At 41.5% G+C, this 72,089-nt stretch overlaps 1 protein-coding gene across 1 annotated transcript; it reads left to right on the forward strand.

Moving 5' to 3' along the window:
* Positions 1-22,847: 22,847 nt before the first annotated feature.
* Positions 22,848-53,191, forward strand: mybpc2a (myosin binding protein Ca). Its single transcript, XM_070847379.1, has 27 exons — positions 22,848-22,872; positions 23,856-23,984; positions 24,112-24,260; positions 25,140-25,257; positions 25,493-25,541; positions 29,514-29,570; positions 29,680-29,849; positions 30,118-30,250; positions 33,467-33,591; positions 36,254-36,359; positions 37,557-37,726; positions 38,751-38,916; positions 39,472-39,578; positions 39,673-39,702; positions 40,836-40,975; positions 41,210-41,369; positions 41,951-42,055; positions 42,236-42,424; positions 42,564-42,698; positions 43,280-43,447; positions 43,802-43,890; positions 44,915-45,110; positions 46,256-46,395; positions 46,966-47,125; positions 48,367-48,503; positions 52,304-52,490; positions 52,810-53,191. The coding sequence occupies exons 1-27, from the start codon at positions 22,848-22,850 to the stop codon at positions 52,842-52,844; spliced, it is 3,375 nt and encodes a 1,124-aa protein (XP_070703480.1). The 3' UTR covers positions 52,845-53,191.
* The last annotated feature ends 18,898 nt before the right edge of the window (positions 53,192-72,089 follow it).

Consider the following 72,089-nt stretch of genomic DNA (forward strand, 5'->3'; position numbering starts at 1 on the left):
AAACTACTCAAAATCTACCTTTTTAGAATTGCTTTTGCATAGTTTTATTCATTTTATTTTTTATCAATAGTTTTCTTGCCTTTAGTCTTTTATTGTGAAGCACTTTGTGACGCCTGAACTATAAAGTTACTAAATAAAAAACTTTACTTATACATGTAGCTGGCCCAAATCAGGCCTTGCTGTTAAAATACTGCCTTAGTTTGTGCATTAAATTCATCCAGCATTTAGATTTTTTTTTGTGTTTCTTTTCATTACCACGATCCATAAAATATATTCAAATGCTTAATTTAGAGGCGAAAAAAAGTATTTTCCAATATTGATTCTTTTTGACACAAAATACTGCCTACTGACAGCTTTAATCTCTAAACTGGTGTGTAACAGTCATGGGAAAGCCGCTCTGAAGGTGGAGAGGACCTGCCTCAGTTGGCTTAACGTGTACTTCAATGAGGCTTAACTAATGGAAGCGTTAAATAACTCTAGAGTCATCCTCTACGGTGGATCAGTGGATCATGTAGGACACCTATAGTTAGTCTCCTATATCCACTTTAAATCCACAATATGTGAATAATTTCAACCTATTCAAAGAGTTCAGTCACAGTACAAATCACCACTGATGAGCTGTGGATGCATCAAAAAGATTTATGAGCGATAATTCAGCTTAAAAGTCCAGTAATGTAAAGTTAGATTATACAGTAGGTCTCACAGACTGAAGGACCTTTTATGTCCTGTTCAAACAGCCCTCCATAATCTTCCTCCAGGGTATTTTGTTCTCCTTGAACATCTGAATCTCAAGTTGCACTTGCCTTAAATAGCCGTTCTTCATTCTCTGCCTCTCTTTCTGACTCAAGTTCCCAAATTAAAGTGTAAAAGAAAGTTTATTGTTATAGCCAAGGTTATGGCAGCCTGGGCAATTTGGGCAGCAAGAAAATGAGCCTAGAATTAAAAAAATGGGATGACTGTAAACAGACAAATAAATGAAGCTGCGTAAATGATGTTTAGAATATAATGATGTTTATGGTTGCCATTTGGAATCAAAGGAAGGAGGATAAAGGCTACAATTGTGCTTCTGTAGCTCACATATCTGTCTTGTCTTTGCTGTGAAATACACTGTATATTTACTCCATGTGAAAAACACGGCAAATTCATAGCATAAGCTTACATGCGTGTGTCTCCAGTCCTGTTTGCAATGGTTTGGGAAGTTTATGCCACTGCAGGAACTCATAAGGTCAGTGACCTCCTTCTGCTGTTTTGACCTTGTTCCTCACATCCCTGCCGAGGGCTTTCAGTCCCATAAAACACTCACTGTTGACAGCTACGGCTACTGAAGAACAAATGGGAATGTCAAAGCCTATAGGAACGCTAGGCTGCTGCTGCTTTGCTTTTGCTTTCATTCTCTTCTTCTCTCATTCTTTCCAGTTAGGAACTGTACAAAAGTTATTGGGGCAGGGAGGGGGGGGCAGAACCTTGTGTTTGACTTTTTGAAAAAGCAAGTCTCTCCTCAGGGTTATTAATATTAAACTCAACTCTCAACTCTTCAAGCTCACCATGTTAATAGCAATAATCATTACACACCCTAAACATAAGGAGTGAAATTAAAGACAGGTTAGGTTGTGATGCACGTGCATTATATTGTGGGTAAACTCCATGTGATATATATATGCGATACATTTAAACTTTACTGTATAAGTGATTCAGCTGGTGAAAAATTGGTTCAAACTCTTCTAACCATTAACATCCATATCTAGAGTTTCTCAAAAGTGACAGGTTGGCCGCACTAGAAACCACAAAACATGGTTTTTGTCTTCTTAATATTCCCATGATACACTAAATGTTTGACAGGACTATTTTGATGTATATATTTATTTTTTGTTTTAGCATAAATCAAGCATGAAAAGAATAAATACAGCATAAAAAAGGGGCGTGGAAAGAAAGACCTCACTTGTGCTCCCTAAGAAATCTTAGACCACCCTCCCTTCAGCAAAAAGAAAAAACACCTAACTCTGTCTTTTCTGACCCTAATATCCTCCCTAACAACTTCCATGAAGTCCACTAGGAAGATATTTAACATGTGAGCAACATGAAAAGCATCTGAGCAGTTTCAGCCGCTGCTGCATCACTCGATCACAGTGTCAGTGCTGATTAGCATCAGTCCGTCTGTTAATGTTCTGGCCCCAGGGCCTAATGAGTTAATCAGCTGGCAGGTTTTCCCAGGGGCTGGACTTTTCTTTATGGCTCTGAACCACTTTTACCCCTCATGGTGTCTTCCTTCTCCTTCTCAAAGCTCTGCAGCTCCTGCCAAGGTTTCAAGTGACAGCTATTCTGTCACTCTCTTCCTTCCTTGTTCCACTTGTTGGGGGGAGGATGAAGTGACTAGCAGTGTAGTGAGTGTGTGTGTGTTTGTGTGTGTACGTGTGTGTGTGTTGGAGGTGATAAAAAGGGATGAAGGAGGAAGCGCAGGCAGATCCACAGACTAGGAGTGAGGAAGACGCGTTGAGAGGAATCACTATAAACAGACACAGACATGCCTGAGCCCCAGAAGCCAGGTAAGCTGGTCCAACCTCTAGGATTATAATAGAAAACTCACTGATCAAAAACCAAAGCAGAGGCTGACGATGCAGTAAAATATTCAGATGAGTGAAAAAGAAAACAACAAATAAATTTTAACCCATAATTTAAAACCATTCTTGATAAAATGCTTGACTTTTGGAGAAGTGAGACAGAAACTGCATCATTGCGTTTTGATGCATTATGTAAATTCAAGTTTTTATACTTTTTTTCTTAACAACAAAGAGCGTTACTTCTATTATAGTCAAGTTATCGCTTAATATGCGATTCATCAGTTGGCATGTGAATGAGAGCATTACTGTGTAATCTGTGGGCTGAGTTTTATCTTTCATTAGACAGTCACAGGCTCATGTCTTCATAAATCCTCCGTCAGTGCCCCTATGTTGCTTTATCTGTCACTGACAGTGTTCCTGAGCTGCAGTACAACTATATCTGTGTCTTTTACAGGGACAAACAGTTTTTTTTACATAAACAAAGGCAGAATTACATGTCAATTTTTTGCCAAATACTTAACTTAATTGTTTCAATATCAACTATTTATAATGTTTTGAGAGTTTTGTGTTCAGCTTTAAAATTCTCTTAGCATTTGCTTTATCTGATTAAATGTTGGTCATAGAAAGTTATATGAGACAATTTTTTTTGAGAGAAGGCCTGAAAAGGGAGCAAGTCATGTTAAAGAAACTGGATCTTTTAGCCTCATATAGAGGCAAATGTGTTGAGAGTGGGAATCCTCTCTAGTCCTGGAGGTTCATTAAGCTGAAGGCGCAAAAGTCAGCGCGCTTGTAGTCAAGTCTGACAAAAGGTTCAAGGTTATAACTGAAAGAACAATTTTTTATGTTTAATTATTTCAGTGATTATGTTTAATACAGACACCAAGTATTGAATCCTTGAAAATGTAAAAACCCAATGATGCAAAATGAACCCAATCAACCCAATTGTTGCAAAATCTGTAGAGCCACAAAGCCATATTGCTGATTTTTAGTTGTATTTTCTGTTTTTTGTTATTAAACAGTTCTGTCTATTTCAAATGGATTGAAACTGGAGCTCAAAGAAGTCCATAAAATTAATAACACCTTGTTTTATCACTTGATTGTACTATAAACTGCAGGTGTGAGATAGCGACACCATAGCACAACCTGACCATATATGTGGAGTAAACTGAAACATTAACCGACCTTTGATATGACACTGTGATATGTGACATTAAACTGTACACGCTGTAGTGTATGTCGTAATGTTTGTATCAGTCATGGGGTCTGAAATAGGCCCCGCAACAATTGTCAACAGTGCCCTCAAAGCACCGTAAATCAGCTGTTGCTTGAAACCTGAGAAATGAATGCATGCGTGAGGAAAGGATGGCAGGAAGGTGGGAAGGAAAGGAGGAGGTAACAGATAAAAGTGAAGAGATGAGCGGGATGATTTGTTAGAGGGACCTCTGCCAAGTCAGGTGTAACTACCTTGCGTCGTATCTCTGCGCCTCAGACACCTAATCTATCTGACCTTGATTGCCTCCATCATTCTGTTACACTCTCTCCTCCGCTAGCATCCGTCTTTCCTCGCCAATCTGCAGGAAGTTCACCATATCGCTGTTATTGTGCAAAAAAGCCACAACTCCTTTTTTTTTCTCCTTGTGGATTTCAGTTGAGGTATCACATTCTCTGTCATAGGTTGATAAAAATTCAGGGATCCCTTTTGCTTATGGAGCTACTTCAAACTCCACCGGATAAAATCGAAAACAGATTTAGCTAAAACAAAAAGAGTCTTTCTTAGTTCCTTAAAAGAGTTGACATGTGATAAAATATATTCATGATAGCAAATCTTTCCCCTCAAGAGCAGTTTATACCCTTTCCCTTTTTATTCTCCATCAGGCGGTAATTCCATCCCCACATTTCGTTATATCTTGCCAATGTGTCGCCAATCCAGTGACCTGACATCACACATATCATATTCCCAACACCACATTACTACTTTCGCTCAGGCTCCTCTTGTTCTTGTGTTTCCACCCATCCCAAATTGCTGCCCCTCTCTTGAACTTCATCACACTTTCTCAGCTTTGGAGCCCCTCTGCCACTGTCGATCAGCGGGTTACAGCTGATGTGGCTTCCCCGGTGGCGTCTTGCTCTCCACAGTTAAGGCTGTCTCGTGGGACTCAAGAAGTCGTGGGGATCTGGAAGAAGCACGCATCCCAATAAACAGTCACAAGAATAGTTCTCAAGTGTAGGAGCAACGGCTGTGGCCTTGTGGGTTGATGAAGGGAAAAATGCCTCTGGGAACGGACGGGTGTGTCCACTTGGTTAGCCCCTAGTTGACCCATTTAAGGAAAAAAAAACAGCCTGGCATGATTATTGTTTCTCAGAACAGCTATGGACTGTTGACTTGTTTTGTCTGATGAACCGGTGGGCTCTTTAGAATGAGCCAGCTACAGAATAATTAGACCTTGTGCACCACTGTACTGATAGTTGGAGGGTGGCAGGGTGGCAGTTTGCTGGCACTGCTCCATTACTGAGCATGTGCAGAAATAACACAATTTTTAATTACCAGTAACACTGCCAGAGGCCAGCATCTCTACCCAAACAACCCCCCCTCCGTCCCCTTAGGACTGGGCTGAGCAGGGCCCAGTTTCACTCTGACTATTGCTTAGACTGAACTAAGAGACTTCAGACAGATGTCTAAATTCACTCATTGCACAAGTTATTTAGTTCTTGACTATGCAGAGTGAGACTAATTTGCTATGAATTCTGTCTAAATTATGACATGGCTGATAAAGTAATCACGTCACACTGCTCAGCTCCCTTCTCTCCAGCAGATAATGTTGGTTCCGGATTGTTTAGGAAGAGTTCAACAACTACAAAGACATTTTGCTGGGAAAATTCATTGAAGAATTGCAATAATACAAAAAAACTTCCAGTACAATACAGATCTGATCTGTAGCAAAGCTGGCTGACCATGTACTCACAGCTGTATATTTCCAACAGGTTACCACATTCTCTTAAAACGGTTTGCAAACCACAAATTAAGAGCCATTTTTTCTCCTTATTGTCATTCGGTGCCACTGGTCAGAAGGTGTCATTTGTCATTTTGTCATTTTGATTGTTTCCACGGAAATGTGGCTCTTAGTTCAAAGGTAGCCTTAGGGAGGGGTAGCTTTAATTTTGATTTAATTACACTGTTGGAAATATGCAGCAGTAAGGACATTGGTTAAAGAAACTCAGCTCTGCTGCATGTCTACACTGTGATGACATTTTATATTACTGAAAGCTTTTTGTATTGTTACAATCACTGATGAACATAAACTGCCAGTTGTAACTGAGTTTTTGTTGAGCCGATTTGGTGATTTGATGTGGTTGTCAGCCATGTTTTTTAGTTTAGAAAATGTCTCAGTATACACAGAATTCACGGCTAATTAGTCCCACATAAGATAGTCAAGAACTAAAGAGCTTTGTGCAGCAGATGAATTCAGACATCTGTCTGAAGTCTGGCCTTTAGTGTGAATCTATCTTTAATTCTAGAAGCCGATCTAAAATATTTCTGTGAAACTGACTCATCTACGAGTCCGTCTTGTTGTTTTTGGAGAGTAGCAGTTGTGGAGTGGAAGGTTGAAACTCCTGGCACCCTATTGGCTACAGAACAGAAAGAAGCTAACATCCTATTACCTCGCACCTCTCGACCCCCCAAACCTCACAACTGGTCCAGTGTAGCATTACCTCATACCAAAGCCATCGTCAAGTAACCGCAGGTATGCACCCGCTGCTTGATGGATTACAGACAGATGCAGAGTCTAGCCACTGCGCCAAGAGGTCCCACAAAGAGAGTGTGAAAAGTTAAGTGAGCCCTGATATATCATTAACAAAGACTCTAAACACAGCCCATGCAGTGTATTGTGCAGTGGATACACACCCAGAATTTATCCCGTATTCTAAAGGCTTCCTCTGTGATTTGAGAAAGGCCTTGGCCTATTTGGAACGCAGGCTGTGTTGATGTGAGCTGGAAGACAAAAAGAAATGAATGGAATGCTGAAGTGGATGACAGCTTAATACGGTATTTAAAGCCGCCTTTGTTTACCGAACACCACAGATTCCTCATCCCTAAATTAGAGTTGCATTTAGCAATTGTTTTCTCATGTTGAGACCGCTTTATTCACATAATAACAATTCATTCAAATCGTCAGGAAAGTTTTACAGCAGTGCCATAAAATCTAATCTTCAATTTCGCACCCCCTTTATTCCTCTTCCAAACCTATTACCAAATCCTTTCCTTTCTCCTCCCTTGTTCATCCATAAATCTTCTTCCTCACGTGTGGCATAGAGAGGAGGAGAGGGGAGGGGAGGGGAAGAGGGGGGACAAAGACGCTCCATCAATGGTGGAATCCAAACAGGCCATAATTCTTATCATCATCTCTATCGCCCAGTGTTAAATACAGCCGTCCCATCCCTCACATTCCCTCCACAGGCTTGGGTGTCTAGTCGCTCAGATCTCAGCCACAACAGGTTTAATGCATGAACGTTACAGCGTGCATACAGACTAAATAACACAGGAATGTCAGCACCTTTAAAGGTTTATCAACTTGTCCCAGTGGGGGGAACATTATTAGTGACCTTTCTCCCTGCAGAAAGGTCTCTGCTGAGCTCAATACATGCTTCTGAGATCAAGATGAAATAGAAAAGAATACTATAGTGTCATTTACATTTTGAATTGCATCACTCCAACAGTAATAAAATTTCCACTAAATACCAGTTTTTAAAACGTTATCAGAACAGTCACCTAGAGACTGAACTTTTCATCAAAGCAACAGTAACATATCTTAAACAGTTTGGTGTCGTCCTTCAGTGTAGGGCTGAGGAAGAATATGAGAAAATGGCTAAAAATTCAGTTACAATGTTTTTCTTTAATGTAAACTCAATAAATACAGTGTGAACTGCAGTGTTTTCAGTTGTCACCTGTAATGAACCTTATTGTTAGTGTTACTTTGCATTTTTGGGAAGCAATAATAGACTGAAAACAAATTGGATAATCTTTCTGTTATATTATCAGTAAAAACCATTTGATCCACTCAGGATCGAAGAGAAAAGCTGGATGAGAATATTATACCTTTGCCTTCTAAAGCAGATGAAAAACACCTTTAGCAAGTTCTCATAGAGGTTCATGAGGAAAGAAATCCTTTAAAATATTTAAAATATAATTTCTCCCCTTACTAGCTGAAGCACAGAAGCCAAAATAAAAAGTAGGTCATCCAAATATGCAAACATCTCTCCTGTTCCATTTATTATTCTTATTTTATTTCTGGTGAATGTATTTTAAATTGGGAGCTGTTACAGTATACATTACGTACCCTCTGACACTTTCATTTGCGAGTGAAAAGGAAATTTTTTTAGGTGACCTGATTTTCAAATGATGTATCAGTTAAATAATCAAACCACACATTATTATTATTATTATTTTTTGATATTGCAATTTCAACCTGATCAGTCATTTGAATTACTGGAATATGTGTCTTCTGACGTTGGTTTTTACAACAACCATGACTAATCTGCATGTCAAGCTACTATTTAATCGTCACTCTGAGTTTATCCCCTTACCTTCTCTCCCTTCAAGGGGTGATGCACTATTCAGTACAAGATGTAGTCATCAAGACTTTCAAATTAACCTGGCAAATGATTGAGTGATAGGGAGGGCAGAGGCTTAAGTGTACCCTGATTCTGCCGACAGCATCGCTCTCCATCCTCATCGTAAAATGTTGAAACATCAGTCACGCTCTGCCCCCGGCATGGACGCCTGCCAAATGCCAATAATACCATTGATACTCATCCAAACACTCAGTTTTATAAATAGATTGTTTGAATATTAATCTCCTCTTTATACTCCACTGCCAATATTCTCCATTTTGATGTCTATTTGAATATTATGCAAATACAGAAACACATAACTCAGTCACACCATGATATGGTTTAAGTACAGTACCAGCAGCTTGGCCATGTGTGATCATGGGGCATAATAATAGAATGTGTGGCTTTTAAACCAGGATTAAGGTGCTTTTAAGGCATTGAGGGATTCCCTGTTGAATAGCACCGGCAACAGCAGATATATTTGTATAAATTGGAGCAGATTTGAGCTTTAGTTTCTAAAAACATCACTAAGAAGCAGAGTTATCCTAAAGCAGGAGATCTAATTGGTGGAGTTCAGTCTAAGTAGGTGGACACAAAAACCCACAGTCATTTAGCTCTGAAGTTCATTATCAAATTTCTAATTAAATTCCACAATTAAAATAAGCAAATCCAACCAGTTTATGGCTTTAAGTCCACGCCCCAGGTTGTAACGCATGCTGTTCTGTTAAAAATATTCTGTATCGAGGCTCAAGCCAACATAACCCAGATGATGCAATAGTAATGTGTAAAATCAGTGCAGTGCCCCTTTGAAAATAATCCTCTCTTATGCTTTTTCTTTCACAGTGGACTTCAGTTTATATTAATGTGACAAACGAAAAAGAGAAAGTGGATATCAATCCCGAGATCCCCAAGTTGATTCTGTGTCTTTGTAGGAAACGATCTCAGTTATCTTGGAGAGAACAAACTTTTATAGACTATAAGCACAAACCGGCGCGTGTATACGAGATGGTTTGTGGCTTGATGCTGTGTGATCAGTCAAGATACACAGATGCTACTTCCTTGTGTAGTTGAAGCGGATCGACTCTTTTTTGAGATATACCTCGGGGCTTCCCTTAGTTCTGTTTTTCTGAGTTGCCATCTGCTGACAAATAAACTTTTAGCATCTAAAGCATTTCGGCTCATTAATTACTCAAGTAATACGTGGAAGCATTATGAGAAGTCTCGTGTGCCTCTTTGGCTCTGGACTTTGAGGTTCAACTCCAGCATTTTGCCTCCAGAGCAGGTTTGAGTCCAAGAAGTAACTCGAAACTCCGACCTACTACCTCTTGGATCTGCCTATATACAGCTACACTCTCACAAACACACACACACACACACACACACACAGTAACATGAGCTTGTAGTTTCACCTCTGACTGGCACACTTCTCCATTGTAGAGGGGTGCAGTGAAAAAGGGCACCAGGCGGCATTAACGAAGTATGAGCAGTGCGAATATGTTACCACCAACTGACGTTGTGCTCAGTCATAGAGGAAACCACATGGGGCCCTAGTTAACACTTCTGCTGTTGCCATAGCTTACGGTCGTAGACATGCTTAAGTGACTTAATTTATTCAGCAGTCCTCCAACATCAAGATCCAGTAGAAACAAAACCACTTAACTGGTGCATTCCTCAGCATCAGCTTTAGATGTATCAGTCTCTTAAAGATGCAGCTGCTCAGTGTCTAGCATCAAAACACACATTCAAACAAATGCACTAGAGGAATTTGTGCCCTTTTTGGTGTTGTACAGTCATGAGAGAGAAAGATTGCAAGATCCAAATGTTTGGCTTGGCCTGACTCCTTTGGCTTAACCGACTGAACAAGCAGGAGACGAACGCAGCAAAGGAAGACGGGGAAATGTCAAGAGAGATTAACGAAGCACATTCCACAGAGGTTACCCTTCAAAAGCAAAACGGGAAGAGAGAGCAAGAGGGAGACAGAGAGAGAGAGGAAGAGAGAGAGAAAGGGGGAGGGAAGGAGACTGTGAAGAGGGTGAGCACAGCAATAAAAATCTACTCAATGTTTTTAAGTATTGATACATTTTGCTAATATTTGTTTTCTGGTGTGTGATAGATGGTCCATAAACAACATCGTGCAGGTAGTTGGTTTTCACTAATAATCTCTGGCATATTACTTTTTACGACAACATATCCATCTTTCTGTACAATTTATAATATGATATGTGTATGATGATAGAGGAAATAGTAATGAGACTGATCTCTGGGTAGTTTGCTGCAATGAATTAGTCTGGTGCCGTAAATCTCACTATGAAAACTCTACTGTGACAGTCAGCACAAGCAGTGTTTGCCAATAGCCACCATGGCATGACCACTAAAAAAAGAATGTACCGCCTACAGAAACTCAAACCTCATCTACAGAAAAACAAATGAAAGTGATTGACAAATGAACTCTGGAAAGCATAGCAATGATCACTTAGCACCAAATAGGTTGGATTTGGATTGATGGGTTGTCATTGGGGTAAAATACAGCTTAATTTTGATGTAACTCCATATTGCTCCAGCTCAATTTAAAATGATTCTAGAGAAGCTGATTTGAGGAGGTTCCCTGGTCCCCCGGCTCCTCTAAGTCAGCATGTCGAACTGTCCTTGGCCAACTTGCTCCTGAAGCAGCCTCAGTGTGTGAATGTGTGTGAAAGAATAGTCTCCTCCAACTTAGACTCCTCCTGAATGAATGGTGTGTGAATGGGTGAATGAGGATGTGATATAAAAGCACTTTGAGTGGTTGGAATGATTAGAAATGCACTAAACAAATACAAACCATTAATGGGAATGTTTTAATCATCATCACTTTTCATGAAAACTACATTCTGTCTGTTATAATGTCAAAAATGTCATAAATAAGTGACCAGCTGTACCAACAGCTCAGCAAATGTCCAAGATTCTTAGTGGCTTTACAGTTGACCACATGACTGCTTGTGTGTGAAAGAAGTCACTTGTCATATTTAGCTCAAAGAAAGTTTGGACTCTGCAGTTCCCCTCAAATCTGAATAGCTTTGTGGGGTCTTCCAGCTCATTGTCTTGATTTTTATGCTCTCAACTTTAATTTTAGGTTCACCATCACTGCAGAAGTCCAACATTCACTCTGTTTTAGCTCTGTTTTTCATCTCTACCAACTCCTGAGGGAAATGTCTGGCTCTTTTGCTGCACTATGTTCACCAGCTAGTTGCTAACAGGGTCTGTTTGCTGTTTGGTGCAAAGTAGGTAGCATGAAGTGGGTTTTTTAAGCTTTTTTGCTGGAAATAGCTGCTTGCTCCAGCTAAAAGCGATGCTATGAGAGCAGTAAGAAAATACATTCGGGCCATTAAGGCCAAATCAATGAGATGAACATACAAACTTTTAATATTCGTTCAGAAACAAATCCCCAATCCATGGCATAGAGTTAGCTCTCTGCTACATCAACTGAGCTTTAAATACCAATACGACCTCCCCTCTCCATGTCTCAACTTTGGTTTTATTGCATAATCTTAATCAGTTTATGGCCAGAGCCATATTGAATGGCATTAAAGCCCTCAAGTTTAAAATGATATTAGCGATAAGCTTTTGGACAGAAAATGGTCTATAATTACAGTGCATTACGGAGCCTTAGCTGATGTGTGTATTTAAAGGAAGTATTGACGGTGACAGGGTCAGCGAAAAGTGAGTAAATAAAATCCTCTTTCAACAAGCATCTCAGATGTTATTTGTTAAATATAAACGGTGTATATCTCATCTCCCCCACTGAAGAACCCAATCCCCAGGCTCTTAATGTGAGGCTTCATGCCATCCTTGACCCCTGTTGGCCTGGCTCATTCTTCTTCTCTCTCCCCGTTTTAGTTTCCACCTCTTTGCTCTTCATCTTGCTTTACTCCTTTTTTTCTTCAGAAGAGAGTGGAATTAGATTAAAGTAGGACAAAGAAATGGTGGGACAAAAAAGTGCTGAGAGTAGGGATTTGCATTAAGTGAAAAAGAGGAAGGAATGGAGACCGCAAGAGACATTATCCATTTAACAGATACCTGGAAGACAGGGAAGCAGACGGCTGCAGAGTGAATTATCTAGGCCAGAGAAGAGTGTCGATGAAGCGTGGATGGTAATGAGAGTAGAGATGGATCCACGCAGGCAGAGTGTTCATCAGATGTGCATGACCCTTAGCATTAGCGCCAAGGGTTCAAAGGTCACAGTTGACCTGGTTGCGACTTAGCGGTTTGCTCACAGCTTTTCCCACGAAGCAGAAGACAGACAGGACTGTGACTCTATCACAGAAGAGAGCTGACAGCCAACAGAGAGAGGATCTCATAGACAGGGCTGAAGGAGAAACAGGTCATTTATGGATAATTAGAGGGAAAAATACATTTTTTAAAAGCTGAACTAGGCAAGATTTTTTTTTCCATGAACATACAGCCATCTTATCAACCTAAATCACAAAATGGAGCTATAGCAGAGAACAACGTCACAGCTTCACTAATTGAGATGCTGTAGATTTGCCCTATCAGTCCAAATTAAATATGAGCGTCAGGTATGGTACTAGTGAAACTTCAAACAAAACGTCATCCCTCTTTTGACCCAGACCGAAGCTTCCCATCATTTCCCTAACACACTTGTCATTTGTGGTAATGCTAGTGGCATGGCTCAGTGGGTGGCAATGTCAGTCTGTTGGTCTGTTGGTCTTTCACTGGAGGGTAAGATTTAAATATCTTGACAATTTTTGGGTGCATGGCCATGAAATTTTATATAAACATGTGTGGTTCCCAGAGGAGCAATCCTACTGTGATTGTCTGACCAGCACAAGGCCAACATTTTAACTTATCCAGTGTGATATCTCAACCTCTGCTTGGTGGTTTGGCTTAAAAATTGGGTAAAGACATTCATGGTTCGCAGCTAATAAACAATACGTTTGTGGCCTTGAGTGAAATGTGGTGAAGAAAGTATTCAGATCTTTGACTTGAGTAAAAGTAGCCATACAACAGTATAAAAATACTCTGTCACAAGTAAAAGTCCCGCATTCAATTCCTAATTAAGTATCAGCATAAAAATATACATAAAGTACCAAAAGTAAAAACAACATTATGCAGAATGGCCTGTTTCAGAACGATATAGACTATATTTCTGGATTAAACTACAAACACATCAATGTGTAAGTATTCTTAAAGTTGCAGCTGCGAAAGCTGAGGCTAATTTGAACTATGTTATATACTGTTGGGTAGTTTAACCTATAATAATATTTCTTAATTTTACTTTGATTTTGTATTAATAATCTGAATCTCAACTGTAACTAGAAACTATAACTCTCAAATAATTTTAGTGGAGTGAAAAGAACAATATTAACCCTAACCCTAACCCAAAATGTAGTAGAGTAAGTATATAGAATGACACAAAATGGAAATACTCTATTAAGTACAAGTACCTCAACATTGTAATTAAATACAGTGCTTGAGGAAATGACTTTTCACTACTGGCCATGATATCTAATACTAACATTCATGTCAGGATGAATTGCTCTGACCTTTCATCTAGTTTCATCATCAGATCAAAATCATAGTTTGCTGACCACTGTAGAGTGTGACTAAATGCCTGTAACACCAATGACGTCCCCATCAGCCAAAACTGTTTTGTTATGTTCTGTGTTGCTTAGCAAATATCGGCGTGCTAACGCATGAATACAGCTTCACGGATTTGCTAGCCTGGCTGCAGACTCATGACATTTTCAACACATCAGCATTAACATAAACTTAGTGTTTAACAGCAGAGAACAAGAGCTCTGTTCAGAGAAAGAGTGACCCCCTGTTGTTTTTTATTCATTTATTTATTTCTAACCTTATTTATGCCTTCTGTAACGTATGTGTTCTGTATGCATCCTTCATCACATCCATCCTTGTTATATCTGGATATTTAAATTCATCCTTTTCAAACACTTAGCTCTCATTGCCACTTGGAACTTCCAACATAAAATGTCCCTTTTACAGTTTTAAATATTTTCTCTGTGGGGTATTTTTGATGTTGTGTAATAATTTGCTTTTTTTTTCTCTGGTCATCTGCATAAAATATTTCACTTGGGACCTACAGAGAATTCTGAAGCATTAGCCAGACATCCAACCTGACACCCACTATTTACACGAGAGAAAAATAAGCAATACTGAGCAGTGCAAAACTTTAGGTGTGAAGGGATGATCCTGACAACATGTATAAAATCCCTGTGTAATCATCCATAGAGGAGATAGCAGTGACATTGACGGTCTAAATGATTTTGTGGAAATTCAGTTTAGTGCACACAGAGCGCTGCTGGAAGTGACAGAGGAAAATACACAGTGATTGCTGAAAATCTCACCATCTTTGCAGTGAGACAGCACCCTGCCACAGGGTAAAAAGATCTTACAACTTATGTTTGTTATAGCTAGCCTATGATGTTATGTCATCATATTTTTCAAAGTTATGATGTAAATAAAAAAGGTTGTTAGTTGGAATATAAATTAGGCTATTTTTTACCATCTCTCAGAAATTAGCAAGTCTAATCTATTCCAGCTCTTCAAGGTGTTTTTCCAGTTTATCGTGTGACTAAAATATTTGTTCTATTCATATATTGTTTAGAGAGGGAGCTTCATCTTTGAGACTGCAATATTTTGCATCAGCCACAGCAACAGCTTTAATTACGCACACTGTCACACCACATACACTGCTCCTAAGTCAAATCAGAGTTTCTGAGCGTCAATAACTCTCTCAAATCATCACACTGGTGAACCAAAACTCTCATTTGAGATCTTATATTGATGTGCAGCCACTCCACTGACAATAAATGAGGCTCCGACTGGGTATTCATACAATGACAATCGGGACTTTTACTTCCAAGCAAGCTTTATATAACTACTTTATGACATTTATTCAGCAACCCAGTTGTCTCTCAGGATGAGGGCTGTTTCTCAAAAACAAATCCCCCTCCTGTCTTCTGCTATGTCAGGACTTCAAATCCTGCTTACGGTTTAAACATCAAGGTAAAAGAGCCAGAAAAACTGAGGACCAGCAGAACACTTGAGTAACCTGTAAGACCAACTTCCGTCTGATTTACAGTAGAGGGGTGGATAGATGCTTCAGCAGGAACCTAAAGAAAGTTTTTACTGCCTGGTGCATCATGCATCCCCTCTTGGATTGAAGTGCTGAGAGAAGCATTAACAGATTGCTGCCTGAAAAACAAACCTTATCCAAAATAGAAGTGTTGCTCCCCCCCCCCCCACCAGTATGCCAGACATAGTGTGCCAGCCTTGAGCTCAAGCAGAGTGCCAAGGCCGAGCCTTGATATCTTAGACCCACTGTTAAGTAGACTCATGGGACACTTGCTCTGCGGTGCCAGTTGTGGCTTGTTGTTGGTGGTTTGGAGAGATGATAGCTGTCAAGATGATGTCCTCATTCATTTCTGTGGCCCTCAATTATGCTCTGCTGTCTTAACATTACCTCCCAGGCAAAGTAAGCAGTGAAACCTTTTTAACATTTGAACATGGGCCCTAATGAGGGCACAGACCCGTGAAATTATTGAATAGGTGGTTAAGATGTGAATGCTGCTAAAGTTGAATTATTGCCGTGCAGCTGTATGCTTTAGTTTGTCTGGCAGACAGAAACTCGTGCCTAATCTGCCATCTCATTAGACACCCTTGAGCTTCTAAAGTAACCTAGATCTGGCATCCTGGAACTTTGATGTACTTATCCTATCAAAAGCATTTTTGTCTTGCGGCCGCCCTGTTCAGAATTTTTTAAGCCCAATTATTCCTCATGATCTCTGAAACACGTACTTATATTTATCTCGGTCTCACTGTTTCTGTAAACTATGCCTCATTTGAAACACGCACAATTCCCCCACTGAAATTCAATATCCTCCCTTTTGCCAGAAGCAAACCCTACAGAAATACAGAAGAGGTACATGAAGCAAGGTTGCCTGATTGTAGTTTCCCTGTGTGGGAACTTGTGAATATGTGTTTATGTTATTAAAATGAATATGTTTATTAAAGTGTATATTTTGTGCAGTTTTGTATATTTGTATATGTGTCTCATATTCTGATATCTTTTTGTAGAAATGCAGTTTGTGGTGATGCTGTGTGCTTATATATTCATACTATTCCAGATAAATAAAGTGATGAACAAGTGCCCCCAGGACGTAAAGAAATTACTATTGGTTATTGTCTCCTGAGGATTCAGATCAGCTTACTGTGCTGCACCTCTGAAAGCTATGACTGTCCAAACGCTGCGCTGCTGGTGTTGTATGATATGAAATAATGAGGATGTACAAATTAATTTACATAATTGTTGTTTAATTGCAGCAGCCGAAGGCAATGAGGCTGCAGCAGCCCCTGCTGGTGAGTGCCTTCATGACATCTAATCTGAGCCCACAAGCTGTGCTCCGGAAATCCAATTTATTTTTGAGTTATGCGTATAGTAATAGGCTATTATACATTTAAACTACCATAATCACAGAAAAACAAATATTTTAATACAATCTTCACGTTGAGATTGTTTAATTTCATTCATAATTTCATTTTCCCCTTTCTCTCCTTTTCAGACAAAAAGGGTAAGAAAACCATCCTGCATTCAGTGTTTGTTTGTCCGTGTCCCATAGATGAAACAGTCAATAGATCATCATCCTCATCCACATCCTCATCTTCATCTTCATCCTCATCTTCACTCTCATCTTCATTCTCATCATCATCCTCATCCACAAAACACTGTGTGTCTTTCCCCTCATTCAGAGAAGCCAGCAGAGGAGGAGGGTAAGACTTGCGGATGAAACAAACACAGAAGCAGTGAACTTCTGTGGTGATGGGGCTGAGCGTGGAGATGCATGACGCCACACACACATACACACACACACACACACACATTATATACGCAAATACATACATGCATAATATTCTTTTATTAGCACTAGGGATATTTTATGAGTTTATTTTCAGCACCAGAGATGCTAATTAAATTAGGTGATAGGTGCAAAATCGAAGGCGTTTAATTTATGGGTGAACACCACGTGATATATATATATATACACGAGTGTGTGTGTGTGTGTGTGCGTGTGTTTGACTTTCCTATTTTAGCTTGGGTATACTTAAATCTGAAAATGCATACAGCACATGTAAATTAATCTTTTACATTTGTCCTTCAGCTACCATTGTAAAAATGTCTTGTTAGCAGTGTTAGCATTCCTCATTTAAACCGTATGGGTGCTGACTACAGCTCAGGGCTTTGACTAATGCAACTCTTAGTTATAATAAAGTGCAATTCAAAAAAAAGTTTCTAATCAAACTGAGACAACATGGTACCACAGGGAAAAACTCAACCAGTTTATTCTGCCCACCTTGACGTTTGCCATACATGACCAAAGTCATAGTTTGCATGACAGTTGAAAAGTGAAAAGTGTGTCTTAACATTCTTGTTTAGAGGGTCAAATACACAGTACAGCATGTTAAAGAAAGAGCAGACTTTCTTTACCATCAGTAATAATCTAGATATTATGTTTTAGTTTCTGCTCTGTACAGCATAGAAACAGACTTAGACAGACAGACAGACAGACATAGAAACTGTGTAAACAGTTACGCAGTGACAAGAGAACACACACCACTTGTACTTTTGGTAGAACACAATGCAATGCAGCCAAAGTACTTATGTGTAGTGCAAAGGGCACAGGGCTTCATTGGTGACGTGTACAGAAAGGCCCCACCATCATTACAGAGACTGGCTGCTTACTTTCACCGAGGACTAAATCATCTCTTCAGGCTTTTCACAGACAGAAATACATTTACATTGATGAGCTCAGGTGTGTCTTATTTCAATGCATAAATAATCAATATTATAACCATCTGAACTGTGAGATTTAAAGATTTTAAATTTATTTGGATTTTAAATAAACACTGTATTTAATGGGTCTGATATTCTAAAATGATTCCTGGAGGATTTCCTGGAGGCAAAGTTGAAATTTGAAGTGATATACTGTTGTGCTCCTTGTTGATTAACTGTAATGAATTGCTAGTGTAACCTCAAGAGTGTGAAGTTAGTTCACATCAGCTGCTCCAGTAGCTGACATACAGTAGAATTGACATAAAAACTGAAATACTGACTCGTTTTTAGTGACATTTGCCAGTGATGTGTTGTTCTTTGGACTGTGTTTTTCTGATTGTCCCTCCATGAACAGTTAGTCACTGAGTGTCAATGCGTTTCCCCTCCTGCTGTAGGTTGCAAGATGATGCTTTTTTGTATGTGTGAGAAAGAAATCTGAAACAGAATCAGAATGGCAGGTTGTGCCTTGCATTTCAGTTCCCTGTGTGCCTGAAAATCCTGACCTTTCAAGTTCAATCCATAGTTGAGGGTAATGCATTCAGCTAAATGTGTGAAATAATTGTGCGTGGGTGTAGTAGCCCATAGCAGACTACAGATGAACATGATACATAGATGTACAATGTATGTATGTGTAGATCAGGCAGAATCAACATTGCGTGTTCTTATTTGTCAAGCACTAGCACACAGAATGTATATGTATGTTTATGGAGATTAGCAGCAGTAGCACGCATGTGGTAATAAGTAACAAGTCCCCTGAGAGGAAAACGGACTCCCTTGTCGGCCTATGTGTAGAGTCTATTTGTGAATGTGCACAGTTTCAGTCCACCTTATTGGATTAGATGTCAATTCATATTATGGAGCAGCTCTAATAGAAGGGGAGTTGCACATGTGTTTCTGTTTACGTGTGTGTGTGTGTGTGCATTCCAGTGCAGTCGCTATCATTCGAGATGAATTATTGCATAAACTTTCTGTGGCTCGCTGACAGTGATTAAATGTGTGTGTGTGTGTGTGTCTTAAGGTACAATGATGAGGTGCAGCACTGAGTTATACTAATGCTGTTACTAATTTTTGCTCAATCACTGTCTTTGAAGGAGAACACTGACCAACATACAGTAATAACACCCCGCCCCCTATAGAGTATATACTTAGGCTACAATATAGTATAGACTCCAGTGTTAGTGTGAGTACTTACAGTATACGGTTTAGAGAATATTATGGATCCGAGATGAAACTGAGAGAAAAAGGTGCAGTTACAAATGTGTCTGCTACTTCAGCACCATGGACAGCGCCGTGGATTATCGCTAACAGTTAAGGCTGTTCAGAAACCTCAGTCTTGCTGCTTTTAACCTTTGATCTGAGGTGTTGCATCTGCCGTTGCTAAGTAACCAAAACCAGACACTGGAAATGTTTAGCCTAGCAAACATTAGAAGAAAAGCAATTAGCTAGCTAGCACAACCATTAACCAATAATGTAGAAACAACATATCATCAGGCCAATTATCTCAAGTTCTGAGATGATGTAACTCCAGGTGATGTTCTCTTGGAAGTCTAGGTGTCAGCGAGAACTTGACAGGTCATACAGCTCTGGGTGTCCCTGAACACTATAATCATCTGCTTTCCCAACTTCAGTTTGGCTGACCTGGGATGGGTTAAACAAGGCCACGGAGCTGACTGGTTAATTCTTGTCACAGTACTTGCTGCAGTCCAAAAAGCAAAAATGTGATGTCAGTGGACATTCAATCACAGTATACCAGAGTGGTTAGTTGTTAGCTTGTGTCTAACACAAAAACTAGAGTAATAAAATAAACTGTGACAAAAAGCAGACTTCCCAGCACATGAATACACACTTGTGTGCAGCAAGATAAAACACTTTTTGCATAATTTCAGGGGGTCATTATGGCAATGAAAATGTTTAAAATGGCTGCTGTTCCCCTTTACATTATCATACTTTCAGTGGCAGAGATGTGGGTTGCTGTAGAGGGTATCTCTGTCCTTGCTTAATAGTTTTGTGTGTGTGTGTGTGTGTGTGTACATGTGTGTGATCATTGTGGCTTCACTCATCTGTGAAATGAAACACATCGATTTATCTCTAAAATGATCAATATAACTCACACCACCATGGCTGGTCGATGAAGATATGCATTATTCTTACATATACTTACTTACATTATGTCTACATCACCACTCACTTGGTCCAGATCATCTGCTTAACCTGTGCTTATTCTTCACTGACAGATGTCCAGCCTGCTGTAGGTAAGCGCTTTGCTTTGTCATTAATGTGTTTGTCTGTGTGTAAGTGTGTGTGTGAAGTTACAGCCCGTCTGAAGATATTGTAGTTGTCTCAGTGAATAGACTTATATTGTACACACACACACACACACGCACGCTCACACACACACAAACACATCTCTGCAGTCTGAGGAGACCACAGCAGTACTATGGCAAGTGATTTAACCCTTAATTGTCCACACGACTAATTTCCATGTACCAACTGTTTCTTTTTATTCAGAAAACAATGAGCCTAGGGATGGTAAGGAAAAGACACAACACACTGTTTCCCAGCCTGCCTGTGCTTCTGTTTTTGAGCCTGTTTTGTGTCAACCACCTTGTGTGTTAGTGGACATGGGAATTTGTTACTGATTGTGACGGGACTTATACTCTTCCTCCCAGAAGCCTGGGATTGGCCCGGATGATGGCCATCATTGGTGCGTAAGATCAAAGGTTTTCACTCAGCAGATGAATTCATTATTGCTTATGATGGTGATCTTATGATGGTGATCATGGTTTTGGCATAAATATAGCTGTATAATTGTATTTATGCAACAAACAAGAGTGACAAAGTGCCTCATAGCAAATAGATAAAGGAAGCTAAAAGAAAAGGATGAAAATAATGCAAAGAGACAACTTAAAAGCAACTCAAGTCACAGCAAATTCATCAGATAAACTGTCAGATGAAACAAGCTGATGGTAAAATAAGTAAATAAAATACGAATATAACAGACAACAGAGAAGTTTATGAAAATGTCTTGCAATGAAAACATGCTTTCAAAGATATTAAAGTAGAGTGGTTCGATTGCTTCCACCAGAGCATCCAAGAGAACGTTCGAGTGTTTCAATGTGAAGTGAACTTGACTCTGAAATGAACTGATGAGGTCTGGTTTATAAGAAGTGATATATTCTGCCTGTAGTTATGCTGGATATATATCTTATGTGTGTGAATGTGTGTGATATGTGGATGCAACAATCTACTACTATGTATGTTCAACACAAGATTGAAGGTCTTTGGCACACTGTGTGCTCTATCTGGTGGTGCTCTGATGATAAATTGATGATGTAATGAATAAGTAAAAACTGTGAAATTATAGAGCTATACATTCTAAGTATAGTAGCATATTTTATGGATAGAATGGATAGATATGTTGCTATATTGATGTAGTAATACCCAGTCTGGAATAGAATATTTGACAACCTCTTATTTTACGTGTCCAATTACTCAATTACTTATCATTTCCTATTAATTCTCTTGGAAGGATCCGAGGAAGAACTATGCTATTTGGCACTATTCATAAGTAAAATGCGGACAGTGTTCAATTGGTAAATGACCAAATAATTCCAGCTGAATGCTAAGATAGTGTAACCTAGATTCTTTTTACAGTGACAGTCTAGCAGGTGAAGCTGAACAATTTGTTTCTAATAATCAGTGAATAATGAATTAATCTTTTTCTGAGTTTAGATGAAGCAGTTCTTTCAGTTCCAGACACAATACAAACCACTTTTGGAAAAATCTGTCAGTGTTATGAGGTAACAACACTATGAGACTAGAAAGGAGAGATTGTGATCTGGGTCAAAATAAGCCCTTTGTTAAGGTCTGAGAACCTCCGCTGCCATGGTTACAATAATAACCAGTTGGTTAAGATTAAGGAAGATCATGGTCATGGTCAAAGAAACCAGGCTAGACTGATGACTGGAAATGGGAAACGAGCGGGGATTTCCCATGTCTGTCATGTCTGTCTTTTTTTATTTATCCATCCATCCAACCTGACCTCCTCCTGATGTGGGCGCTCTAATAATTTCACCCGACTTCTACTTTGTCAAGGGGCTTTTGTCATTTCAACGTAAACATATATTGCTTTTAAGCTTGGGAGGAGAGTCTAAAATCAAACTCTCTGAACTCTGTCTGTAGTCACATAGTTCTTCCAAGGAAATTTTCTAGAAATGATTTTGAGAAAATGAAAAGCCCTTAAAATAAAGTGTTACTGGATATTTCAATGTGGGTTGTTACAAATTGTCCTCATTATCCAAAATATGAGCATCTATAGAGGTGTTTCATCTCTGGAGGCTAATGTACAACATCTGAAACATCCATTCCCAGAGCTGAGGACTTCCTCTAAAGTTAATTGCACCAAGCAACCCTTATCCCAAACAAACACAGTGTCCAATGTAACAGTGTAAGAGTGTAAACATTCAAAAGTGTCCCCTGGGTGCCATTCCAGGATCAGTTTTACCCACTTAACATTCTGATTGAAACCTTTTAAATCATTCTGAACATCTGAACTTGGATCTGTCCTCCGGGGCACTTTTGATTAAAAGATCAAATTAACTGAGACCATAAAAGCAGAGAGGGAGGAAGAGGCGTTGACGGTGTTGCTCTCTGAATTTATGGAGGTGCATGACCTTATTTGACACATGACCCTGGATCCATTCTCTCAGCAACTGCTCTTGTCCAATGGATGTCCACGCGGGGCCCTACTCACTCTACTTGATTGGTGTTCCGATGTGCCTCTGTCTTTACCTGCTGCGTGTCCATAACCCCTCTTTTCTTACACTTACAGTATGTCTGACTCAGGAAGTAAGAGAAGTAAGAGATACAGTTTATGTAGATTATGTAAAGTTAATAACCTCCTGACGTCAGCACAATTAAAGTGGTTTTTGAACTTGATCGTTGAAGACATAACTCATTAACAGTTGTTTTTTTTTCTAAAACAAAAATGATAAAACACAAAACAGGATTTGCTAATTAGAGACAGTGAAAGAAAATGTTTTTTGGAGTGTGAGAGCACGCTGATTTAATGTGTGAGTGTTCCTCACCTGAAGTCAAGATTATCATTGGGCCAATTAACGCTTGTGTTTAGCACAAATACTGTACAGACTGACGCGTTCCCGCTCTCTCTTTCTTTTTTTCCCCCTCCGATGCAGAGTTGCCTCCCGATGGTAAGAGAAATGAATACGTTAACGTCTCTGTAAAGCATAACAACTGACAAGCAAACACCTTACAGAGGTTACATCAATTTATTTGCAAAAGAAACAAGTGAATGGATAAAAGAGCAGCTCGTTCTTTATCGCCAAGATAAGAGTGTACAGGTTTGGCTTATGTTCTGTCAGCGTGGCAGAAGATTGCAGAAAGTCAAGCCTAATGTGATGTCTCCTAAGGTGATCTGAGGAGTTTCTTTATTCCCTGGGGCCTGTCTGTTCTAGGGGGCTCCTTGGTCGCCTATCATTTGTCAAAGGGTCCCAAATGGCTTATGCAGCGTAACAGAAAAGGCATTATGCAAACTTTTACCTCATGGAAAGACTGCTGCTCAGTTTTAATGCTAAATAACCATAAAAAAGGAACAGATCCCTGAGCTCAGAGGGTGGGAATTAGGAGTTTGAGACTTTTTATCATCAGATTATTTTAATGAAGTTTCCCAAATGATCAGCAAACAGGCATTGCGGTGTAAAAGCATCACGATTAAGAGAACTCTTGAATTGGTGGTTTGCTTGGTCGACTTGTCTACTGTTGTTGCCTCAAATCTGTCTTTTGTGTCTTTATCTGAGTGGTGCCTGGATCATGATTCCCAGCTTTAATTTGTCCCCTGTCATTGATCTATTCAACACCCATCACAGAACATGTACCAGGGGAGGATCCCCAGATGTCTGAGGTGACCGGCCTCTTCGTACTGAAGCCGCAGAGTGCCACAGCAACAAAAGGTCTGATCCGCCATAAAAACAACATCCAAAATGAAAGGAGTGGTCCACTTAATGTCAAATTCCTTTTAGAGAGCAGCCAGTTCATCTATTTCAATTAATTACTGTGTTACATTCTTGTCGGCGGCAGGCAAGGACATCACGTTTGTGACTAAAGTTGACTCTTCAAACATGATGAGGAAGCCGACCATGAAATGGCTGAAGGGGAAGTGGCTGGACCTGGGCAGCAAAGCTGGGAAGCACTTGCAGTTCAAAGAGACCTATGACAGGAACACCAAGGTATGCGTGTTCATACTGTTTAATAGCATGAACATTAACTGTGCTAATACAACCTTGTTACAAAGCCATGGCTCGAAAGATGGGAATGCTGGTCAGTCAGTTGGTCGGCCATTTTGGTCCAGACGGAAATATCTCAACACATGGTCTCCCTACTGACTTTAGCAGCAGTATGATGTTGATTGACTTGTTTTGAGAAATATTTTTACAACCACTGGATGAATTACCATGAAAATTGTTACAGATGTTTATGGTCCCTATAAGATAAATTCTAATGACTTTAATGATCCCTTAACTTTTCATCTAGTACCATCATCAAATCAAAATGTCAATTTGCCAAATATTGAGTATGAAATTTTGAGTATAGCATGTGACTAACATTATGCAGCACTTGCCTTGGTACAGCCTCATAGAGCTGCTAGCATTCAGTGTTCACTGAAAGATCAGGTTTTATCGTTTGTTTCCTCTACCATCTCACAGCAGTTATGTTACATGTCATAGCTGCACGGAGAAATTGAATTTTCAAGGTCAATGCACAAAGTGCCACAATAAAAAAAAAATTAAATCAAGCTGAACTGCTCAATAAATGTACATTCCTAAAGATGCTATGATTTATTTTCTTGTTTTTGTGTTGAAATCTACTTAGAATAGTTAAAAGACTGGAGGAAATAATCAACGTATAATTCTAACAGACCGATAAAAGCCAGTATTGGCGAGATGGCTTCATCAGCGAACAGATTATGGGTCAAACTTAGCTGTATACTTGTGTTGTGCATGTGTTTGTGTGAATGAACTGCATATCTGTGCATGTATGTGTGTGTGCACAGGTGTTCATTTGATTGTTTGTGTTCCTAGCATGTCGTCCCTCTCTCTCTCTGTCAGATCTACACTTACGAGATGAGCATCATCAAAGTAGTGGATGGAGACGCAGGTGGCTACCGCTGCGAGGTCACCTCCAAAGACAAGTGCGACAGCTGCACATTTGAAGTCTCCGTGGAGGGTAGGTCTGGAGACAGACAATCACATTATTGTCATCTTCCATTGTGCGTATCCACCATTACTATGTAACTGGTTTTGTCAGCCAATAACTCAGTGAGTGTGATCCACATTAGGTCCTATCATTTTGTGGCCTAGCGAGGTCATCAGTCCATTATTCCTTTGCGACTCAAGCCTGCTGTGTAATGAATGAACCTAGCTGAGTTCTCACAAGTCTTTCCCCTTCTGTCTGATTTCAGCTGTACAAGTGGAGCAGCAGGACAACATCTTGGAGGCGTTTAAGCGATCGTGAGTGTCAGTGTTGGCAAGGGTCTACTCAACATGTCACCCATCACACTGTCTCCCATATGCTCCCCTGTAGATCACTGCCTCTAGGCATCCGTCAGTCTCTGCCTGTGTGTCTGTCTATTCTTCAGTTGTAGCCGACTTTGTACGAGTCAGTCTGTCTGCCATTTCTCTCTTTCTGTCACGTCTCAATGCGTCTGCTGCCTTAGTGCTTGGCTTCACCTGGAGTCCCTCATGGTTTAGCGTCTTCTGTATTTCGTCACATGTCTCAATGACAGTCTCTGAAGGGACTTTTTCTTTTTTTTTTTTACATGTATCTCTTACCCTCACTGTCTATTTCTGTCTCTGCTTCTGCTCGTGTGAAGTTATCTATGTATGTATCCTGTAACTGTGTTGCTTCTTTAATGAGTTTTTTTTTTAATTTCAGCTGTTCTCAGCCTGTATACTCTATGTGTGCTGTGTGATCGTAAATCAACTGACACCTTCTCGCTGACACCTTGAATCTTCAGATTTGTAATCTATGTTTAAAAATATAATTTCCCTCCCTCATTAGAGAACGAGACGAGCAGAGAGGCAGAGGTAAGATGAGAAGTACAACAGGCAAAAAGACAGCATCATATTGTGGTTTAGACAAGGTGTCAGTGTGCTTATTTGCAGAATGCTGATATGAGGGAGAGAGAGGCAGTGGCAGAGAGGTTGGTGTGATAAATGAAACGTGAAAAGTTGGTTAAAACTTAAATATATTGCTGGAGAGATAATGGATGAGTGTGGTAAACACCTTGTTATGTGGAGGTCATGAAGCTCAACCTCCAGGGGGTAAATATAGAGAATCCTGTTTCCTATGGGATACTCATCTGTGTGTTTCTCTTAACCTGTATGATATTAGTACAACTAAATACATGTAGTCTGACTCCATTCTTTAGCACACACACTCCTGTTCACTCATCATTCTCTGGAGTTATTTTTGCTCCAGACTTTAATGTGTGTTTCATGTCTGAAATAGCCCAAGCTCTCCATTGTATGCCCCGGGCATATCAGGCTACTTTATGTTGTCACTTCGCTGGCTGGTTGGCCAACTGAAAAGTTTTCACGGGGAAACGGAAAATATTCTGTGGAAAGCATACTGTATGATGGTGTTACAGTCTGTGAGTGTTTCTCACATTGTGTGAAGAGTAGCATTTCGAAACATGTCTTGCTTAGTATGTTTATCCTTGACAGGTTAAAGTGTACAGCTAAACAATAATGAATGCCAGAATAAAGAAAAAATCAAGTGGTAACCATGTGGGGGGTAGTTGTAACTCCTGTAAAACACTTAGAGTGAGGGTTTGTAATTCAATTTAGAAGCATTCTTTATTATGTTTGTTGACATTCTCATAACAGTGCAACAGCAATCCAAAAATGAAATGGTTTGACAAAAAAAGAAAAAAAACAAACAGTGTCCGTGGCTCTCAGAGGCCCGTAATGAACCTATGCAATTATTGCATTCGGGCTGAATGAGCAGTAACTATGAGCAAAATGTATGTTTGGTGCAGCTACTTTGCTTACGTTTTTATGATTGTGGCATTCGACAGAGGTCTTTCTTTGTTAGACTGAACAGCTGAAAGAGCAGCTACAGATTGGATGAGAGACCTAGCCGTGGAGCCATCGCAACAGCAACTGGTCTTCTGATCACCATTGTGGACTCGTCCTCTAGCAGTAGCAGTGTTGCCAGATCATCATTTGTCTTTTACATTTGCCTTTTTATCTCTAAAGTTAAATATTCTGAGTTTCTTTAATGTTTATCTGTGCTTGCGCTTGTGCTTGTGCTTTTGATTTCAAATGTCCCTCACTGATTCACCTGTGCGTATGGGAGATGGGGGGGGCCGGAGGGAATGGGATTGTGGATGGATCTTGCAACAGGACAGTAGTATCGTGTGTTTTAATACCATTGAAAACTGCTAGGATTATTTGTGAAGCCATACAATTACAGGAAGCAAGCCCAAATAAGCAACTTCACTTTAGAAACAAGCCCAAAAAATACAACCCACTTCTACTAACTGAAAATTAGGGTTTGGGATTTTTTCAGCTGGATGCTTTAACATTCAGCTTACTTTTGCTAGTTTCTCCATTCTGCAGACCCTGCCTGTAAATCACTACATTTAGTTTGCTTCAGAATGAGCCATGACTGGTTAGTCTTATTACTACAACACAACACAAGGGCATTGTTATATATTTCAGCCACAACTATAGTAAAGTTAAAGGTGTTCAGCAGGTTAAATCTTGGCATCAACTATATGTACTTTGAATTTTAGAATACAAGTCAAAGCCTCTGTGGTAAAACAATGGAAGGGGCTGCTTGTTTGGTGTGTTGCTTCAGGCACAGGTGAGGCATGAAATATATCCATCAATCCCTGCGTTGGCTCCCCTGCTGTGCCACTGGAGTGGTCTCATTCAAGTGAATGCTTTTTTTTTTTGCACTGCTGTGACCAGCCGAAATTGTCATGAGTCATTTTCCACGGTCATCCAAGTGTGCTCAGTTATGTACACTTTAACGTTTACATTAACACATATGAAAACTCCTCTGAGTCACAGAGTGTTTGTCTCAACATCAGCATCAGTTTGCATTGCATCAACTGTGTGAAATGTTTATTTCACTTGGAAGTGTTTCTAATAACTATTGTGAGAGAGATGAGCATTTTATGCTTTACTGTCAATGCACATGAACCATGAAAGAACTCACTATAGTGATCCCCATTCTTTAAGGTGAAAAAATGGGTTTAAACAAACTCAGTAAGAACACATCCTGCAACACCCTTCTTCATCAATTGGTGTTTGAGGGTGGTGGTTTTATGATGCAATACTCAAAAATCTCTAAAAAGTGCTAAAGTAACTTGAAATCTAGCAATTGTTGTGGTCACAGTCCACAGCTAACATTCTTTTCATGCCCACCCAACCATTTGGTAATCACGTGTGCTCTGTGAATGAGGGCATTATCACCCTGGGAGAATTTATTCCTATCAGGACAGGAAGGACAACATGGATGGATGTTATCCTTGGATGAACTGTTCATCCATAGGACGAACATGATCACTCAGAATGGCTTTGAATTTATTGGCATTTATCTTGGTCTCTGAGGGGTTCAATGAGCCTCAACCATGCCAGGAAAACACACTCCACGCTGTATAGGAGCTGCCAAAAGTGTTCACAGTGGAAAACAACAAGCAATCGAGCCTGTAGACATTTATTGGAGTGTGCCACACACAGTACTTGTCACCTTGTTGAGCACAAGAGGGTGACTGATTGCTCAAGACCATGTGAATTTTTCTCATCACTTGCAAAAGTGCATGTGAGGGGTAATAGTGGGTTTAAGCAGTGAAACACAGCCACAGTTTTCTCCTCTGTGAAGATGTCAACATATTATTCTGCATGAAAATGCCTTTTTTCTTGTGTGCACTGACGACTGTATGTTTCAGACTTCCATATAACATCACCTTTAGCCACATCCACGCTAACACCAGCTTAGCCATGTTTGTGTTTGAACTGTGCTATTTTGCTTATAGCTGTTTTTGACATATATGTTGCTTAAATGTGCTTGTCTATTGTGATTTCTGTCTGTTACTTGAATTTAGGGATTGATGGTAGCTTGTAGCCCACATCATATGCTCTGCTCTATGTTTTCCCTCATCCTATTTTTGCGTCTATCTGAACACAGGATGAAAAAACGGTAAGCTTTGACTGCGGGCAGTAATTCATTAGAACTCTGCTGTGCTGTTGTGTTTGCTGATGTTGCTTTTGTTGGATTTATAATTGTCTTGTAATTTTTGTGTGTATTTATAGGTCTGTGTAATGAGGAATAAAAGGCAATGTGTTATTGAATACATACGCTATTTCCTACTGCTGTTTTTTTTCCCACTCTCTCATTCCAAGCATTGTAAATAGCACAGGTTTATAAACATAACAAGATAATCCCCCAAATCTCTTTTCTTTTAATACCAGGGGAGATGCAGGTGAGGATGCAGGCGATCTAGACTTCAGTGCCCTGCTCAAGAAAAGGTAAAGATCATCTACATCAGCTACAGACAACATAATAACCTTAATTTGGTTCTCTTAAATGTGGTTCTCTCTCTCTGGGTTTATCTCATTCCCAATCACAAATACCCAGGGAGAAGAAACAGAGGGAGGTTGTTGAAGAAGTGGATGTATGGGAAATCTTGAAGGCGGCCAAGCCTTGTGACTATGAGAAGATTGCCTTTGAGTATGGCATCACGGACCTGAGGGGCATGCTACAGAGGCTGAAGAAGATGAAGAAGGTGGAGCCCAAGAAGTGTGACGGTGAGGAGTGAGGGAAGAGACAGGAGAGGGGTTATGAGGCAAAAGAAGACTGTGCACACAAGTGAGGCGGCAGGCAGGAAACGAGCTCTGTAACGCACAAGGCTGTAAATACCAGCAGCATTTAAAGGTCTCAGGGGAGATTTTATATTGCTGGGACAACAGGTGGAATGAGTGTGTTAGCATATGCTTGCTGCTGGTTGGCACTTATGGATTATTTGGCTATTAAAGCAGTAGTTGTAACTATGCTAACAGGCTACTGTCTTGTCAGCTTTCCTGAGGAAGCTGGATCCAGCCTACTCAGTGGATAAGGGCAAGAAGATCCAGCTAACAGTGGAAGTGGCTGACCCCGACGCTCCAGTCAAGTGGCTGAAAAATGGACAAGAAATCAAACCATCGGCCAAGTGAGCAAATTACCCCTATTTGTGTGATGCACTGAACAGTATATATGTCTGTGTGCATGTGAAACTGTACCGAACCTGTACTGATGTTTAGGGAGTGTACTACTATACTTAATCTGATGATTGCTGGCAAGTTGCAGTATAAACAAAATGCTCAAAGATGAAGACAATTATCAACAACTTTAAAAACTGATTTTACACAGTTGACACTTTGATGTGGGTTTACCACTGAACCATAAAATACAGGGAGACTGGGTGGAGCTGAGATGAATAAATCAGGTAGAAACCTCCATAAATGAGGGTAATGGGTCAACACTCCAATGAAGCAAGCAAAATTAAACCTGCCTCTAGGCCTACCTCTCTTTCAAGGTTTAATATCTATTTAAACCTTCTACAAGCTGTAAACCACAACTTATAAAGTTATCATAGTGAACATGTAGCAAACAATTGCTAATTTACACATCTACACCACGCAAAGCCACATCCGCAAATATTAGGAGTCATGTTTCTGGCCACCTGAAGCCACCTCTACTTAATCTTTTGCTAGACATGTTTTGGTCTCCACCAACCCCTGAAGGAAATATGTTGCTCTTAGCAGCTACAGTGCTACATTATAATCACCAGCTAGTTGCCTACTTTGCATGTGTGCCATTTGGTGCTGAATAATGGTTTATTCTGAGCTGTGTGTGCGGCCTGCCGCTCCTTTGAGTGAGGTTGATGATTCCATTGTCACTATGACAGTGACGGTGTATCACAATAACAGTAAGTTAGGTTTGTGGGGGAAAAAATGCTACGTGGTTGATACATTTTTTCAATATCTGCATTATCTTGTTGCATCAGTGATTTGCAGAGGTGGGTAGAGTAAAAAAGGTTGCAAAGTAAAAGTATTGTTAACTCAAAAAACTACTCAAAAAAGTAACTATTTCAGTTTACTCAAATCGTGTACATCATTGTAGGTCTATTATGTTCAAACATGTCCTTAAAAGCCAGGCTAATACCACATGTTATTGTCATTAAAGGGCCATATCCAGAACCAGACAAATGGAAAATACATGCTGTTATGCACTGTTTAATCTTTTAAAGCAAAACAACAAGAGAAAAAAAACGTGCCACTTATTGAACCATCAAAGGAGAGGCTTGGACACTGTATGTGTGTGTGTCTGTGTGTGTGTGTGTGTGTGTGTACATGCATGATTGTAGGCAGGGCGCACAAGAGAGATGTTTGTTTTACTCCTGGGCTGAAGTCAAGTCCTACTTCCTACTTTCCAACTCCTTTTTACCCTTAGCTTTACATTGTTCTTGGGTTCTTTGTCTCACTCGCTCCACCACACACTCGCTACGTACACCTTACATCTTAAATGTAGTAAAAGTAGCAAGAGCCCAATGTAATGGAGTAGTGGTACATTGGTATGGTATTTTATCACAAATGTACTTGATTAAGAGTAAAAAGTATTCTGCAAAACGATTACTCTTAGATGTTACATGTTACTACTCACCACTGCTAATATGTTATCTCAGAAGCTAATTAGGGCTGCTGTTGGAAAATATTTTCTGGCTCAAAAGCAAATAGCTAACTAGGCCCTTCATTACTAGGTTATTTAGCTTATTAGTTCAGACACAGTTCATGTGGACCTCACATAAAGCTGTCTTATTAACTTAACATGCTCACTAGCAGCTTATATAGCTGATGTCCACAGCAAGTGGCATTAAGAGCAACTTGTAAATGGTTAGACTAACATGCATAATTAGTGGCTTCTAATTAGCTAGACTTGATTATGCAGCTTAGTAACTGTTCAGGAAATTTATTACACCATGGCATTGCACGTGGACTGGAAACCCACTGAAATGCCACAACAATGCTCTGTATAGAGTTAATTCAAAAATCTTAGACTTTGGAATATGACTAATAGCAGATATACATGTTGGTTTTGGGCCTCTTTAGCCTGCTGAGCTCTCTTCAGTGTGTGTCACTCTCCTTTTTGCACTTTACCCCTCCTTCTTCAAAGGCTTCTTTTGGTGTTTAATTGAAGAGGGTACAGCTGTTGCGAGTGGTATTTTTTTCAATGGCTCCACCATCTGCCATTTTGTGTAGCTTCACGCTGTTCATTCAAAGTAAGGCAGTCCTCTTCCTGTTTGATTTAAACAGCTACTATGGGAGAGAGGACTTTTTTTTGCCCTACATGCAGCCTCCCAGGAGGTTCCTTCAGGCTGAGCACTGTGACCATCGAGATCTAACAATTGAAATATTAGATATGTAATATTGTATTTAGAGTCATTGCTATTAGGGTTTAGGATTAGGGCAGGTTCATACAATCCAGGTCTTCTTTGTTTCATTTAAAACAAACCACTGATGTGGCTGAGATATAAGGCCAAAACTAAACCAAACAACACACAGTCAAGTACGTTCGCATACAAATCATTTAAGTTAGCCAGTTACTTAGAACGTGTGGGTGTTGAGGAAAATAATAAACCTAAGGCATGTAGCATTTCTGCATTTCTTTTCTTTCTTCTACTGCTCAAGTTCAAGTGATTTGAAATTCACGGCCTCAGTCACCTGAGTTAGCATAGAGTACATTTTTTTACCATCCTCTCCAAGTCCAACAACGCTATAAGAGTGTAAAGCTAAATTTTCTCTTTTAGATTCCGATGACGGTCTGTTTTGTAAAACGAAGACCTACATGTGTCTGAAAGGCATACAAACTGGTGCTCGACAGCTGCTAACATCATGCCTTTACAGAAACTACATTCTAATTGAATGCAGTTTGGATCATAAACGCTTAATTTTACTCCTACACACAGGTAACTAGTACTACTTAATTCAGTGTTCAGATTAGACTAACTATTAATGGCAGTCACCACCTCCAGTTGTCTGATGATGTGATCACTTGCAAGCTTGTAACCATGGGAATATTTCCCACCACTACATTTAATTGCAAGTGATGAGACTGTGACAGTACTGGAGTCCTTTGATTTTTTCACCATGTCTGTATAGCAACCCAAATGTGCATGTGTGGGAGCATATACTCTGAAGGTCTGCACAAGAATGTATGTGAGTCACTCTGTTGTATGCAGGCCCTCCGCGTCTGACTGTGGCTAGATTTGCTGAAAGCAAGATATTCATTATTCTCTCTCTCTCTTTCTTCATCTCTCTGTCTCTCTCCCCACACTTGTTCTTTATCCTCCTTGTATAATCTTCCCCCATAATTCCTGTGCGTCCAGGTATGTGTTTGAGAGCGTGGGCAACAAGCGGACACTCACTATCAACAAGTGCAACCTGTCTGATGACGCAGCATACGAGTGCGTGGTTGGGGAGGAGAAGTGCTTCACGGAAGTTTTTGTCAAAGGTATATGAGTCACTGTCTTGGGAGGAATCCTTCTTTCAGGAGGGAGAGGCTTTTTTTCTGCTCAGTTTAGCAAATGCTGTCATTTGAGCGCGGAGAGGCTCGACAGCTCTGTTCCCTTCTTGTGTCTGTGTTTGTCATCTTTTTATTTCAATGCTTTCATGCCACACAGTAGCATGCTGCTCTCTGTTGTCAGCTCACTCATTTTTAATAAGTACGGTGCGAGTGAAACTTTTATGCTTTGTTTGTTGTCATGTATCATTGTTGTTGTGCTGTACGTATTAATGTGCTGTCATATTTATTAGAGTTTGACTGATATGTGTGTTTTTGAGGGCCACCTTGATTACTGTTCAACTGAAATATTATATTTCAATTGAACATATTGAAAAAAAAAATATATGCAGTAAATTTCCATTTTATATTTTACACCAAAATGTTCCAAAGATAATGAGTCTAACTCTGGTGTTCATATATTTATATTCTTCTCTGTGTCCTTTTTTAGAGGTTTTAATCAATGTAATTGGGTCTGCTTCTATGTTAATCCCATGCTTTACTCTGTGTGCTCACCGCCGTCCATCCTGCTTTTACAGTTTCCCAGGCCTTGGAGGAGGGTAAGCTCCTCATCACAAACACTGCTCCTGCAGCCACAGCGCGAGTCTGCATGGAGGAGTGTTTGTGCCCATAAAAACATCACTCATGCTGCTGTTTGCAAACATCTCATCTCATCATTACCTTCTACTGTTGATTGATCTTGACATTAGTGAGGGGGTTCAGCAGATGACAACTAGTCAAAACAAGCAGTCATAGTACTTTGTAACATGAAGTACTTGAGAAATGCTGTTTCCGCCATAATGACGTCAAATTCTCACAAAGGTCTGTGGAATGAGTAGCAATAAAATGTAGATTCATGTCAAAATTATGTTATTACATTAACTAGTAAGTTGATTTTGTCACCTTAACTAGCGACTTTGCTTCACGTTTCTTAAACGGTGAGTGGTTACTGAGTTAGCTACTATTCAAACATGTTGATGCATCTTCGCCTCGGTTCACACAGCCCCCGGGAGAATTCACAACTGTTTGTGCCAATTAGCAGACTGACCTCACAGGAATGTGACCAACTTATGCAACATACTTCACTTACATAACCTAACTTGCACGATGTACTTAACTTACATCATGTACGTAATGTCACTAAATGTATGCAAAAAATGTTCTTATTTTAACTCAAACCATCATCTTGTCCTGACCACACTGGCATTGTTTCTGTGGTGCTGGCACATAACAGAAACAAAAGGAAACATGGTGCAGGGTTATACATTTGGCTGAAAGTCATTCTGAGCATCACGAAAAAATTGAAAATTTGTGCACACATACACGAATATGTAGATTAAATTTTGTGACCAATTCACAAACCTCCATGATAGTAGGTTGTCATTAGCATCTTAAGATTGGCACCCTATGCTGTTGCACAAAAATTCCCCTGATACTGTGTTCAGACACACATTTATAGTTGTTGTACTGTAACAAACAAAAACAAGGTGGTTATTACAAACATTTTTATTAAACACCAATGAGATCACTGGACATTTAGCCCAGATCAGAGTTGAAGGTGAACATGGTCCCTCAACCACGGTGCTGACCACTAACTGTAAACCTAAAACACTTTCAGAGTTAAACTACTGCTTTTTTCCAGTTGTATCTCCTCAATATATTCCTGTGGGAAATGTACTTCTCTCAGTTTTTACTCCGAGAAACCCACAAATTACACTGAAGACATCAAATCCATTACAACAAACTTCTCTGAGACCTGCAGTCAGATTGTACATGTGTCTGCGGTGCTGTGACTGTGGTTCAGAGAGTTTCTGGGCTCTCCAGCTGAGGTTGAAGAGAATTGAGACGCCCGGAGGGGGACTGGATGCTGACGATGACAAATAGCTGAGGCTGGCGGAGCATCAAGGATCACACCATGTGGTTACACAATGTGACTCCCACCACCTCAGGAGACTTGAAGTACCTTCCACCTCTACAAGAGGAGCGTGTTTGATGGCATTGATAAGGACTTCAGGAGTACATTCTGCTGACATCTTAAACTTAAAAAGGGCATGCACTTGTTCAGTGTATTAGTCATTTCTACTTATTGAGAACACTAAAATACATGCCACCCACCACCCATCCACAGAGGAGGAAAGAGTACAAAAATACCTGATTTACAGCTATGATCATTTGTGTTGTGTGTCAAGTAAAATTAAAGCTTTAGCTACTCAGACTGGGTGATATGGTTGAAATCAAAATCACAGACTTGAAGCAGATATTATTCTGATGAAATAATCAAATTGACGTTCTGGTTAATGAATTGTGCTTGGCTTGGACTATATAGGCAGCTTATGTTCTAGTGCAAATCAAGACTTCATGTGTGTGCCAGAATGTAGCCAGGCTTCAACAATCACCATATTTGTTGTGCTGTTGCTGATGCCCTACAGCTCCATCTATCCACCATACTTCTTATATCCTCCACTCACATTCCTCGCCAGTAATACTCTGGTGATTTGGATGCGCACAGTGTTCAGTACAGTGAGTGATTCACATATTACCGTACAGTTTGTTAATGACTCAATAAGACTATGCCGATTTGTAGTTTTACTCAAAGTTTTGCATCTGTCTCTAGAGCCTCCAATCACCATCACCAAGCTGCTGGATGATGTTCACACCGTGGTGGGCGAGAAGGTGGAGTTTGAGGTGGAAGTGTCAGAGGAAGGAGCCAACGTCAAATGGTGAGCCAGTATGCCCTTCAGTTCACTCTGATATCAGTTAATTAGGAAATGCATTATTCATTTAATCATCTGTGAGGTCATATCCAGCTTTCAAATATCCCTTGAGATCTATGCATTTAGAGGTCCTGTAAAACGACCATAAAGATTTTGAAGGGAATATTGGCAGTAATGATGAGTAAATTATTCATCATTAGCTGGAAATATTTTCAGTTCAGGTTATAATAGCAACATTCATACACTAACCATATTTCCATAACATTGCCTGTCGTCTTCTCCCAACCAGTATCTTAGTACATAAATGTTGGAGTTTTACAGTCTTAAGTTAAGCAAGTGACTGGTGCTGTGTCATTTGCAACCATCTCATTCTAAACAAATCATTTGAGTGAATTAACTGAACTGACTCATTTCCTAAAATGATCCATTTCTCAGTGCACTTTATAAAGCTTGGTGAAACCTGCACTACGGGTGACATAAAACTGTTCCAGATCCTTTCACAGCGGGGGAATGGTGCATGTCCAGTGATTACATCCCTGAACTTACTTAGAGATAGAGATAGGAATACACCATCCACTTTCAGTTCAGTGAGTGGGACCATGCAGTTTGAGCTCTGGTCAAGCACTGAACGATGCAACGACGGTGAAGGAATCTTTTGAATTAATCATTTTAATGAACTGATTTTAGTGATTTGGGGCACTGAAAAGAGCTGTGCTTTGCACATCACTACAATTGACAATATAATCTCATTTGACAGTTTCTGACTAATCTACTGAAACTATATTGCATGTTCAATTCTCAAAACTATTTTGGGGGTTTTTGGGATATACTTAAGCTGCTGCTCTCACTGAATAAGCACTTGTTTGGAGCATGACACATTTGTACCTATGCAAGCAACATGATATCAATATGACTGAAAATACACTTGTTTTCTTATGCAAAATACTAATTTGTACATGTCTTATAACTTATTGTAAAATTATGTCAGAAGTAGTTCAACAATTGCTGTGAATGTAGCCACTAAAACCCATAAGTATATCTGAGGCAACGTTCACATTCTACACCATTTTAAAAATGTGCCAAAGTCTTGCGATCCCTGAAGGCTCTAGCCATGTAAAACATGTCAGTCAGCTCTTCCTCTCTTCTCTGTGTGATGAAGTGTTACTGAAACATGTGTGTGTGTGTGTGTGTTTTTCTCCTCAGGATGAAAGATGGAGTTGAGCTGAACAGAGACACAGCAGGTTCAAAGTACAGGTTTAAAAAGGATGGGAAGAGGCACATTTTGATCATAAATGAAGCTACTAAGGAGGATATTGGAATGTATTACGTCTTCACCAACGGCGGAGAGTCGAAGGCAGAACTTGAGGTTGAAGGTACTGTTTTCTCTCTTAAAATCATTCCCAGTGATTGCACACAAAGGCAGTCATTACAGCCAACAGTGGGCTTATCCCAAACACACTGGAAAGCACCCAAAACCAGTCATAACATTGAAAATCAACCTGAAAATGCTTAAACGACAAATCAAGCTTACTTACAAAAGTGACAGACTGTGTGAGGAATTACAATCAAACAACCTAAAGCTCTTTCCATGAATTTTTTTCCCAAAAAACTAATCTTTTCTAAAATGTGATCTGGAGTCTACTAAAAGAAGAGAAAAAACCTTCCCCTGTAAATCTAACAGCAGCAGTGACTTATGGGTGATCAGCTGGTGTATAAAGTTTGCCAACAAGTATTTCATGGTTGTTCAATCAGGAATTTAAAGAAAATTTACACATCAGCACATGTTGATGTCTTCCATTCTGACAAGCATAAAAAGCAATAAATTAGTCATTACTCATGTCATCATTAATGTTACTTCATTAATCCCTTGTATCTGTAGTTCATCACACTGTTCGTCATGGTAATTTTCTTTTACACCTCCAAAATTGATGGTTGGGTCCTGTCTTACCCTTCAGAAATCAGCCTGCCTCAGTTGCTGCGTAGCCGACATGTGAGTCTCCTAAATTGATTAGAGAGTGAGAAAATGTCTGTCCATCCTCCTCGGTGGACAGAGTCACAGCGCACCAGGTGATCACTGCAACCTAGATAGACTGACTTCATAAAGTGCACCCCAAGATGTTTATTATTGTTATTCCCATAATGATTCCATTATTCCTTTTTAATGAAAAAGAGGAAATAAGTTTGAAACTGTCAAAATCAGAATATTTGCAGTGTAAGTGCAGTTCCTCTAGGTTCCCTGTGTTCTGTCAAGTAATAACATTATCACGATGCATTTCCAATCTATAGTTGCACATTCGCTGGCCTGCATAGGATGAATAGGATGAATTGTCTGCGTGAATGAACAACTCTGTGTTACAACATGCATTGATCTACTGTATGTTGGTGTCTCTGCTTCAGATAAGGAGCTGCAGGTTCTGCAGAGCATAGCTGACCTGACAGTGAAGGCTGCTGAACAGGCTGTATTCAAGTGTGAAGTGTCTGATGAAAAAGTGACGGGGAAATGGTTCAAGGACGGTGTCGAGGTCCAGCCCAGTGATCGCATCAAAATGACGCACATTGGAAGGTATTATATCAGAGTGCTGTGGGTCCACGTTTGAATGAAAAAATTGTGTTTTGAGCTCTCCACACACACACACACGCACACACACACACACACACACACACACAAAGACTCACAAAATCACATAACTATCACAATAAGAACTGTCTGCCACATGGCTTGGCAAACTATTACCAAAGGGTTTTCTTAGTTGTTTGACCCATTTTTTGGTTAGGCAGCAATCTGTAAAGCTCCAACCTCTAAACACATACACATGCAGTGGGTCCACGTTTGAATGAAAAAATAGTGTTTTGAGCTCTCCACACACACACACACACACACAGAGACACACACAAACACTGGGGTCTGGGGTTTCTCTCAGTAATCCCTCCATCAGAGCCGCCTATGGCAGGAGATATGCCAAGGCAACAGCGGTCACACAAGGTGAAAGCCATTTAGAGTGTTTCTTACTCTGCGATATTACCTCATGGAGTATGTTGCTAGGGCAACTGTCTTTTGCATAATTTCGGGTCATAACGAGTGTTGTCTCCTTGGTAACATCTGGTAACACATCCCCAGGACCCACAAGCTGACGATTGATGACGTGAAGCCTTCGGATGCTGGAGATTATACCTTTGTCCCTGATGGCTATGCACTTTCTCTCTCTGCTAAACTCAACTTTCTGGGTGAGAAAACCAAAATATTGAGCATTTTATGGTTTTTGTGACTATAAACTGATTGTTTCAAAATTGAAACTGATTAATATATTTTACCCCTCAGAAATCAAGATTGACTACGTCCCCAGACAAGGTAAGTGTTGCTTTTTGCAAAATATATTTAAAATCTTGTATAACAGTAAATGGTTAAAGCCGGGCACCTTATATCAATATGATGGAAGTTTATTTTCTTTTTACTCAACAGCTTTTAATGCTCCAATGCTCTCTGGTCTTTTCATAAAACGTAGCTGTCTATGCAGTATATTGAAACTGGTGCTACAGGAGCAGTGAAACTGAGAAAAAAGGCAGTGGAATTTGTGTTTGCTTAAAGGTAGAAAACCTACCAGAATGCTCTGAGCTTTTTGCCTTCATAGCTTGACCAGAGCATCTGGTATGTCTGCTTTAGGCAGCAAACCCTTTTTCCCTTTTTTATTGACTGTAAGCTGGTCAAACAAACAAACAAACGTTAGGCGAAACTCTGGTAGTACCACCAGGTGCCAAACTGGGGAAGTGTATGTTCTAAAGTAGTCTTGAATGGGCCTGATAAAAAAACATGTTCTGTATGATTTTACACTGTAACACTGCTGTGCTAGTAATAAAACACAGTAACAATACTTACAATGCTCAGACATCCACTTCACCTCACTCACTTTGGTTGCTTTTCCCAGTTTCTTTTTGGGATGCTGGATGACGTGCTTGCCGTCGGACTTTGGCTGATAAATGGGAAAGTGACACATTGTTCATTGACATATACTACCCACATTGTCATGATACAAAGCTGGAAAATTGACAAAGTATCCCTTTAAGGTTCCTCTTCAGAATTGAGTGGTCTGCTCATAAAATGCAACACTGCTGCATGCTGTCCCTCTTCAACAAGACAAAGAAAAAATATTGAATTGTAGCACTCAAAGGTCGTGAAACAAAATGTCAGTAGCACCCTGAAAAGGCACCTAGTGGACACATGCCCCAACTTGCTTGGTGACATATTCAACATGATGCTGCTCCAAATGTAAATGCTAAATGCCATTTCAGTTCTCTTCCCAGAAGTCATTCAAGTCTGAAATAAACAAGACCATAGCATAAAAATCATCGACTTGAAATTTCAAAGAATGTCATCTTAGAGAAACTTCAAAGCAAAAATGACCATATTGGTGTCTTCTCTCTCTCTCTCTCTCTCTCTCTCTCTCTCTCTCTCTCTCTCTCTCTCTCTCTCTCTCACGATGGAAGATCCCCCCAAAATACACCTGGACACCAGTGGCTCCGGCAACAAGAACACCATTACTGTGGTGGCTGGAAACAAACTTCGCCTTGACGTTGAGATCACGGGAGAGCCGGCCCCCACGGCGTGCTGGATGAAAGGAGACAATGTGAGGATTCTCTCTCACTTTCCTCATAAAACACACGTCAGATACTTTCTGCTTTTGTGCATCAATCACAACATGCAGCCGTTAGTCACTGAGCAGCATGAAACATGAACTAGAGTGGGAAGGTTGAGTCGCCTGTCATTGTGGGAGCTGTGCCATGGTCATGTGACACCATTCTCTTCAACAATCTCCTTTGTTCTGTCTGTGTCTCTCGCTCCGTCCTGCCCTGTGTGGTAGGTGGTGGCAGAGAGCGAGGGAAGGGTCCGCGTGGAGTCAAGAAAGACCCTGAGCAGCTTTGTAATCGAGGGGGCGGAGAAAGCGGATGAGGGCCGCTACTCCATCACCGTGACTAACCCTGCTGGAGAGGACAAGGTTGAACTCTTTATCAGGATTGTGGGTCAGTGGCTTTTTCCTCATTTTCCCTTTTTTACCTCTCATTTTCATTCATGGGCAGAATATACTGACACAAAATGGTTGAAAATAATCTGAAAAATCTGAAATTGTCACTGTTGGAGAAATCTTTTTTTTTAAAAAACATCAGAATTTTAGGTCCATACAGGTGCTTCAGCATGTCCCTACCAGTTTACTATAATTTGTGCATACAAGAATGCTAAATATAAAAAAATTATGCTTTTAAATTTCACGAAAGCCACTATTTTTGTAAAAGTGAGGTTATTGTGGTGTATTAATCCGGTTAAAAGTTAGAATGAGTTGATAAAAAACAGTGTATGGAATTATTTGGAAAAAGGAAATATATATATATATATATATATATATATATATATGTATGTATATACACACACACACATACATACATACATACATTCATAAATACCTTAACTACAATATTAGCCTACTTACTGTACTGCCTAGAAAGTCTGCTTACTCACATTCAGTCTTACTAATGCCTTCTCTCATTTCTTCTCTCTGTTTCATCTTTCCTCTCTTTCCATTTCCAACTGTAACCTGCCACTCCAGATGTGCCCAACTCTCCTGAGAATGTCAAATGCACATCAGTTGGCGAGGACTCTGCCATGATCACATGGGACCCTCCCGCATTTGATGGCGGAGTTCCCATTAAAGGTACCCCTGAAACACACAGCATCTAATGTTCACATCTGATGTCTCCCTCCCAGGAGAAAACAGCAGTTTAGAATCCACTCTGTTTGTTACATTGCATGTTGCAATGTTTTTGAACTCTTTTCTCAATAACACTGAGCCATTTTTAATGACTTCACCGTATGTTCATATCACTTCCTCCAGGGTACCTGATGGAGAGGAAGAAGGTTGGCTCATCCAGATGGACCAAGCTCAACTTTGATGTTTATGAGTCCACCACATATGAGGCTAAGAAGATGATTGAAGGTGTACTCTATGAGATGAGAGTGTTTGCAGTCAATGGCATTGGCATCTCTCAGCCCAGTGAAAACTCAAAGCCCTTCATGCCCATTGGTGCGTTGCCATTTATCATTAGCAGAATGGTTAATTAACAGAGGCTTTTCACACAATGCTCATTTTGAGGCAGCTTAACCTACCTCCCATCCCATTTACACTGGGTATTAACGTATTAATTAGCTCCTGTGTCTTTCAGCCCCCACCAGCGAGCCCACTCGTCTCGTGGTGGATGATGTGACAGACACTACCTGTGCACTCAAATGGCGTCCTCCAGAGAGGATCGGAGCAGGCGGCATTGATGGTTACATCATTGAGTACTGCAAAGAAGGAAGTAAATATACGCAAAATATTTAGCACCTAAGGCATTATAGAGAGTTTATGAGCTGTAACCAATGTAATTATTAAAGGCAAATACATTACTTATGAATGCTTTATAGATTTGTATACAACAACACTTAGCTTTTATCATTTTAGTTAGACGACCCCATTTTAGCTAGCGACCCAGTGACTGGCCAATCATAGCATAGCAACCATAACTTGGCGTGGGGGATCCTTCAAGTCTGGGAAGTCGCAACATGAAGAAGCAGTGCACATGGACTCTGAAGAGGGGGTAGCGTCTTTTTTTTAGCTGATCCAAAACCAAGAGCAAAATGTAAAACTGATAAGACTTTTGAGATGTAAATCTGCCATTGTTATCAGTGTAAACAGCATAATGTGTCATGCATGGAAAGTTTGACATACATAGCAACAGTAATTGAGGGGGCGTGGTTTAGCGAACAGTAAATTAGTGAACAATATTCACTCCTGATCCCTGATTAATTTCCAGACATTATCCTGCGATCTTTGGTTTTATCTGGTTTTCTGATCTGCTCCTCGATTGTGCTTTCTCTTCTAATCTGACTCTTTCCTCAGGTGATGAATGGGTGCAAGCTAATGAGGAACCAGTGGGAAAGAACCAGTACAGGGTGAAGGGTCTCCCAGTGGGGGAGAAGATGCTGTTCAGAGTGATGGCTGTGAACATCGCTGGGCGCAGCCCCCCTGCCACTCTTACCCAGGGCGTCACCATCAGAGAGATCATGGGTCAGAGATACGTTTGAAGTCTGCCACCTGTCTTGTTGAAAGACATTGTAAAATATCTTATAAATCCACATTTGTTAAAGCTCTAACAGAAACCCAGCCATACCAGTACTGAACTGTGTTCAGCCACTGCTCAAGAACAAAACTCTTTGGTGGAAAACATCTAATTATCAAATGTACTTTCATGTCAATAACTTGCACACACATGAACATACATGTAACATAAAAGGTGTAACGTTACATACATGTAACATAAAAGCTGTGCATGTTGTGCATTTTATGTATGTGCATCCCCACACCATCCAATCAGATTCTACTTATTTTTCCTTCTCTGTCTCTTCTGTGTCCATCACACAGAGCATCCAAAGATCCGCCTGCCTCGCCATCTGAGAACCAAACTCATCTCCCTTGTGGGCGAGAACGTGAACTTGGTCATCCCCTTCCAGGTTAGTCAAAGTCCGATCAAGCTTTTTTATTTTTTTTATTTTAGTTTAGAGTATATGCATTAAATGTGCAAAGCAAAGCCAAAACCAGTTTGTGACAGGAGTCGACAGTGTAAAGTGCTTAAAGATTACTAGGTTACTTCCGCATTGACCTTGTACAAAATGGCTATTTTAGTCTCTGAAGCAGTTCAAATACTAACTCTTAAGCCTGGTTTATTTGAGGAGTGGAGAAAAAGTGCAGTAGAGTTTGGATAGAAAGATTGATAGCTGCCCTGTGATCCTCAAACAAAACTGATCATTACAGGGGTGGTTTTGTGTGAACCTTGCAGAGGTGAAAACTCAACTTAACCAAAAAGACAGGCAAGAGGTGTTCTGTTTAAAACAGCCGATTTAGTTTTAAGTTTGAGTCCATTTTAATTTGAATTTGTTGCTCGTGTCTGTATAACATATCCAAATGCTAAGATTGTCCTGTTGCTGCAGTCAGATCTGGGTATCTTTTCTTCTTCTGAAATACAAAACACATCTGTAAACTTTGTCAGTAACGGAGCAAAAGCTGCCGTAGCTTTGCTTGCTTTTGAGGAAGCAGATGAGAAGACTGTTCGGTGACAGACATGTGGCTACATGATGTTCTCCTGGGAGAAAAGAGCACCCACAGCTCTGTCATCTTATCCAAGAGCTGGACAGAGTCTGTTCCAAAGGCTCTTTTAACACTGATGGCATATATGGTGTAACTAAAGCTGAGACTTGCTTAACCAATATAGGATCCCCCAAAATATGTCACGGCAAAATCAAGAAATAGATATTCTGTCAGAGACGACTAAAAAAGGCACACATATTCAGAAAGGTGTTCTCCAAGATTGATTTGCATATTACTTTGATAATCACATGAACGATTCACCAGTGAGAATTTAAAATGACAGCAAAAACTGAACCTTATAGCAAATGATTCTCTTACTTCATTGCTTTTTACCTCTAAATGTTTCTCACAGAGCTTCATTTTGATTCCCTTCCATTACTCTAACTGCAGGGTAAGCCTCGCCCTGTGGTGACCTGGTTCAAAGATGGCGTTCCCCTGGAGGACAAAACTGTGGGAACTCGTACCAGCGAGGTGGACACCATTCTCTTCATCCGCTCCGCAGAGAGAACCCACTCCGGAAAGTACACCTTATCCGTTCAGATTGAGAACATGTTGGACAGCGCTGACATACACATCCAGATTGTAGGTCAGTCGTGTCGCTGCACCAACACCTCTCTGCTTCATCTAGAGGGACGTACACTCCTGTTGCGTGTTCTCTCATTGAGATTAGAACACCGTGCATGATTCATACTTCATGAGGTACACAGTTAATAACCTGTTTGGAAGGGGATGATGGCTTGAGCCCAAATCTGTGACATGTGAAGAGTTTTTTTTTTTTTCAAATTTGATGATAATTCCTAATTTCATACTCCTAGGGATCTGTGACTCAAAGTAGCAAATCGTCAAAGCGCTGATTCCTCTCTCTCGCATAATCCTGGCTCCTGCACTGCCACTGTGGCCGCCAGCTCATTCCTCAGCTTACGGCTCGTCTCCCCGGGTCAGGGTGCTAGGTGGATTATTTGGCGGGGCTCTGCTGGGATTATTTGTGTGTAGACTTGGATTAGGTTTGGATTTTGAGGGCTACTCTGTCACTTCCTCTGCTGAGAAGGTTGAGCTAATGAGAGGCTGCAGCTCCTCAGCCTCCCTCCTCAGCTGATCTGTCACCGCACTGTTTCAGCAAGAGACGGTACAGGAAGGATTAACAGGCAAATACAGTAGCACTGCTCACAGTTTGTACTGTACTCCACGGAGCAAGATTAATGGCAAATACATTACTACGTTGTACAGTATTTCTGTACTGCACTGTGTATAGTGCAGGCCACACAGAAAGATCGATCCTAAACCCACTGCATTCTTCTGTTCTGTAATCAAAGCAGGCAAAGCATACTATTTCTCAGTTTGTCAGTTCTATGCCAAATAGTTTTTCAAATAATGTATGCAGCCATCACCACCTTTTTGGAACCTTTGTCTTTTGTTCTGCTAATCTGTCAATCTTTGCCAAATCTGTATTGCTCCGAGTGGTGATTTATTTCCCTCCATGGGCCTACCTTGATCCAAATCTCTTCATGGGTCTACCTCTCTGTCTCAGCCTCTAAAAACTTGCCTACGTGTCTACCTAGGCAAGGAAGAGAGTTAGTTATCTCAACCAGCTATGCATGTGTTGAAGTAGACACAGTTTCCCTACTCTTGAGCTATATGTCCATTCCCACTTATAACTGTCTGAAGAGACTTGTTCATATTGTAGTTTCACACTTCCACCTCTGCCTCTGTCTCCTCTCCCAAACCCACCAGAAAAGCCTGGCCCTCCCATTGCTGTGCGTGTCACAGATGTCTGGGGTTTCAACGCTGCGCTGGAGTGGAAGCCGCCCAAAGATGATGGCAACTGTGACATTATCGGCTACGCTATTCAGAAGGCCGATAAGAAGACTAAGGTATGCATGGTAGGAGAGCAGTGCACACAAGTGTTTAGAGAGGTTTGAGAGAAGTAACTCACTGGCACCCATATTGGAGGAATGCAGCTCCTGAGCAGCAATGGCTTTGAACAGTAGATTCTGTCTGCAAATCAATTTTAGCACAAGATTTGCTAATTGCGCTTGATTGTTATAAGTAGGTAATGAGGACATGATCAGCGGGTTCGAGCCCACTATGGATCATGCTTTTGTGTTTTGTGGCTCAGTGTTCTGGAGCAGAAAGCTAAACAAGACAACATGAGCCACTTACATCATTACTATTTTCCAACATTCAGCGTCCAGTGGACCTTCATAATGGTTCTAGGCATGGCTGCTAGGAGATTTGTCAAGTAACTGTAAAGCCTCACTATACTGTCATGGTCATTATGTTGTATGAATCGACAGGAAGGTGGACTAGAGGAACACGGCTGCTGGGGATAGGAGATTCTTCAGCTTATATAGATCTCAACCTCTGCTATAAGCCTCTTTGAACCTCTGCATCTTCTCTTTCTCTGTCTCTCTCTGTCTCTTTATCTGTCTCTCTCACATCAGGAGTGGTTCACGGTCTATGAACACAACCGCAGGCCCAGCTGCACTGTGTCTGACCTGGTCATGGGGAACGAGTATTCCTTTAGAGTGTTCAGCGAAAACATCTGTGGCCTCAGTGACGAGGCTGGCGTCAGCAAGAACACTGCCATCATTGCCAAAACAGGTAATGATATCCCTGCAGAGGGCCGCACACCATAACATGATAGTATTGCTTTTGATTCCAAGTTAATGCATGCTGAGCGGTAGGCTACACTGTGTTCAGTTAAACAGCAAAGTGAGAATTATGGTATATAATGGGCACAATGTAGAATAAAGGTGTCTGGAATTGTGATCAAGATTACACATGGAAGTATTACTGCTAATACAAACTGTAGTATGATTGCTCACTGTATAACACAGTAATAACATTAGAACTACTTGTGACTAAATGTTGGCTGTGATTACTTAAAAAGAAAATTAATTCACACTGATTATGTTAAACAGATATATTCTTTGACAGAGTGCTAAATAACATTTAATACTGGCCACGGATTATGAAAGCAACTAGGCTGGGAAATTAACACCTGCCACCAGCCAAATGCTGCTACTGTTCTTGTGTTGTTGCATTTGCTTACTCTACCAGGAAATTTGGCAGCCAACCACCCGATCTCGTTTGTGTTCCAAGCAACAGTCTGGCCAATAAAACTGTGAGGATTGTTGATCATTCCTCTCTCAGTAATTCAAATGGTAATCTTAACAGGATGTGGTTTGGAAATTAATGGCAAAAAACAAATTCCAAAACAGCTGAAAAAGATAATAGGTGGTTACTAATTAAGCATGTGTGTATAGTTTTACACTCTTCTTGAACAGTTTGTAGGTTGACAAAAGAAATGTCCATCAGAATTAAAACACGTCACCAATCTTTTCTCCACTACACCATGACTTATTTGCCAAATCTTTTAGACAATTTGCCCTTGGGTTTCCTTGTATATTGTCCATTGATCAGTGATGTGACATCATCAAAGATAGCAAACATACAAGACAACATTATCATCACTGTTTTCTTTAAAAAATGCTATTTACAAAATACATAAATGAATATAAATATGAAAATGTAAAATCACAATAATCCAGCGAATACAATCTTTCATCTTAAAGCATCGCTCTGTAAAAAGATTGAATACCAAGTAAGAAATTCTGTATTCTAACAACCTCACATAGCTCATGTAAGGAAACCAGAAACAACCTCATAAAGGCAAGATAACTGAAAATGTTTGGTGAATAAAGCATGTTGCACTGAAGAAGAGTTGTGCGACATTTTTTAATTTTGTGGGTTTGAAGCTCACGCTGTTCTGCACCTCATTGAGTGTGTATTCTTAGAGTGAGAAATAAACTGAATTATGTAAAACCTCTCTAACTGTCCAGGTTTGACTCATAACGAGCAGCCCTTCAAAGAGAAGGACATCAGCAGATCCCCCAAGTTCACAGCGCCCCTGGTGGACAGGAGTGTGGTTGCAGGTTATAGCACAGCCATCAGCTGTGCTGTTCGTGGCCACCCAAAGGTATTTACATCTTTATTATAGCTTGGAATTGTTTTAGCTGAAGTTCAAGAGCAGGGCGACACTCCTCTTCTTGCGCACACTCCTCTTCTGCACACTGTTTGCTTTCTATTCCATGCATGCATGCTCCAATTTATTCTCAGTATTGTTTCTGCAATGAATTTAAGTTGCCAGTAATTAGTAATGAGATATTTCAAGACTCTAACGCGTGCTAAGAGAGACTGTCTCCCAATGAAACTACCATCCCCAAGCCCAGTTCTTGGAGGAAATATTCAGACAACCCACTTTACCAATTGTCCACAACCTCTGCAATCAACACTGAAAACATTTGGGCCGCTGACTCTACCAACCACCTCGGTGAGCCCTGGGGAACCAGTGGGGAGCCAATCACACTAAAGTAAGAGTACATCTCCTATTTCCCAGTGACCATCCATGACCCATTTGGTCCCCTTAACAGCAGAGTTATGGAAACCAAGCTCAGCTACATTATCAGAACCATTGTAGTTGCACCAGTAACCATTGCACCAGTAAGGTATCAAAATGCTAATTTCCCATCAAAATCTCCAAACGGATTGCGGTCAGCCCTTACAGAGCTTTAAGCCTCTGTCACCGCTCAGGTCACAGCAAGCCATCTCTGCAAAAAAAATCCAGTAAGTCCCTCAAGTCCCTCACTCTACACAAACCCTTTCCTATCTCTGATGAATCGTTTTGTCAGCTACTTATTTGGGTTATTTCCATCATAACAGTTGTGTCAGCCTTTTTCTGTTACTGGCATTGGGTTGTCAGTTCATCCCTATTTCAGTATCGGAAAATTGGTGGTTGCCAGTTAACCTATTTAGTTGCTCTCATCATTATGACAACCTTGTGCTGTTTTCATTAGCATAGCACTGGGTTGCCAACTACTCATTCAGATACTCCTCCTTCACTTCAGAAACTTCCTGCTGTTTCTGATATGGACACCTGGTTGCCAGTTATGCAGCTGGCTGAGCTTCTTGTTTAGGCTCCTTGGCTTTTTCCATTACTGCCCTGGTTTCCAGTTGTTCCAGTTATTAATTTGACTATTTTCACCTCACTGACTCTGTGGCTAATGAACTGTCTCTCATGGCTAATCCCACGTTTCCCCTTACCTGCCATTTTTATCTGTGATACTGGTTGCCAGTTCGCTAGTCTAACTCATGTCAACAATCACCCCCCATTTAATGTCACCAGGTTCCACCACCAACCTTATTTCACCACATTTTTCGTGTTTCTTATTCGAGTGATGGGATGCCATGTTCCCAGTAGCCCAATATCCTCCAACCACCTAGTGGGCCCTGTCTCAGTCAGATTCCTAGTCAGGGACTCAGAGTGCCAGTTTCCAGCCTACATAGTCAGTTTGGGGGGTTCCCAGGGCAGAAAATGCTTCTCTAATGATTGACCTACCATCTTCACACAACATCTCCAAAGCCTCTTCAGCCTCGGCTAAAACCTTTGCCCTTAGCGCTCCCATGAGAGAATTAACAGTTAAAGGCCAATTCTCATTCAGCTCAACAACCATAATCAATATTCTCATCTAAAGCCCAAACAATTGTACACAATATTTTTCTTTGTGTGCCAGCACTGTATGTTAAACATTCAAAACAGCAGTGTTATTGGTGCTTGTGCTGGTGGGCTGTAACTCTTCCACAAGCACCTTTCAATTGTGAAGGATGTAAGCCAACAATCAACTCCATCAATATTTCATCAGCACTGTCTCACCATCACATTTCCCATCCCCGGAGCGCAGAGGAGAGGGCCGGACTGTATGCGACTGACACTCATGGCCACTTGTGGTGCAGCTGTTAAAATGCTGAGCAATACCAGGATGTGGCAGGTGGCAGAATTCAGGAAAGTCTGGTTTGCCTTTCCACAATATTAATCGTGAATATCCTGAGTCCTTTTCAAAATCGTGTTAACTAGGCTAACTGATGGAAATATCATCACTGGCTCTAGAAATTGAAGATAACATCAAATTGGATTAAAAATTGCAGACACACACACACATACACTTTTGATATGGCTCCTACACTGTTTTATACATTACAGCAAAATTGTTGATTCCCTTGCTCGTATCTTTAGCTAGCCCCATCTCTACTGCATGAGCAGCCTTGCTCAAGACACCCTTCTCTACCTCTCGTCTGCATACCGTGCATCAATGTTTCTACTGGCTTCTTTGATCCAGCATTCTAAATTTACCTCTACATCCAGTTCAACCATCTTGCCATCACTGCATTTCAGGCCTTTACCTTATTTCAGAAACTTGACTTGTTTTCTCACTAAACAAGCAGTCGACCAGATTGGCAATAAGCTTCCAGATTTTGTTTAGTCACACATAAGTCCTTACAAGCTTTCAGCGTATTACATACAATTTAAAATTCCCAAGGTGCCTCCCCACCTGACCCACTGAGTGGGACAGATTCTGGTTACTTTCACTCCTTAGCAGGTTCTCACCATGTCCAGACTCTTTTCAAAACTATTCTCCTGTCCCTCCTTCCTCATCAAAGCTGCCAGGTCACATCTGCTCTGGCATTCAAGACATGTGCAATGGTCGTTTGTATTCTCAAAAAGGCTTTTGAGGGTCTGCTGAGCACGGAAGCAGAGGAAGAGTCTTCCCAACACCACAACCACCGTCCTGCTCCACCATTCATATCAGCCAGTCACTACTAATGTGATTCATAGTCAGTTAACAGCTCATCTCAGCTGGCGGTGTGGTTCTTGCTCGTGAATCATTGGTTAAGCCTTTGATAGAAGTTTATATGTGCCACAGTTATTTATTTGTCTGTTGTCAGTTATCTATTTAATACTCTCAATACTGATATATGGCATTCTTGTGATTTTCTTAGAATCTGGTTCTGCATCTAAAGCCGCACCAAAATACATACATTGACATGACGTTTTTAATTAGGTAAAAGAAGAGAACTTTCTATCTTTTGAAATAGAATTATTTAGAATATCCATCCATCCATTGTGTATACCACTTATCCTTAAGGGTCTTGCGCTAATCCCAGTTTACATTGGACGAGAGGCGGGGTACACCCTGGACTGGTCCCCGGTCAATCACAGGCCGACACATAGAGACAGACAATCATTCACACTCACATTCCCACTTACGGGAAGTTAAGAGTCACCAATTAACCTGCATGTCTTTGGACTGTGGGAGGAAGCTTGAAAAAACTTATAAGAGTGCTGCCTTGTTTATAAATATCATCATGAAACCAGTGGGTAAAATAAGAGTAAAATAATGATTAGACAGTCTTTTTCTGTTCACCTGTAGGCCACATCAGATAAAGTATACTGCATAGAAATATTGCAAAATATAGCCAATATCCCTATTGTATCTTGCAAATGAAAAAACTATAGGTTACAGCACTGTAGCGCCACCCATCCAGCATACACTTTACCTGAATTGGCCCCTGATAGCTTTGCTGCAAGGATACCCCACAGATTTCATGTGTTTGTGTTTTTAGAGTTTAGAGTGTCAAACAGTAACTGCAGAACAGCCAGAGAGGATTTTGATGCCTATGCACCAGGAGTGTATTTTTATGTCTGAAGCTAGAACAAGAGGTGGAGCAGAAAGATCTTTGAACACATTTTTTTTTATCCCTCCGAATCTGCGAAGATTTGTCAAGCCGACATGTTGACCTAATTTCACCTCTCCCTCTTTTCTCCTCCCTCTGCTCTCCCACCCTTCCAACATTCTCTCGCACTGTTTATACGCTCCCTCCTCCTCCTCCTCTCCTCCATCCCGCCAAATTTGCCTTCTCTTCCAACACACTGTTCTTCAGCCAAAGATCATTTGGATGAAAAACAATATGATCATCGGTGAAGACCCCAAGTATCTGATGCAGAACAAACAGGGTGTGTTGACTCTGAATATCCGCAAGCCAAGCATGTTCGATGGGGGCAGATACTCCTGCAGGGCCGTCAATGATCTCGGACAAGATGAGGTGGAGTGCAAGCTGGAGGTCCGACGTAAGCTGCCTGAACTTCACTTCCCATAATACAATAGCTTTAAAGTAACTGGTGAAAGCATGGCCTGGGTCACAGCCAGTCTCTCTCTGACAGTCTTCAATAAAGCTCAGCATGACAAATCTCCATCTCCTCAACCCTTTGACTGATCTCTTGTTGTGAAACTTCAGTAGAACCCTAGCTGCTTGCTCTAAAAATAAACCTTATTGTATTCGTCAGTTAAAGTTTCAGAGCCACAGATGACTCTGAGTGCTGTAGTGTCTTTAAACAGGATGATCTACTGGCCCCTCATGCTGATTTAAATGTCTCTTTTTCTCCACAGTTGCACAGGAGAAAGGACAGGAGGCGAAGAAATGAGCGACAGCAGGAAACAGCAGAGGATACAGTCGAACAGGAATAGTAATGGATTATGTATAACAGGATAGTCATGAATAAATATGATTAGAATAGATCACTGGTGAGGCTCTAAAGCCAATTCCCCTGCCCCCCTTTTCTCCTATACTTTCACCGCTGCTATGATGAATGCCACATCAGTAATATACCGTAAATTCTCACAGCAAACTGTCGCCTTGTCATGTCCTGACTGAGAGAAGCCACAGAGTAGTGTAGTAGCGCTGCCACGCTGTGACCACACACAGATGGATCCTTCTTATCTGCGAAGTGGACCTGTCACTGAACACACTTATAAAACAGCCTTTCATCCATTACGGCTCCCTGTGTTGTCTGTTTTGTGTCCAGGACGTTTTAATAGGTTGGGATGAATTTATGATTGTGATGCAGCTGCAGCGGTGAAAGCTCTGCAGTGTGACCGCCCGGCTGCACACCTCTGCTTCCTCGCTGTTGTGTTAGGTGTGTGATGTGTGAGCAGGGGCCCGTCCGCCCTGTGATGCTTGAGTGGAGGGATCACTCTTCAGCCAGGCATGGCCGACATCATGGAGCCACCAGGATTAAAGGGGTTCTTATACCCAGATATACACCCGCTGTGCCCTTCATGCACACAAACACACACACACAGGGGACACACATGTTGACTCACAGAAACACACTCCCTATCTTTACTCATTACCACATGCTCTCATACTACATTCCTCATGGCATGACCTATAGTGGTAGGCCTTTACAGATACATGGCTTACACTCATGCACATGCAAACACACACTCTGAATCAGGGTCTCATTAGCATCACACACTAGAGACTAATTAATGCACCCATCAACACTGCCCTAATTAGCTCTCCCACGTCATTACTGAGCAAACGAATTACCGCTAATTTACACACCCGCAAAACAAACACAGCACCGTCTCTGCTGGGAGAGTCCGCCGTGGCTCGCCTCGCACACCAAATTAAAGCCTCACCAATGTGCTGCAACCCAGACCGGCGTCCCAAGTGACCCTGGCCTCCCTTACACACACACACCCTAACTGGACCATCTGAGAGAGGAAGATTTGCAAAAAGATCAAGTTGGAGACAAAAAGCAGAAGTTCAAATTCAACATATTAGATAGTTTGTTTGAGGAACTGCCAGCTGCAGAATAAATACAACACCATCCTCTGCAGATGTGAGGGTGTTTTAATCTCCAGGCTTGTCCCACAACTGACTGTGTCAGGTCCTGGTCTCCTGTCTCTCCAGCAGAGGGGGTAAGAGAACAGTGACAAGGACCACGACTGACCATCATTAGGGTCTGTGGTGTAATCCGAAGTGGCGAGCTATAAAAAACTATTACATTATCAATGCAGTTCTGACTGAAGCTCCAAACCTGACAGCCTACAAAATCAGCTAAAGTAGTCCCAACTCCTGGCACTCACCTTTAAACATTCAGCACTTCTGTGTACAATACATTGCATTTCCTCCTTTACATTACAGCATGTAGTTTAAGATGAACTGTAATATGATGAGGGCATAAATGCACAGATAAAGCAGGGGAAAATCCTCCAGATACCTGAAAGTAGGCCACGATTGGTTGCACAGTAGACCTGCAGTGCAGCACCAAAAAAATAAATAAAAAAATTTGAACCCTGTCGAGCAGTAAATTACTCTGCATGTGTGTATGTGGCTGTGTGTGTATGTGTGTGTGTGGATTATGTGTGGTGTTGATATAATCTTATTGTCAGTTAACCTGAGACACAGTGTGGTGTGTTACTCTGCTGATTGACACATGAAAGCCTCGCTGAAGATACACCGCATGCTACTTTGCATGGAAGTTTTGGGAAAAACAGATTCTTCAGAAAAACAGCATGTAACCTCGATACTCCACCTGAGCTTTACCCTCTGTTCCCTCTCTCAAAAGTGATGTTCAGTTGCTAAGCAATCAAACTAATTGTGTCTACTGGCATCATCCGCGAGCCTTGTGAAACTTTGAAAACACAAGAAGGTGCAGGTTTACAATGCTACTGTCAGTGTCTGTGTGTGTGTCTCTCCCTCTCACAGTTTCAGAGAGCTCTAAGTAGTAAACTAGAAAAAAAAGAGCATTTTGTTTTCCCCTCATTCCCTGTGACACACCTTAAGGCTCTTTAAGTTTGTGATGTCTGAATGAATAATTAATAAGGAAGCATGGCAGCCCAGAAGTAAACCATTGGCTTCTTCTTGAACACTGTATCTGCTCTGCTGTCTTTCCAATATTAGAACAAACCTGCCACAGACGGAGACGAGACAAAAGAGAGTGACAAGACAAGTTTTACCACCAGGCGAAAGGGAGGCAGAATCAGTAGGGTGCAAGCACTGTTTTGTCTGTGGGAGTGAATGTGTGTGTGTTCAAGAAAAAGAAAGACAAGAGATACCAGAGAGACAGAAACAGACCTCCCGAAACAGTAGAATGGAGGGAGCTATAATTATGCAAGTAATTATACATGAAATCACAGACTTGGAGTGAGAGACGAAGCGATAGAGAGAGAGAGAGAGAGAGAGAGAGGGAGCACTGCAGGGAAAGAGCCTTGCAGTGAGTCTCATCCATGTAATTACAGTATAAGAACTAAATGAAACAGAGGGCGAACACACACATATCATACAGGACCATCCACCTGTTTTCTCTGCATGGCACACAATATCCAGCCACCTACTTTTAAGCTTTACATCCTGACCACCGCACTGTACCCACATTCATGTTTTGTCTTCATCTTCTGTTGCTTTTTTTTCGGTTGCCATGGTATGCGCTATTGAATACCAGTGTGACTTATACCCTGTGTCATCCTGTTCATTGATTAAAGAGCTCAACCCCCCCCCCTGAGCTCATGACCCATATAATGAGCACAATGTATCTGGAGGGGGGCGGTGGAGGCGTTAAAGGAGAGCGCTGCCCTCACGTTTCACAATAATGACAACTTCATGACTGCATGTGGGTGACAGAAATGGTTAGCTGTGCGAGGAATGGCTTCTTGTTGTTGAGCTTCTGTCCGTGTGAGGGAAAATCCTCCAAATCAAGTTTGGCTGGGTGTCAGCTCAAGTTCCAAATGAAGTATGGTTGTACTAATTGTGAATAATTGATTTAGTAATTTAGTTTATTCTTTCTTTGGAGATTCCATTGTTTTAACATAAACTTTAAAAGACAAAAAACAGAAGTTATAATGGAATTAAACACGAATGAGATGTAAGAAAATTCCAAATAACATTAATTAAGCAAGTGTGTTGTGACTTGATCAAAACCAAGAACTGCAAAAGTTAGCGGAACTGACATAGGATTAGAACTTGTTTGCTTTTCATCAGTATATCATCAATTTTCCCGCCAGTTGCCATGGTTCAAGGTCACAGGGGAGGAGAGGAAACAATTTAGCTCAGACGTCCTTCTCCCTGGCCATGTCCTCCAGCTCGTGGTGTTCCTGGTGTGTCCCAAGGCATTCTCACGCCAAATGGGACACATAATCCATTTTATATGTCCTGTGTATTCTCCACCCATTTGGACATATCCAGAAAACCTTCACAGTGAGGCGCCCAGAACCTCAGTGGACTCCTTTCAGAGAGCAGAGGTTCTCAACTCTCAGTCCTCGGTTTTTTCCAAGAAATCTGAATCCCTTGTGATGGCTCTAAGGGCGAGTCCAGGCCCCCAACAAAGGCAATTCGCTTTAGCTGCTTGTATCCTCGATCTTGTTGTTTGGATGTCTACTCAGAGTTCATGACCAAATGTAGCTCGACTAAGTCATCACTATGACAGCCTGGTATAACGCCATCCCTACTGATCCCACACCAACCTCCTGTCGTTCCAATTCTCCATCTTACAAACCATCACTTTGTATCAACATCCGCGGCAGCTCAGCAAGAAGATGCTGTCCATACAAACAGAAAGAATCCTTTTTTGTACTAAAAAGAAAATTACTTTGTAAGACTCCCACTTGATTTGTCTAACTCAGAGCGCTGAAGCCTGACATTAGGTTCAGCTGAACTTATGAATGCATTTCTGCTCAGGAGGAGGACTCACGTGTTGCAGGTCATCATCCACTGAGGCCAACAGAACTGCATCATCAGCAAAAAAGCAGAGGTGCAATCCTGAGGTCACCAAACGAGACACTGCATGAAAAATAAGACGGATTGGTGACAAATCGCAACCTTGTCAGAGTACAACGCCTACTGGTAACAAGTCTGACTATTCAAAGTATCAACAGTTGATTTGAGATAGAGCTTCTTATTCATCACTGCTCCCTAGTACAGTTTTAACAGGCTGCTCTTGAAGCCATGTCTTATACAGTATATTGATTGCCCTCACTGTAATGAACATGTCTACTGAATAAAAAATTTTGTTCAGCATTGATTAACATGATGGAAAACGGTGGAGATGACTGTTGGAATTTAGATTGGATTTAAGAACTGAAGTAAATTTAACCTGTTGTAGTTTAAGGTTGCTATGTAGCAGTGAGAATACGGGTTTAGGGAATAAATATAGCCAACCGAAGTAACGTGTGTGGGTGCTCACACGCATGTATGTGTAGGTGTTTAATGTGTTGGCACACATAAATGAGCCACATATTTTGGATATAAATCCATCTGCATAGTGTGAAAGGAACAACAATCTGGAAAATCAAGAAAACATATGCAAAACACTGACTGCACTGATAAAGAGTGGTCAAGACAGACACTTAAAAGGATTCACAGGAAAAACTCCAGCCTTAAAAATGACCACAAAATTAACTTGTCCATAACAACAAAGTTGCAACAATTTTTGCAGCTTTAGAAATCTGCAGAGTTGAAAAGAATGATGGGTAAGTAGATATAAGAAACAAGATCTAAAGAAAACTATTTTGGTTTGTTGTCATATCCCCTTCTCTTAAATTTGGTGGAAAACCAAAGATTGCCTTAAGCCCAGGCCTGCCTGTTAACTGGACATGATGGTGGATCTGTAACAGAAACTACAGTTCAGTCATGTACTGACATTTGGTCTAATGATTGATCTGCATGGTCATGTAACAGACACGGACTATGAGGCCATTTCAAATGGCAGATGTAGCCTCGGGTACTAACACTGCTCCATCATCATGTCTCCACAGTTCACAAGACATTACTGCATATACACAGCTACATGAAGCAAATCCATGGTGAGACTTGGATATACGGTGACCCAATCTGTGATCATATATCACAGCAAAGCCTATGTTGTCTGCATTTGAATGCGGATTGAATTGCTGTCAGCTAAGGCTCAGACCATGTGTAAGACAGATGCTGTACACCAGTGATTCCCTGCCAGGGTACTACTCCAGTTGCCAAGGGCTATGTGGACAGATTGAGGAATTCCTCAACCACTTTGAAAAAATGAAAATTATGATTTTAAAGAAAATCCACATATTCATATCAGTGTTATAATGAGACTGACGTGCAAATTAGGTAACAAGTGAGCAGATAGTTGAAATAGTAAGCTAAAAGTAGGCTCAATCCTTGAAATGTTCATATTCTGCTACTCTAACTGGCAAAAGTATGATTGCAAACGTGACCAGACTGCATGAAAAAAACAATTGAAATGAATAGTGTTACCTCCAGTTTAAAATCAGTTCAAATGAATTTGACTGCTGGTGTAAAAAGAGAGGTGCTTCATATTCTGACAGAGCTGCAAAGGTATACGGGACACAAATATTTGGGAACCACTGCTGTACAAAGAAAAAAACAAAAAAAAAATGCAAACAGGTCACTTTGTTTCACTGCAAATACCTGACAGACAGACAGTGCACACACCAGGAAACTTGTAAAATATTTTAATATTTTCAATCCTAGAAAAATAAATGGCTCAGAGAGCATTGGACATTTTTGAACTAAAACTGATGAACAGCAGCATTGTCTCAACTAGCAGAGATTTTCCCTTCTCTCATCACTCATAATTCAAGGTTTTTCCTCCTGAAAGAAGCTCCATGATCCCACCACACACAGTCAAAGAAACGGCCTGAAAGCTTCACAAGGAGGACCGGAGCTGCTCCAAGAGGTGGTCGTCCTCCTCATTAACTGCTTCATATTCACATATTGCCAGGGTGCTTCTGTTATTTTGTCAACCCCCCGAATGTGTTCATTTTGTTCTCTCTGCATGTGTTTGATCAGAATGTCCTCACCTCTGCTGGCTGCTCATCATTAACTCCCAGGAATCCTGCAACTGTTGAAGTTTGTTTCCTCAGCCTGTCACAGACCGGATCGGTGTACATTACCATCCCACCCCCGTACACACACACACACACACACACTCCCTTGAGAAGACTAAAACTGGCAGTACTACCTACTAATCTCTGCATTTTGGTTTAGTTTCTTGCAGTTTTTTTCCTCATAGGCTTCTCTGCCACGAAAAACCTTGGCTGTTGAATTAGATTTGCTTACTCTTCCTCACCCATCTTCAAAGGACTCAGATAACTGAATATACCTTTTATTCATTTCATGCCACTGTAATTGTTTTTTTTCCCCACTGAGCAAATCCTGAGCAGGTCTTTGGGGAACAGACTTGTGTATATGGCTTTGCTTTCATCTGCATTATGTTTAGTAATAGTATTATTATTTTAGGGTATTGTTTTTGGCAATTTTTTCTCACTATTTGTTATATTTTTCTGCTGTTACCGTGGTTTTTGTTTTCTGCTTCCTCTCTAATTTTCAGGACAGTCTTGCGCTTAAGGTGAGAGGGACTCATCTGAAATCACAGGGTGGAGAAAAAAATGCCTTGAGGTCTTTTCATTAAAACAATTACGGTAATTTCACTTCACTCGCTAAAGACAAAATTGAAATGCTTTATTTTAGGGAGTCCAGGGTTGGAAAAAAATGCAAGCAGAGAAAACTGTACATAAAAAACTGAAAGAGGGACTAAGAAAGAAGACAAGCTGAACACAAGACTGAGATTGTCATGATTCAAGCAGAATAGTGATTAATGCTTTATATATGTTTTATGGCTTTCTTTGATGAAGGCTCAGCATTAAAGATATGCTGAAAATTCTCTCTGCACTAGCTGCACTTCCTCCTTTATCATTACGGATGGAAATTATTTTATCTACCCAGTTTTTTGTTGAGAGTGATGCTATTAGTTTGCCTGTGCTTGTATGACCACAGCCTTACAATTAGATCTTTCAGATAAAATCAAAGCCAACTGTCGCATCAGAGCTGTGGTGAGATATCAATTATTACAGACGGATCTAAAATAGGACGGATTAAATTTCACAGTTATGGCCCTTTTTTTCCCTTCCCTTCTTGGCATGCAAGAGGAGTCACACAAAGCATTGCTGGTTGCATTTCTGTTTAAATGTTTTCTTAACATCTCTTGTCTCAGTCAGCACTGTCACATTCAAAGTCCCCGTGTTAAAGAAACTGCTCTGATATGTACCTCAAAAAATAAAAATAAACAACTTCTAATAGCTCATAGATGATGAGTCAGATCAGTTCACCGTAGTCATGGAGTCCAGTCAAGCTGTGACATCTTTTGGGTAAACTTCTACTTTTGGAAAAGCTGCAATGCATTATCACACACAAACCCTGCTACATGCTACAGAGAGCTTTATGCTCCATGGCCATTCTATGCATTCCCGTCTCATCAGAGTTGGTAAATGAGGCAGTAAATATATTTGACTTGACAGTCAGCGGTAAAAGCCATTTCAACTAAAACATCTGCGCTTTATGTCCTCCTCTGTCATGAAGTGAGCATCGCCTGTCACTGGAACATCATAATCAGTTCTCCCATTAAATGGTGCTCCTTTAGCCTTTAAGATGCATTTGGCATCTCTGTGTATTTACAGATCCAAATGGAAGTGAGAAGTAGGTTTTGATCTATTTCATCTACTCAGGAGTGATGCGACATGACATCTATAAGAGCACATAGTACCGTTAGGTTTATCTGATTTCTTCACTTTCCCTGACTAAAACGTGCATAAACTTGACATTGTACAGTTAAATGTTATCACACACACTCTGTCATCAGTTTATCAGGCACACCTAGCTAAAAGTACCTTCAAGGTTAAGATGTTCAGTTTTTGTTGAAACCATGTTAGAAAGGTTGATTCAACTAAATGATCATTTTGAGGATGTAGTTTGTGGTGCTGTTGAACTGCATTGCATTACACATAGAAGTGTTTCTGTTATTTAGTCTACCCTCATTGATATCAACAGGCTGGACAAAATAATTTAGTTAGTTAATTTACTTCGTTAGTGGTGTACCTACTACACTGGCAAAAATGATAATTTTGAATTTTGTTCTGTCTCACTTGCAAAGACAAAATAAAAAGTGCAAACTTCACTTGCACAAATGGAGCAAATCTTTGGTGGAGGTGTGCATCTGGATGCCATAGCTGCCATAGTGCCAGGCCTCGTCAGGAGAGGAGTGCTGTGACTGGACTCGCAGGCAGCCAGTCAGTTCAGTCTTACTCCAGTTCACATCATCAGGCTGCATCCCAGGGGAGGAGTCAGAAGTTTGACAGACAGGCATGCTGCTGAAACACTTGAGAGGACAAGCTCAAGGTAAGTAGTGGAAGAGGAGAGGAGGCTTAGGCGTTGGTTACTCGCCCATAATCATGTTTGGTTCCTGCAGAGAGTGCACAAGGAGAGGATGCAACATGCACAGACACGTACACATGTATGTGCTAAAGACAATCGGCTCACATAGTCACACAGCCAAAACTTAGCAAAGCTCAAATCCATGAATGTGGACAATGAAGCATACAGATGCAGTAATGGGATGCTGGGTTGCATAAAAAGTTGACTGTGTACTGTATGACACAAACATACGTATATATATGTATATATTTATGCTTATATTTGTTATATATGTTTTTATACATGTGCAGGGTGACTGCGACAACAGTATTGTCTATATTGAAGAGGAGAAAAGGGAGAGTAAAGATAGCATGAGGCAGAGGGAGAAAAGAGGTAGAGCGGGGGAACGAGTGCAGCAGTTTTGAAAGCGCTTGGCTCCGTTCAAATAGTTGCCATGGTTTCGAGATGTTTCCATGGAAATGCTAGCTGCCAATAAAATGAATTTGAGGAGGATCTTTGCAGCAGGTTGGCAGGAAGGTGAGAGCAATGCAGGAGAAGGGGACAACAGGACCAGCAGCAGAGTTAGGGAGGGAGGTAAGGCGAGGGGGGGGGGAGGGGGATGCCATTTTAGTAGCTTTGCTAATTCACCACTTGCATGGACAGAAGACAAGGGGGGTCAGGGGGAAACTTTAGGGCGAACAAGGTGGGGGAAACATGCCACTCAACGGAAAGCAAAAGGCACTGAGACTATTTCAGTCTGGATGGGTTGTCATAGTAACCATGGCCTCACAACACAGAGAGCAGGTAAATACATAGGAGCACACATTGTGTGTGATCACAGTCATGTCAGTGTGTGTGTGTGTGTGTGTGTGTATAGACAGAGAATGAGAGACAGGTAGAGTGTGTCAGAGAGCATGTGCGTGAGAAAGTGTGTGTGTGTGTGTGTGTGTGTGTTTGCGCACACAAACTCACTCAAAACACTTTCCACTGACTCTCTTTCATGGAACCGGAGCCAGTGAAGGGAGCTGAATGCATTAGCAGCGCGCTGACTCTGACGCACATTTGTTTATGTGTGTACATGAGTGTTTAAGATCACAATGTTTCATACTCTAGCTGCTCCTTCAAGGGCTAAACAAGGCTTTTAATGTACGCTCAGTCAGTTAGCGATGTCTGCTCCTCCACTCCTGTGCTTCCTTGCATCTTCCGTCTTTCTTCCTTCCTTAATTCCTTCCTTCCTTCTCTCCTTCCTTCCTTGCGCCCTTTGTCTCATTCCATCTCTTCCCGCTCTCTTGTACTCTCTCTCTCTCTCTCTCTCTCTCTCTCTCTGAAGGACAGAGGTATTCCCACATTTCTCGGTCGCCATGGCAACGCTGCAGCAAGAAAGAAAGAGAGGCCGCAAGAGTAAGGGGTGGTGGGGGTGGTTGGGTGGGGTAGGGGGGCGAGGCTGGGGATGTGTGAACAATGCTAATGCTACTTCACTGATCATCGATTGTGTGTTTTTTCCCCCTTCCACCCCTCAACCAAACCCAAACTCCTGACACAACACCCACCACACCACCACCCTCCTCCCTCCCGCATTTATTCATTTGTATTGCTCTCTTTCTATCCTCATTACTCTCGCACTCTGGCCGACGTCCTTCTCCCTGTGGTTTTAAAACTCAATCTCCATATAGTGCTGTCATTGTTATCATTATTATTATTGGGTCATTTAGCAGGCGCCGTTGGTATCCACAGCAACCTGGAGAAGTGGCACTGGTTCCTTGGTGAATACCAATATAGACAAGCATCCATCAATATCCCAGTGACTCATTATCAGTGGTGAGGCCACTGATGTCACACCGGACTATAAATAATGTTGTCTCATTAGACACTATTGCTGCTGCCACCGGTCCATGCATAAACAGGTCCAGTGTGTGCAGTCCGGGTGCAGAAGTGGTGTGCACCTGCATGGTCAATGACGCTTGCACAAGCTAAAGTCAACTGCAGGGGAGCCCAAATGCTGCTAAAGCCTGGTGACTTAGCACGCAGTGGTGGCGGAGGCAGCCGAGTCGAGGGGGCAGGCAGGCAGCTGCACCAGAGCCTGACTGAGGGGGTTGACTCAATAAACCAGGCAGTGGAGTAAATAAGGCTCTCACACTACTTCGCATAGGTGCAGGATCTGTCCCTGTATCTGCTGTCTGTATCCCTATCTGTTGTTCACACTCACAGGCCAACGCACACACACAAACACACACTGACAATCCTGCAGGACTGCAGTGGCTGTCAGTACTCCTCTGTAGCTAATCGATGGATTGAAGACGCTGATGAGACTGAGAGAGAAAGAGAGAGAGATTCACCTCAACCATTGCCTCCTTGCCTCAAGTCATTACCGCAACTACTTGAATCGTTCAGCGCTGCAGCATAGGGGTGGAAGGGAGTGGTGGCAGCAGTGACCATGTGCATGAGCCAAGGTAACACGCTGCAACGTACTGTACATGCACTGTACACAAGTACACAATCAGGTCTCGGCGTGCACCATCAAGCAACTCAGTTCACCTTGGGGAAACATACACAGCATCTTTATGTAACCAGGAGACAGAGAGTGAGGAGTAAGAGCAAGTTGGGGTGAGGGTGGGAGGGGTGAGGCTGACTACTCTATACAAGCAGCTTCTGTTTGCATGTCAATCATCTCCAATGTGTAAGAAACCTGAGAGGACTCTTAATTCTGCAGGGTTTCGCAACAAGTCATTGCGTGTTGATTGCCTGTCTGCTGGATGATAATGCATTCATAATCGCATCGTGTTTGTTTGTACAGATTGTCTCCCGGTTGTTCTGCTCTAGTCTGGAATGCTGAATATCTGAGATAATTATCCGAGATAGCAGGCAGCAATCCGGTCGGCTGAAACGCTCTCATCTCCTCTGTCAGAGTTCTGTCGGATGTCAGGATTTATGGAGCTCTATGGAAACGAATGTGTGGACGTGAGCCCATCACCAGAGTCCAGACTGGAGTCGGTGATAGCTTCATATCATAAGTCAACATGCTGCAAACACTGTGCACCACAGAGAAGGCTCTGGCACCTCCTTAAAGAGCTGTTTTTACTGCGCACACACGTTGGCTGGTGGACTGGTGTTATGTTGATTCCTGACAGAACATATGCTTGCTCTCAGGGAAAAAAAGACATCTCTTCATGGATAACTGTGCATGAAATAGTGTCCCTGGGTAAATCCTTGTTATAACTTACATCTTCTGTTGTTTGCTGGATTTTTTTGACCTTCCCCTGGGATGACATATTCTCTGCTCTGTCTAACTGCAAAACTGCTGGTGTCATACCTGCCCTTGTATGTGAGCCACATGTGGCCCGAAGTGTGTAGATTTTTCGGTATGTTATGGTGTGCTTAACAGCGCAGTTAAAATGTGTGACAGTCAGGTGGAAAATGGTATCCCCTGTGTGTTGCCTTTCAGGAATTGAAATAAACTGCCTTGTTTTGAGCTTGACCAACATGCATAGCCTTGCCAAGCTACTCTGAATCTCAACTCAGTTTTCGCAAAAAGATTGTAGTCCAGAACATATCCACTGAAAATCAATTCCTGGCAGCTAACAGTCAGACAAATCAGAAAATTATGGAAAGTGGTTTATATGACGACAGCAACCAGCTGCACTGGATTTTGAGTTTGAAGTGAGTGCCAACTCACTGCTTTTCAACTCCTGAGCACATGAACATGCTTCTTAAACTAGGCGTTGCAGATCTAAAATGAAGCAGGATTTACCAACTGTACATCCTATTTGTCAACTCAGACATTTGGTGCAAGATTTAGGGGAATTTTTTGGGTGAAATTTGCAAACATTTCCCAAATAGCGATCATGGTTCAATTTCATGATGAAGGACAAATGATTATTTTAAGGTCTTATTGATAGGCAATGTAATTCTGGTCTACTCCCATTGATGACAGCCCTAAAAAAGCGAATCAAAATTAAAAACTCACGATCGCTATAAGTGAAACCAAATCTGTTTGTTAAGAGCATAACAGGTTGCTGGTTTCTGCACTCACAGACAGCCACGTATCCCTTAATCTGTTAATCATCTGAATTGCAAAGATTTTCACACAACAAGTGACAATTTGTGTCACCTCTAATCATGTGTGCATGTAACAGCGTGTACACACCACATTGCACATATGTTACATTGGCATGCGTGGGTGTGCTGCCTTAATACAGTATGCAGGATGTGTCATAGGTTGTACGTGTCATTCTGTCTTCACTCTCTCTCTCTCTCTCTCTCTCTCTGAGTCGCATTACCTCTCCCCTGCAACCTGCTTTCTAATCAATAACTCATCTCTCGATGTCGATTCCCCTCTACCCCCACAGGAAAACAAACGTCCTTCCACAGGACAAACAAAGAGAGGGGAAGATGGCGAGTGTAGGGTGGGGGGGGTAAAGAGGTAAGCGGATAATTGAGAAAATACTGTACACCCAATGAAATACCTAAATAGCCTGTTGCAGTGAAGAGGAGGGGAAAGGTGGGGAGGTGGTGGGAGGCGAAGGCAAGGAGGAGAGGTGTAAAGAGACAGTGAGGTGGTGAGGTGGAGGGAGAAGGATGGAAAGGGTAGCTATGGGATGGATGATTAGCCCCTGTCTCCAAGGTTACACTTTACAACTGTATCACTGCAGAACGGGTGCGTGGTGAGAGGAAGAGCAGGTGGGGGCTGTGGAGGGGTGACATGGACCGTTCATCACTCAAGACTGTATTAAAGAAGACAGAGGCACCTTTTTCTGGCTCTGACCTTCACATCCAGGACTAATGCCAGCCTTGACCTCCAGACGAAGCTCACCTCCTAGAGTAACCATGCCGACGACGCCAATGCCAACGCCAACGCAGCATGAGCACCAGAGCAGAAAACCAGAGACAAATGGCAGCGAAGAGGAGAGTGGCATGCGACAAGCCCCAGAAGGGGAGAGGCAGGGGGAGAAATCACTTAGATTCCAGCCAACTGAAAGAATTGGCCTTTTCACGAGAAGTAGAGGCAGAAAACGGAAACTTGTTTGCCTCTCATCGTTAGGACTCCCCTCCCCCTCCTCTTTTTCGTCCTACTCAAATCCCCATCCCAGCTTTTATTTAACCCTGACGGTTCCCCCTGTCTGCCCCCCTATCTCCAATCACAACTATTTTAACCTAACGAGACCTGAGAGAGAAATGGAGCCTTGTGATTGAGTTGCATGCTTCAGCCTCACTGCAGTCTGTTCCAATCTTAAGTACGTACTTGCTTCTCTACCCTGGAGTCATGTAGATACTAGTGTTGGTGAGGTGAAAATGAGAATTGTTAGGTGGTTTTGCATAATCTATTCAGTGCGACCGTTGTCTGCACCCCGGATAGCATGTATGCCAATGGAGGTGGTGTCGCATCAGCATTTTGAACTCCCAACACAACGCAAGAGCACTTGTATTTTCCTCTTACTGACAACCTTCCATGCAAATGCATTGACGCTTGTGCACCCATGCAGAGAACATGTCACAGTTTTTAAAAATATGGTAATACAAATTACATGATGCTCATGCAATTCAAACCTGTATGTTTTAACATGGATTGTGTGCAGGCATCGTGCAAAACAGGACACTGCTTGTTTGCATTTTCTTTTTTTTTCTTTTTTTTGCTACTTCTCATGCATACACCCACACAAAGGCTGGAGGAGTAATACATAATGTGTAACTGGATTACAATAATCTGATTACAGAATTTACTGAATTTTGGAGAATAAAAGGAATAGCTAAATTGCTAGATTACCAGCTTTGAAAAACAGAATAAATGCTTCCTGGTTTGCGTTTAAAGCTCTTAGAAGGGAGACAGGAGAGTTTGTGAAGAGCACTCGAACAATTGCATGCAGGATTAAAATAGTTGCAGGTACAGTTCCTTATAGTTGATAAAAGTAGGATAACTTGTATATTGTACAACTTTTGATGGCAAATTAAAGATGGAGCATCATGGTAGGACTTTTTTGAAGTGTCTTAAAGTGTAAGAACAGAGTTGTCTTCAAATATACAGTAAGTCTCAGGTGTCATGTCCTCAAGGGAGAGTCGAGACACCAGTCATAATGCTGCAAGTCATTTGCAGGTCTCTCAGATCTGAATGCCATGTATTAAAATGATACAGCATTTGGACAATTTCTTTTCAAAGCTGTTGCTAAATGTGGGATGACTCTAAGGATGGCAATGTAGGTCTGTCGGACTGCTACAGTAGTCCAGACTGAAATATCAGTATCACTATTTGATGGATTGCCATGAAATTTTACTGAGAGATTCGTGGTGCTCAGAGGATGAATCGTAATGACTTGGATGATCTCCCTACTTTTCGCCTACTGACATTGATTCATTCATTCAAGAATTGAATGTTCTTGCTTTCAAGTCCAGTCAAGTCTAAATAATTCTCACAGACAAAACAAGTATTATGTCTCCATCTCTGGCTGAGAGTCACTGATCATGTTTCATTTCATTGGGATTGCACAGTTTAAACCTGGACATTTATAATATTGTACATTGTCTCAATGAGGGAAGTGAGTTCTCTGCTTGTGAGGGCACAAGCACTAGTTGAGCTCAGCTGTCGGCAGGTTGTGGGAAAGTTTAGTGATAAGTTTGGCAAGGCACTTCACTGAAATAACATCTAACACTTACAGAGCTCAATGACTTTGTTGTTGATCGACAGGCAATTAACTGACAGAGCTGTGATATCAAAAGAGTTGAATAAAATGGTCCTAAAATGTTACAGGAGAACCACTATGAAGACAGAATGAATCAATGTTAACCCACCACAACAACCCCATCCTGCACCCACACACACACACACACACACACACACACACACACACACAATAAGCCAATAATTGTAACCCTGAGTCAGTAGCATTCAGAAGCTGACCTCTTGGCAAACCCCCAGCCAGCACGAGCTAAGTTTTCACCGCAGGCTAAACAACATCCCACGAACAACACACACGCACTATACACACGCACAGACATGCACCCACATGAACACTAAGACACACACACACACACAAACAGGCAGACGTGGGGCGCAGGCGTAGGTCAGGTGCTTGGGTCACGATACACACCCTGCAGCCAGCCGGTCCACAGCCTCAGTGTCAAATCAGCTTTAACACACTGACACAATGCCTGTGAAACACTCACACACACTCTGCAACACTGCTTCGGTACACTGAGAGAAAAAAAACAAACTGACTGAAGGAAGAGGAGGCTCTCTGGGAAAACAAACGCGACGTGAAAGAACATGCACATCAAGAAATTCATTCACACACACAAAATAACCTGCAGACAAACACAATTTGTTGCTTTTGTGCTCTAGAGATTTGGGACACATGGTCTTCCACTGGTTTTCTTCCATGATGGTTTAAGTTAATGTAACTACAGTCAAAAATAAAGAAGCCCAATCTCACTTTGAATTTTGTGAAAAAACGTTATTTTTATTTCATAAATTTCTCAGTATGGCACATGAACAGAGATTGAATGTTCTGAAAAAGATTTGGCACAGAACCTTGAAGCAGAACAAATCCACCCTTCTACACGCGTACACACTCACTCTCTCTCTGCTACACACACACACACACACACACACACACACACACACACACACACACACACACACACACACACACACACACACACACACACACACACACACACACACACACACACACACACACACACACACACACACACACACACACACACACACACACACACCTCCGTGACATGTTCCTCCAGTGTTAATACGTACATCTGTGGTTATAACAGGTTAAAACACAGTCTTAAGAAACAATCACAAGAACAACCATAGTCAATATTGCAGAAGAGAAGCCGAAGTGAAACAAAGAAGCAGATGGAGGCCATGTTTAATTGAACAGAGGGAAGGAAATATCAGAAGCCTTGGTTTGTTGTTAGGTTTGTTTTCCATTTTCCTGAGAGGGGATCAGAGTGGTGCAGGGGGCTAACAGAGAAGGGGTGTGTGTGTGTGTGTGTGCGAGTGTGTATGTATGTGTGTGTTTATGTGCATCAAGGGGTTAATCCAGAATCACAAGTTGACATCTAGCTGCAGGGGAATGAAAAATGGCAGAAGGAGAGGATGGGAGGGGTGAAACAGGAAGTGTGAGGTAGATAGAGAAGACCGGAGGAGGAGAACAGGAGGGTTAAGGGGATGAGGAGCACAAGAGGGGGAAAGGGGGATAATGCAAGATGTATCCAATGAGAGAGTGAGCATACAAGTGTGTGTATGTGTGACTCAGAGAGGGAGAGAGAAAGGGAGAGGCTGTGACTGAGGCTTTGGCTACATTTCTGAGGGAGAGGGTGAGAAAAAGGCAGAGATGTAAGAGAAGTCAGCCATGCTCCTCCTCTGCCTCCCCTGGTTCGGGGACAGAGAGGAGTCATTTGCCCTCGGGCGCTGGGTGACATATAAGCACCATGGCGGCCCTTCCTCCTTCATGTCTTTATCTCTGCCGCACACAGATACACAAACACAGATACCGTGCGCACTCAAGTGCACACAAGTGCGCACACAACCCACTCGGACGTATACATGAATATGCATACTCATTCCACTTGTGCAGATATTACACAAACACACACTCAGCACGCAGAGTTGATGCCCGTGTGTGTGTGTAAGACATATCACATTCATGCACACACATGCAAACACACACACATGTAGACTAAAACCTACATAGATATGGAGTGACAGGATGTCTCTCAGTGTCATCTTTCATTCCTCCTGTCACCCCCGTCTCTTTTCAATCTATCCGTCCTTTCTCTTTCTCTATTTCTGTCTGCCCTGTCCTCCCTTGTCACTATTTCCTTTGGGCTCAGAGGGTGGGGAGGCCCGAGGCTTACGGAGGCTGTTGTGTGCGGGCTCCACTGCTGGCTGAGCCTGGTAAGCGTGGCACAGCCATGACGGGCCACACAGAGATACTGCTGTTTGAGCCCAACGGAGGCCGCTGTCTAGCCTGCTGAAAGTTGCTCTTAGCCGTTCATAAGCATCAGGAGCAAAAATATAACCAGCGAGGTTGGTTTCACATAGACTGGGAGCAGAAATGAGAGCAGACATGAAATGAGGGTATTAAGGGCCAGACCGGATAAATAAATCAGCACCAATGAGAAAAGCAGCTTGCCTCACTGGCTGACATGTGTGGGGGGGGTGACAAAAAAAGTGTATAGAAAAATCAATATCTCCAGTAAAAGTTTATTTCATATTGATGAAAGTTTACAACTGTTTCCTGCTTTTTTAAAACTTATTTTACTGGGAGGATGTTGCAGGTCTGATTCAAAGCTCAGCTGGGGAGGCTTATCTGGGTCAGGGCTGATTCCTGCTCTGGCTTCACCCCTGTGAGCCCAGACAACGTCTGACCCTCGCTGTTGACGTCTGGTCTGGTTTTGACCTCACGTCCTTCCGAGCCTCTGCCACCTCAGTAGACAGATAAGGGTTAGACAGCTCCACTATCAAACCACGAGCTTATATCCATATGGCTGTCACTATCTCCTCACTGCCCTCCATACGGTGCTCCAACCAGACCTGAATTTACACTTCAAAGCATTGAAATGTACTCTATGGCCTCGCCCAGCTTCAAACAACCATCAGACACAGCAGAGTGTGATTATGATGCCGAGCCAAGGTGCCTATAAACAGTAAATCTGGGAGCTGGGCTGTTGTGGATGGGGGAGAATGTGCGTTTGGAAACTTAACAGTGAGCCCGTCCCCTGAGAGGAGCACAGCTGCTGGGTCAGCACATCCTTTAATAGTTACGGATGGTTCAGGACATTCCAATACAAGTCCCAGAGTCCACAGACATCACAAAACTGTAGGGGAGTTTTCCACAGCACTCCAGGGCATGAAGTTGCTCCAGAAGAATGTTTCCAAATCCCAACACGAGTCGCAACATCCCAGATTGTCCTCAAAACACCAATCTGTGTTTGAAGACGCAATATGGTCGCTGTCGGTTGAAAACCTTGCATCGGCCCAAATGTCAGCTTTTCGTGATCTAAGAAAAGCAGCCCTCTTTTGAACTTTACCCCGTGGAGCTCTGAAAGGGATTCACCAGCACCACGGGCTGTGGAGTTTTCTCACTGCACATAGAAAAATGTGATCACTCCACTGGTGTTCAAAATTGGAGTTACAAGGTTTTCACATATCAACGCTGATATCCTCCTTTATAAAGCATTCATGAGAAGCTCTGTGTTAAGCAGCGCTCTGGCTTTACTATTCCCATTAATCGGTACTTTACAATTACATGGGCTGTGAGCGTGTCCCATTTTACTATTTCAGTGACTGTGTGTATTTTTCTCAGTTTTCCTCTGAGCTCCAGCTCACGGGCCCGCTGACCCACAGCTGAGTGACACAGAGGAGATAGTCATCTGGGATGAGACACCACTCATCACTCTCACGTCACAGCCCACACACACTGACAAGCCCCATCCAACTCCACAGTGCTCAAAGCTCCAAAGACGACCAAAACGGACATCTTGTGACCAACGACACAGTTACCAAGGCAACTAGGAAATAACCCACGTGGTAATGTCCCGGCCATTCTCAAATTAAGGACACCTTCACAGGATATAAAGCAAACGCGTAAACTGAAACACAATGGCAGCGGTTGAGAGGTTTGTGTTAACCTCAACTGCACTCGGCTGCAAATTGTTTAAGAAAGCCCCACCTCAATCA

Source organism: Pempheris klunzingeri, chromosome 17 (assembly GCF_042242105.1).
Source record: "Pempheris klunzingeri isolate RE-2024b chromosome 17, fPemKlu1.hap1, whole genome shotgun sequence".
Lineage (NCBI taxonomy): Eukaryota > Metazoa > Chordata > Actinopteri > Acropomatiformes > Pempheridae > Pempheris > Pempheris klunzingeri.

Excerpts from the sequence above, each read along its gene's own strand:
- mybpc2a (XM_070847379.1), top strand. The coding sequence starts at position 22,848 with ATGTCTGACTCAGGAAGTAAGAGAA. Across the intron at positions 39,579-39,672 it reads TGCTAAACTCAACTTTCTGG|AAATCAAGATTGACTACGTC; the intron begins GTGAGAAAACCA and ends TTTACCCCTCAG. Across the intron at positions 42,056-42,235 it reads TGGCGGAGTTCCCATTAAAG|GGTACCTGATGGAGAGGAAG; the intron begins GTACCCCTGAAA and ends CACTTCCTCCAG.